This window comes from Anolis carolinensis, unplaced genomic scaffold, assembly GCF_035594765.1.
Source record: "Anolis carolinensis isolate JA03-04 unplaced genomic scaffold, rAnoCar3.1.pri scaffold_13, whole genome shotgun sequence".
Taxonomy (NCBI): Eukaryota; Metazoa; Chordata; class Lepidosauria; order Squamata; family Dactyloidae; genus Anolis; species Anolis carolinensis.
In genome coordinates this window covers 16,485,706-16,546,653 of record NW_026943824.1, presented here as the reverse complement: position 1 = coordinate 16,546,653, position 60,948 = coordinate 16,485,706, and the positions used below count along the sequence as shown (strand labels likewise).

The window sequence follows — 60,948 nt, the reverse complement described above, 5'->3', positions numbered from 1 at the left end:
GTGATGGGCACACTGGGTGGCGTGCCAAAAGATCTCAGCCGGCATTTGGAAACAATAGACATTGACAAAATTACGATCTGCCAACTGCAAAAGGCCACCCTACTGGGATCTGCACGCATCATCCAAAAATACATCACACAGTCCTAGACACTTGGGAAGTGTTCGACTTGTGGTTTTGTGAAACAAATTCCAGCATATATTTCTTGTTTGCTGTGTCATACAACGTCGTTGTGTCAATAATAATAATAATAACTTTATTTTTGTATTCCGCCTCCATCTCCCTGAAGGGACTCGGGGCGGCTAACATGTGGCCAAGCCCGGAAAATTACAAAAGAACAAAATAAAATACATAGTACACTTCATCAGCAGATAAAAATATATCAAGACAAAAACATAGTTATACACAGTAATATAATAAAAGTAAAATAGTGACAATAGCATAGTCAAACATAATTTAAAACCGGAATAGGAGTTAACGAAAACAAACTGGGCCAAAGTGCAAGGAGCATATATTGTAAACCCAATGAGAGAGGTAGATGAATAAAGCAACCAGGGAAAGTGAGACCAGTTCTCTTGGGAAACGGCCTTTGGCCGATGAGGAGTTTTCCCAAGAAGCGAGATTAGATTTGAGAAGGGAGGGAGTGAAAAATATACTAGAGAATCCATGAGAAAACCTTGAAGCCCAGGTTCGTTCGGCATGATCTCATGGCTACTTGGTCGGGTTTTAGAGCAATGCTTTCCCAAAACTTTGCACATAAACAATGCAAAAAATCTTGCAACCATTTCCATTCGAGAACCAACGTTGTTTTTAAATCCATAGCATATGTTAGTCTAATGTTTCAGTCTCATTAAACTGGCTTAAAACAAAAAGCAGCAAGTAACAAGAGAAGAAACAAAATACCAGTAGCCCATACCAGCATCTCAAATTAAAAGCAGACTGAAAGATAATATTTTTAAAGTCTTAGGAGTCTACACCAGAAAGGCCCTGCCAATACAGAACGGCTAATACATATGACAGCAGTCACGATAGAAGAATAGTCCTTTGAAAGCATATTTTTGACTTCGATTCAGTCCAGGATCCATTTCAGGCCTTCTGTCTCCTTCTTCAGGGTCCCATTTGTGAGCCAGAGCCAGGTCTTCTCCTTATCAGCTTTTCCTTCAATTTTGTCAAGAAACTTTCCATGCAATTTTGTTGTGCCAGCTGTCAGCTCTAGTTTGTAGTGCGGTTTTCTTGTACTGATTCTTTGTCTGCTGTACTTTGAGGAGTTTCTGATTTTTGACTTCAATCAAAGCAGATTCTTCATTTTCCTTTACTTATTCTGCCAGGGCATGTTCCTCTTCTTTGACTGCTTGTTTTACTTGCAAAAGTCCTCTGCCACCAGATCTTCTAGGCAGATATTATTATTATTATTATTATTATTATTATTATTATTATTATTGACACAATGACGTTGTATGACACAGCAAACAAGATAGACATGCTGGATTTCGTTTCACAAAACCACAAGTCGAACACTTCCCAAGTGTCTAGGACTGTGTGATGTATTTTCGGATGATGTGTGCAGATCCCAGCAGGGTGGCCTTTTGCAGTTGGCAGATCGTGATTTTGTCAATGTCTATTGTTTCCAAATGCCGGCTGAGATCTTTTGGCACGGCACCCAGTGTGCCCATCACCACCGGGACCACCTGTACTGGTTTCTGCCAGAGTCTTTGAAGTTCAATCTTGAGGTCCTGATAACGGCTGAGTTTTTCCTGTTGTTTTTCATCTATGCGACTGTCACCTGGGATGGCAACATCAATGATCCAAACCTTGTTCTTTTCCACAACTGTGATGTCTGGTGTGTTGTGTTCCAGAACTTTGTCAGTCTGGATTCGGAAGTCCCACAGTATCTTTGCGTGTTCATTTTCCAAGACTTTTGCAGGTTTGTGATCCCACCAGTTCTTTGCTGCTGGGAGGTGGTACTTGAGGCATAAGTTCCAATGGATCATTTGGGCCACATAGTTGTGCCTCTGTTTGTAGTCTGTCTGTGCAATTTTCTTACAGCAGCTGAGGATATGATCAATGGTTTCGTCGGTTTCCTTGCACAGTCTGCACTTTGGGTCATCAGCTGATTTTTCGATCTTGGCCTGAATTGCCTTTGTCCTGATGTCTTGCTCCTGGGCTGCAAGGATCAGGCCTTCTGTCTCCTTCTTCAGGGTCCCATTCGTGAGCCAGAGCCAGGTCTTCTATTATTATTATTATTATTATTATTATTATTAATAATATTATTATTATTAATTGCCTTTGTCCTGATGTCTTGCTCCTGGGCTGCAAGGATCAGGCCTTCTGTCTCCTTCTTCAGGGTCCCATTCGTGAGCCAGAGCCAGGTCTTCTATTATTATTATTATTATTATTATTATTATTATTATTATTATTATTTGCCTTTGTCCTGATGTCTTGCTCCTGGGCTGCAAGGATCAGGCCTTCTGTCTCCTTCTTCAGGGTCCCATTCGTGAGCCAGAGCCAGGTCTTCTATTATTATTATTATTATTATTATTATTATTATTATTAATATTATTATTATTATTAATTGCCTTTGTCCTGATGTCTTGCTCCTGGGCTGCAAGGATCAGGCCTTCTGTCTCCTTCTTCAGGGTCCCATTCGTGAGCCAGAGCCAGGTCTTCTATTATTATTATTATTATTATTATTATTAATATTATTATTATTAATGGCCTTTGTCCTGATGTCTTGCTCCTGGGCTGCAAGGATCGGGCCTTCTGTCTCCTTCTTCAGGGTCCCATTCGTGAGCCAGAGCCAGGTCTTCTATTATTATTATTATTATTATTATTATTATTATTATTATTAATATTATTATTATTATTAATTGCCTTTGTCCTGATGTCTTGCTCCTGGGCTGCAAGGATCAGGCCTTCTGTCTCCTTCTTCAGGGTCCCATTCGTGAGCCAGAGCCAGGTCTTCTATTATTATTATTATTATTATTATTATTAATATTATTATTATTAATGGCCTTTGTCCTGATGTCTTGCTCCTGGGCTGCAAGGATCGGGCCTTCTGTCTCCTTCTTCAGGGTCCCATTCGTGAGCCAGAGCCAGGTCTTCTATTATTATTATTATTATTATTATTATTATTAATATTATTATTATTAATTGCCTTTGTCCTGATGTCTTGCTCCTGGGCTGCAAGGATCAGGCCTTCCGTCTCCTTCTTCAGGGTCCCATTCGTGAGCCAGAGCCAGGTCTTCTATTATTATTATTATTATTATTATTATTATTATTATTATTAATATTATTATTATTAATGGCCTTTGTCCTGATGTCTTGCTCCTGGGCTGCAAGGATCGGGCCTTCTGTCTCCTTCTTCAGGGTCCCATTCGTGAGCCAGAGCCAGGTCTTATTATTATTATTATTATTATTATTATTATTATTATTATTATTATTATTATTGGCATAAGTGAACATTTGTAATTATCCCCCAATATCATTTTGAAAGCAAGTGTGTTGAGCTGGAGCCTTAAACATAGCCAACAATTATTCCAGCAAATATTCCTGAGTTGTTGATCCCTGAAATCCGCCTGTGATTTCCCGCACCCGTTCTGAAGGAACCATTGGTGTTTCACAGTGCCTAAATGGCGTCCTCTCTAATACATTTCAAGAAGTGGGACTTGGCCCCGGTCGAGAAGACAGCCCTAGCATCTATGCAAATCCACTCCTACAAGACTTGGAGTGGCCTTAATTCACAGGTGAGGGCATCATCCAGTCCGGGAAACTCCCTGCATCCAAGATTAATGAAAGCAAAACAGGCCAAGGTCTTCTTCCTCCAGGTTGGTTGGTAATGATTCTTGAAGGCAGCCTGGCTCTATAAAGGGAAACAGAGGTGGCCGCTTGCATTGAACCGACAAGTCGCCTTCCGGGTTGGTGCACCGGGTGCATGGGACAGGAGAGGACAGGGCACCGAGGAAGCCTTAACTGCTTATGTGCTGGAGGGAAGGCCTAGTTATGTTGCCTTTTTCCCATTCAAAGACTGAATCCCGGCCTCCGGAATACCCAAGCGGTCCCCTTGGGTTAGCTAAGAAAACTCTTCCGGGACAAACAATACAGAGGAAGCCCCCAACAAATGAAGGAAAGGTGTCATCAGTGCACTTTTCCATATATAGCTTTGCCTCTGCATGTATCATATTAGCTTTTATGTAGACAATAAGCTCGTTGTATGAGCCAAAGTAACAAAGGACCTGTGCCCCTTGTTGGGAATCACGTTGGACTACTCAAGTCTAGATGTAGTTAGTAGGCATGTCCGATCGATGAAAAAAATGTTTCAATTCTCGTTTCTAAAGTAGGGGGCTCTGGCGCTTCGATATGGAAAGTATTTCCGATTTTTTTCACCCAAAAATTTCGGATATTTCCGAAAATTCGTAATGATTCTAAATGTTTCTAAAATGGCGGACGTGCATGAGCAATCGCCAAAAAAAAAAAGGAACCGGGGGGGGGACTTTTACAGGGTTCTCCCGCCCTCATTTCTTGAGCTATCCTCATCAACCCTAGCCCCCACCTTTGCGTCCATCGTGGAAGCTTCTGATTGGCCGGGGAGCAGCAGCTATGTTAGGCTGCGCTAAGCTCCCGTTCTAGGTAGGTTGCAGAAACAAAAAAAATTTTTTTTAATATTTTTAAATATATATTTTAAAAAAAAATTTGGGGAAAAAATTAACGAAACATTAAGAGACAATTAGAGAATGGGCCAACAATGGTTCGAATTACATTGCTGGTTGTGCTGTGAGACAATGTCTCGGAATGCGTATCAAAAAGCGAGAACAATCCAAAATAATTCCGATATACGATTCAAAACGATTTTTTGGACATGTCTAGTAGTTAGATAGATGATAGAGTTAGATTGAGGGAATCCTTTCCCTGTTTCCAAAGCATGCCTAGACAGGCTTTACTGTGTTTATCCTGTTTACGTCACATCCCTTACTTTGAAGTTAGTGGAAATGTGAATCTCTAGGGACACTAACTTCTTATTGGTCAGAATGTCTTTTACGGTCCCAATAAACTGGACCATGCGGTTGAAACCTTTTTGGTTCTCTCTTCTCCCTTTGGAGAAGCTAACAAGAAGCATCTCACCATATCTCCTGGCAAGATGTAACTATTTAGATGTTTGTTATTTTTCCTTTCTTATTTTTCCTTAGAAATCAGTCTAGAGTAGACTAGACAGCTCCCAAGCCTTTCTATCTACAATGGAGTTCTTTTTACCTGAATAAATACTTTTTGAACTTTTATTGAGACTCTGCAGTCCATTGCAATCCTAAGTGATCAAAAGCTTCTCTTTGCTCGCCCCGTGTAAGTAACTGTTGCATTTGAAAGCTTTTGCTTTTGCTACTCTGCTGATTTTGGTGGAATCTCCCCAGAGAGGGTTAAATTGAGTCTAACCGTTCAGAGATTACCACAACACCCCTCCCTTTCTCTTGAGCTGGTGTCTTTCTCCATACGGTTCCAAGGACAGAAACTAGTTCGAGTAAACAAGTGAGATCACAGACACCACTCTGTGCCAAAGAGGTGTGGAGGTGAGGAAGACCCTCAGTAACTGGTCAAGTTTAGATAAGCCAAGATATATATTCTTTGTTTACTACTACCATTTGCAAGTACAAACCTTCATTTGCTGTCCCGCCTTCTCATAGCTATGATGAAAATAAACATTGCTTTTGTACTCTCACGAGACTAGATTTTCTGTCTGATTGCCTCCTGTGCCAGAACTCCTTTTTGAGATAAATTGCCTTACAGTACAATAGTTCAAGGTGGACCACCAGGAATCCTTCTGACGTTAGTAGTAACCAAAAGTCATGGCAGATCTCCCTTGCCATGTGGATCTCCAGAACGGAAATCAACGATCCTCCAGGGAGCAATGGAGTACAGTTTCCATATGTCTTTATCATTGGCTGTGCTAGCTATGGCTAATGGGTTTTGCAGTCCAGAAGCAACTGGAGGACCACTTTTGTTGTGGAAGAACCAACTGTGGTGAGGTGACTTTGAGGCCACTGGATGGACTCATAGTATATCATTATCTGCCCATCCATGCCATCCTTGTAGTAGACATTGATGTTGGGATACCTTCTCCCCAGAGAACGGCTGATGGGTTTTGCAATCCAGAAGCAACTGGAGGACCACTTATGTTGTGGAAGAACCAATTGTGGTGAGGTGACTTTGAGATCACTGGGTGGACTCATAGTGTATCATCATCTGCCCATCCATACTATCCTTGTAGTAGACATTGATGTTGGGATGCCTTCTCCCCAGAGAACGGCTGATGGGTTTTGCAGTCCAGCATCAACGGGAGGACCACTTATGTTGTGGAAGGACCAACTGCGGTGAAGTCACTTTGAGGCCACTGGATGGACTCATAGTGTATCATGAGTCCTTGTAGTAAACATTCATGTAGGAATGCCTTCTCCCCAGAGAACGGCTGTTGGGTTTTGCAGTCCAGCAGCAACCGAAGGACCACTGGTGTTGTAGAAGAACCGGTCAAGTGACTTTGAAGCCACTGGATGGACTCATAATGTATCATGAGTTCTTGTAGTAGACATTGATGTTGGGTTGCCTTCTTCCCAGAGAACTGCTGATGGGATTTGGAGTCCAGCATCAACGGAAGGACCACTTGTGTTGTGGAGAACCAACTGTGGTGAGGTGACTTTGAGGCCACTGGATGGACTCATAGTGTATCATGACGTCGGTTACACGTTTTGAAGAAAGAGTCACTAGTGTTGTGGAAGAACTAACTTTGAGGCCACTGGATGGACTCATAATGTATCATGAGTTCTTGTAGTAGACATTGATGTTGGGTTGCCTTCTCCCTAGAAAATAGCTGATGGGATTTGGAGTCCAGCAGCAACTGGAGGACCACTTATGTTGTGGAAGAACCAACTGTGATCAGGTGACTTTGAGGCCACTGGATGGACTCATAGTGTATCACAAGTCCTTGTAGTAGATGTTGATGTTGGGACGCCTTCTCCCCAGAAAACGCCTGATGGATTTTGCAGTCTAGCATCAACGGGAGGACCACTTGTGTTGTGGAAGAACCAACTTTGAGGCCACTGGATGGACTCATAGTGTATCATGAGTCCTTGTAATACACATTGATGTTGGGATACCTTCTCCCCAGAAAATGGCTGATGGGATTTGGAGTCCAGCAGCAACTGGAGGACCACTTGTGTTGTAGAAGAACCAACTTTGAGGCCAGTGGATGGACTCATAATGTATCATGAGTCCTTGTAGTAGACATTGATGTTGGGATGGCTTCTCCCCAGAGAACAGCTGATGGGTTTTGCAGTCCAACTCTGAGGCCACTGGATGGACTCATAGTGTGTCATGAGTCCTTGTAGTAGACATTGATGTTGGGACACCTTCTCCCCAGAGAAAGGCTGATGGGTTTTGCAGTCCAGCAGCAATGGGAGGACCACTTGTGTTGTAGAAGAACCAACTTTGAGGCCACTGGATGGACTCATAATGTATCATGAGTCCTTGTAGTAGACATTGATGTTGGGATGGCTTCTCCCCAGAGAACAGCTGATGGGTTTTGCAGTCCAACTCTGAGGCCACTGGATGGACTCATAGTGTGTCATGAGTCCTTGTAGTAGACATTGATGTTGGGACACCTTCTCCCCAGAGAAAGGCTGATGGGTTTTGCAGTCCAGCAGCAATGGGAGGACCACTTGTGTTGTAGAAGAACCAACTTTGAGGCCACTGGATGGACTCATAATGTATCATGAGTCCTTGTAGTAGACATTGATGTTGGGACACCTTCTCCCCAGAGAAGGGCTCGCTAGCCGCGGTCCACCTATCATCCACCTGCCGACCCCCCGGATATCTCAGTTGTCGCTTTTTTTTGTCTGCCTATCTCATTCTCTCGTTCCCGAACTGTGTAACAGTTTCCTCAGGAGTGTTCAGCTAGCTGACACATTTGCCACAGATGGATGGTGCGTGCAGAGACAGCTGTCACTCCCGATTTGCAGCGGCCTGCGTGACAGCGGGGCTGATGGCTTCTGAAAGGCCATCTTGCCAAGCACATGCACTCTGACATTCTGCGAGACAAGCCCTACAGACACCTCTCGGTGGACCTGGGGAGAAACTGGCAAGCTCACTGTTTTGCCTCCCTCCCCGCCCCCCGCCCCAGAAGCAGCCCCCAGGCTGGAAGAAAGCGTGAGCACTCCTGCGCGGGTGGCTTGCGTCGAGGCTGCGCAAGGTGGAGGGAGCCAGGGCCTCCGCCGCGCCAACGTGGGGCAAGTGCCGAGAGAGCAGCAAGAAGCCACGGACCTCCTGTGAGCAGGGACCTCGGTTACATGTTTTGAAGAAAGAGCCACCCGTGCTTAGGAAGCCATCTTCTCATGTTGTGCATTGGTCTCCACACTCGTGGTCAAGCCTCAACTACACCATCATGATTAAGCGTTCCACATACACAGCCTTACTCTCTCTGAGTCTTTGTTGCCTTAATATCAGTCCTCCAGGCAACTCTGTGTAGTAGACATGTCCAAAAAATCGTTTTGAATCGTATATCGGAATTATTTCGGATTGTTCTCGGTTTTTGATACGCATTCCAAGACAATGTCTCACAGCGCAACCAGCAATGTAATTCGAACCATTGTTGGCCCATTCTTTAATTGTCTCTTAATATTTCATTAATTCCCCCCCCCCATTTTTAAAAATATATTTTTAAAAATATTTTTTTAAAAATTTTTGTTTCTTCAACCTACCTTGAATGGGAGCTTAGTGCAGCCTAACATGCCAGGGCATTGCTTGGTGTGTTTACTGGTCCATTTCTAATTGAAGGCATTGGGTTGAGGCTTGTGGGATCACATAGCCAGAAGCACCATTGATTTCCAGTGTCCTTCTTGCTTACAAATATAGCAAGGGAATTTCTAGTTTTCAAAGTATCTTTGCACAACTTGCAAATTTGATGAGGATAGCTCAAGAAATGAGGGCGGGAGAGCCCTGTAAAAGCCCCCCCCCCCAGTTTTTTTTTTTTTTTGCGATTGCGCATGCGCATGCACCATTTTAGAAACATTTAGAATCATTACAAATTTTCAGAAATATCTGAAATTTTTGGGTGAAAAAATCGGAAATACTTTCTATATCGAAGCGCCAGCACCCCCTACTTTAGAAACGAGAATTGAAACATTTTTTTCATCGATTGGACATGCCTACTGTGTAGGGTCCGAAAGATAAATCCTGTCCCAGTCATTCCAACCATTGTATTGTCTTCTCTAGGTCACACACTCCTGCACTTCTCTACCGAATTCATCCAACACAATACATCACAGATGCTGGTTTTGATCTACATACGATCACAGTAATCTGAAATAACTCATACTTACAACGGTGACACACCTATGACCACTGCACCACATAAGAGTCCAAGAATATAAGCAATCAGTTTATTGTAAAAACAAATAAAAAGCTTACCGTGTTTCCCTGAAAATAAGACAGTGTCTTATATTAATTTTTGCTCCCAAAGATGCACTAGGTCTTATTTTCATATTCATATTCACATTCATTTCATATCACAAAATCACAAGTCGAACACTTCCCAAGTGTCTAGGACTGTATTATTATTATTATTATTATTATTATTATTATTATTATTATTATTATTATTTGAAACACAACAAGATGAGTCCACAAGCAGACACTGGCTGTTGTATTGGATCACACAATGGACACTTCCCATTATTATTATTATTATTATTCTTGGCATGGTCCCTTTGTAAGCCGCCTCGAGTTCCTTTGGGGAGATGGGACGGGATATAAGAATAAATTATTATTATTATTATTATTATTATTATTAATACCCCACTTTATCTCTCCCAAAGTAGACTCAAAGTGGCTTAACCTAGAAGCATTAGCATACAATGTAAAATATACAAATATGCAAACATTACACAGAGTTAAATATAAACCGCATTAAAGCATGCCGTTAAAATCTATTAAAACATATTCAAAATTTAAAACCACAGCAACCCTTCCCGACTTGATTTTAAAAAGAAACCAAACACCAATTCAATTGCATAAAAAATATCAACAAAAACACGTACGGACATTTTTTTAAAAAATGCTGTGCAACAATCAATAGAATTAAAAGCTTTTAAAAATCAATCCCGGGGCAGAATTCGTCATGTTCATTGAAAGACTTGAAAAGTAGCCTTTGGCAGCGTTATCTTCCATGAATTTGTCCTGTTCTAATAATATAGGTAAAATAATATAATATATAATAATATAGGTATAATAATATAACTCCAGACAGCAGAGAAGAAGAGTTACAGTCCAATGGAACCAGGTGGGCTACACTTTGACCACTTATTATTGTTATTATTATTATTATTATTATTATTATTATTATTATTATTATTATTATTATTATTATTATGTTTATATCCCACTTTTTCACCCATGCTTCAGCATCACCATATTTTATAGTTATACTGTCAGATTTTGACGCAATTTGAGATTATCTAAACAATATACAGTACTGTGTATGAATAAGGGTTATTTTATCCTTAACATTAAACATTAAACTCTGTGTTCTTGGCTATTCTTACCCTGTTTTATGTTTAATCTCTGCCTTGTGTATTTTAATTCTGTAATTTGTGGAAATATGTTTCAATATGTGCATGCGATGAATGTGTGTCTGAGCAATGTTGCAACCCGCTTCGAGCCGTGAGAAGAGTGGGAAAGAAATAATAATAATAATAATAATAATAATAATAATAATAATAATTTTTGATTGAAGTCAAAAATCAGAAACTCCTCAAAGCACAGCAGACAAAAAACCAGTACAAGAAAACCGCACTACAAACTAGAGCTGACAGCTGGCACAACAAAACATTGCATGGAAAGTTCCTTGACAAAACTGAAGGAAAAGCTGACAAGGAGAAGACTTGGCTCTGGCTCACGAATGGGACCCTGAAGAAGGAGACAGAAGGCCTGATCCTTGCAGCCCAGGAGCTCAAAGCAACTCCTCAAAGCACAGCAGAATCAGTACAAGAAAACCGCACTACAAACTAGAGCTGACAGCTGGCACAACAAAACATTGCATGGAAAGTTCCTTGACAAAATTGAAGGAAAAGCTGACAAGGAGAAGACCTGACTCTGGCTCACGAATGGGACCCTGAAGAAGGAGACAGAAGGCCTGATCCTTGCAGCCCAGGAGCAAGACATCAGGACAAAGGCAATTCAGGCCAAGATCGAAAAATCAGCTGATGACCCAAAATGCAGACTGTGCAAGGAAACCGACGGAACCATTGATCATCTCCTCAGCTGCTGTAAGAAAATCACACAGACAGACTACAAACAGAGGCAAACAAACAAATCACTGTGTAACAGCCTATTAAATGACAAAATAAGGTAACTCACCATTCTTTCTTTTTTGGTTGTTTGTACAAGTGGAGTTTCTGAGGCTGAGAGTAAATGACTTCCCTCAAACGTCCTCATAGGCAGAGATTGTAATCTGTTTCTTTGCAAAATCTCCCAGCCATTGCAACTGTGGAGCTGCTTTTCTCACCAGCTGATCATGTTTTTAAATCACTCAAGTGAAAGCAGGACATTGGATTCTGGTGTTTCTTAATTTTGGAAACTCCAAAAAAGGAAATTTTGCCCCATTTTCCCCCTTTTAGCAAAGGCAAAATTATTTGTACCTTTCAATGCCAGTTATTACAACTGTCTTGAGTTTGAGAAGTAATTCGGAGGACAAGGAAAGTGTCAATAAGCATCCCCTAAAACAATGAGGATGCCTATCATGTATGTATTTTATTTTGTTCTATTGTAATTGCCTGGGTTTGGCCCCATGTTAGCCGCCCGAGTCCCTTCAAGGAGATGGAGGTAGAATACAAAAATAAAGTTATTATTTTTACTAGCTGTGCTCGGCCAGGCATTGCTGTGGACTTTATTTTTCTTGGGTTTTTTTGTTTGAAAGACATAGACTGGATGACTATGTCTTTTGTGGCCAAATTTGTTGTGATTTGGTTCAGTAGTTTTGTTGTTTACTCAATCCTACAAAAGTACATTACATTTTTATATACCGTATATACTCGAGTATAAGCTGACCTGAATATAAGCTGAGGCACCTAATTTTACCACAAAAAAACTGGGAAAACGTTGACTCCAGTAGAAGCCGAGGGTGTTAAATTTCAGAAATGAAAATAGATACCAATAAAATTACATTAGTTGAGGCATCAAGTAGGTTAAATGTTTTTGAATACAGTAGAGTCTCACTTATCCAACACTTGCTTATCCAACATTCTGGATTATCCAACGCATTTTTGTAGGCAATGTTTTCAATATATCATGATATTTTGGTGCTAAATTCGTAAATACAGTAATTACAGTAATTGCTACGTCATGTTATACAACAAATTTGACAGAAAAAGTAGTTCAATGCTCAGTAATGCTATGTAGTAATTACTGTATTTACAAATTCAGCACCAAAATATCAAGATGTTTTGAAAACATTGACTACAAAAATGTGTTGGATAATCCAGAACGTTGGATAAGCGAGTGTTGGATAAGTGAGACTCTACTGTATTATTATTATTAAATCATTAGATTAAAATATCCCAGTGAAAGGAACCTAATAACATTCAGAATAGAATTATAATTATAATGAGGCTGGTCATCCAATGGCTGAAAACATTGACTACAAAAATGTGTTGGATAATCCAGAACGTTGGATAAGCGAGTGTTGGATAAGTGAGACTCTACTGTATTTCTTCAAAGTTTGCATTGTTCTCGGTAAGGTCCCTTTTATGTCCCATTCTCTCTCCACCGACCCATGACTAAACTGCTATCCATTTATTTCAGTGCGTAAAGTGATCCTAATCTTGTTGTTGCGACTCTCAACAAGTGTGGTGCACGGGAAGAGATATCATTGGAAGCATTGAGATTTTATTTCTCCTGCTTTATGTGGATGGATGTGTGTTCATGATCCTAATCTTGTTGTTGCGACTCTCAACAAGTGTGGTGCACGGGAGGAGATATCGTTGAAAGCATTGAGATTTTATTTCTTCTGCTTTATGTGGATGGATATGTGTTCATGATCCTAATCTTGTTGTTGCGACTCTCAACAAGTGTGGTGCACGGGAAGAGATATCATTGGAAGCATTGAGATTTTATTTCTCCTGCTTTATGTGGATGGATGTGTGTTCATGATCCTAATCTTGTTGTTGCGACTCTCAACAAGTGTGGTGCACGGGAAGAGATATCATTGGAAGCATTGAGATTTTATTTCTCCTGCTTTATGTGGATGGATGTGTGTTCATGATCCTAATCTTGTTGTTGCGACTCTCAACAAGTGTGGTGCACGGGAGGAGATATCATTGGAAGCATTGAGATTTTATTTCTCCTACTTTATGTGGATGGATGTGTGTTCATGATCCTAATCTTGTTGTTGCGACTCTCAACAAGTGTGGTGCACGGGAGGAGATATCGTTGGAAGCATTGAGATTTTATTTCTTCTGCTTTATGTGGATGGATATGTGTTCATGATCCTAATCTTGTTGTTGCGACTCTCAACAAGTGTGGTGCACGGGAGGAGATATCATTGGAAGCATTGAGATTTTATTTCTTCTGCTTTATGTGGATGGATGTGTGTTCATGATCCTAATCTTGTTGTTGCGACTCTCAACAAGTGTGGTGCACGGGAGGAGATATCGTTGGAAGCATTGAGATTTTATTTCTTCTGCTTTATGTGGATGGATATGTGTTCATGATCCTAATCTTGTTGTTGCGACTCTCAACAAGTGTGGTGCACGGGAGGAGATATCATTGGAAGCATTGAGATTTTATTTCTCCTGCTTTATGTGGATGGATATGTGTTCATGATCCTAATCTTGTTGTTGCGACTCTCAACAAGTGTGGTGCACGGGAGGAGATATCATTGGAAGCATTGAGATTTTATTTCTCCTGCTTTATGTGGATGGATGTGTGTTCATGATCCTAATCTTGTTGTTGCGACTCTCAACAAGTGTGGTGCACGGGAGGAGATATCATTGGAAGCATTGAGATTTTATTTCTCCTGCTTTATGTGGATGGATGTGTGTTCATGATCCTAATCTTGTTGTTGCGACTCTCAACAAGTGTGGTGCACGGGAGGAGATATCGTTGGAAGCATTGAGATTTTATTTCTTCTGCTTTATGTGGATGGATGTGTGTGCATTTACGCATAGCTGTACATGCTCACAAAGCATCCTGCTCTCGCTCGGCTCCCAGTGAGACAAAGCCCAGAGAAAGTGGATCAAGGCAAACTTTGCTTCACATCTTCCAGGCCTCGGATGGGACTTGAAAGGCGCTGCCAGGAGCCACAGATAGAAAAAGAAGTGAAAGAAAAGAGGAGGAGGGGAAAAAGTATGGGTCGGTCAGGAGGGGATTGGGGTCTGGTGGGGTTTGCGCAGGGAAATTCTCTCTGCCGCTCCCCTGAAAGATTCCCTTCTCTTTCTTTCTCTCTCTCCATCTATCTGTCTTTCTCTCTCTCTCCTTTTTCATCCCCTCCCCCCTTTTTCCCATCTTGCCATACGGATCGCTGGGAGCAACAAGGCATGTGACAATATTATCTGCCTTATAGGGGCAGGAGCAGACCCAGGTCGCGCCGTGGACACCCTACGGCCAGACTCGCAGACAATATATACCTCGCGCACCAACTCACGCACTTCTCTCCTCTTCGCAGAGAGAGCAACATCAGGCACGGAGCTCGGAGACGCACCGCCGCAGAAGGTCCTGCTTCAAGGTAAGGGGCTTGGGCACTGGGACAAATTCTTATCATTATTATTATTATATTATTATTATTATTATTAATTGGTTTGGAACGGAGTCAGTTTCCGGCCGGACTGCAGCAGGTGCATCAGATGGGCATCCGCTCCGTCATGCAAGTCTGCATGTGTGTAAATCTCTCCTTTGAAAAGTGTGTGTTTGTAGAGAAAGGGGGTCAGGACTCTGTTGATCCTCACCTCTTGTAAAATAAGGATTTAATTTTCGTTGATAACAAGACTTGCAACAAATTCCCGGAGTTTGCAATGTGCTAGGAAGTGTGCACAACTGACCCTATATTTTTCTTTGTGAGGCATCGATAACAAGGTTTGCAACAGATTCCCGGAGTTTGCATTGTGCCAAGAAGTGTGCACAACTGTCCCTATACTTTTCTTTGTGAAGCATCGATAACAAGGCTTGTGACAAATTCCCGGAGTTTGCAATATGCCAAGAAGTGTGCGCAACTGACCCTATACTTTTCTTTGTGAAGCATCAATAACAAGGATTGCATTATGCCAAGAAGTGTGCAAACTGACCCTATACTTTTCTTTGTGACGCATCAATAACAAGGCTTATGACAAATTCCCAGAGTTTGCAATGTGCCAAGAAGTGTGCACAACGGACCCTATACTTTTCTTTGTGAAGCATCAATAACAAGGCTTGTGACAAATTTCCGGAGTTTGCATTGTGCCAAGAACTGTGCACAAGTGACCCTATACTTTTCTTTGTGAAGCATTGATAACAAGGCTTAGGACAAATTTCCGGAGTTTGCATTGTGCCAAGAAGTGTGCACAACTGACCCTATTCTTTTCTTTGTGAAGCATCGATAACAAGGCTTATGACAAATTTCCGGAGTTTGCAATGTGCCAAGAAGTGTGAACAGCTGACCCTATACTTTTCTTTGTGAAGCACCGATAACAAGTCTTCCAACAAATTCCCAGAGTTTGCATTGTGCCAAAAAGTGTGCACAACTGACTCTATACTTTTCTTTGTGACACATCGATAACAAGGCTTGTGACAAATTGCCGGAATTTGCATTGTGCCAAGAAGTGTGCAAACTGACTCTATACTTTTCTTTGTGACACATCGATAACACAAATTCCCGGAGTTTGCATTGTGCCAAGAAGCGTGCAAACTGACCTTATATTTTTCTTTCTGACACATCAATAACAAGGCTTATGACAAATTCCCAGAGTTTGCATTGTGCCAAGAAGTGTGCAAACTGACCTTATATTTTTCTTTGTGACGCATCGATAACAAGGTTTGCAACAGATTCCCGGAGTTTGCAATGTGCCAAGAAGTGTGCACAACTGACCTTATATTTTTCTTTCTGACACATCAATAACAAGGCTTATGACAAATTCCCGGAGTTTGCATTGTGCCAAGAAGTGTGCAAACTGACCTTATATTTTTCTTTGTGACGCATCGATAACAAGGTTTGCAACAGATTCCCGGAGTTTGCAATGTGCCAAGAAGTGTGCACAACTGACCTTATATTTTTCTTTCTGACACATCAATAACAAGGCTTATGACAAATCCCCGGAGTTTGCATTGTGCCAAGAAGTGTGCACAACTGACCCTATACTTTTCTTTGTGATGCATCAATAACAAGGCTTATGACAAATTTCCGGAGTTTACATTGTGCCAAAAAGTGTGCCCAACTGATCCTATACTTTTCTTTGTGAAGCATCAACAACAAGGTTTCCAACAGATTCCCGGAGTTTGCATTGTGCCAAAAAGTGTGCACAACTGACCTCATACTTTTCTTTGTGAAGCATCGATAACAAGGTTTGCAACAAATTCCCGGAGTTTGCATTGTGCCAAGAAGTGTCCACAACTGACCCTATACTTTTCTTTGTGAAGCATCAATAACAAGGTTTGCGACAAATTCCCGGTGTTTGTAATGTGCCAAGAAGTCTGCACAACTGAGCTGACAGAACTTTGGGCTTCTTGCTCACCGATCCTCTTGCCAAAAAGTGTAACTAATATAACAGAATCTCTCATTGCACATCGACAACAAGATTGTTGATGTCAAGTCTTTGCTAAATTTTCAGTTGCCAATAAAGCCACTATCTCAGAAGGTTTTGTTTACAAATATCTCCATTTCAAACTCCCTTATAAGTATCTGCTTGTTCACAAAATCTCTCATTGCACATCGATGACAGGATTGTTAATGTCAAGATTTTCCAAAATTTTCAGTTACCAGAGTTTCATTTACAAATATCTCCATTTCAAACTCTCTTATTAGTATCTGCTTGTTCACAAAATCTCTCATTGCACATCGATGACAGGATTGTTAATGTCAAGATTTTGCAAAATTTTCAGTTACCAGAAAGTTTCATTTACAAATATCTCCATTGCAAACTCCCTTATAAATATCGGCTTGTTCACAAAATCTCTCATTGCACATTGATGACAGGATTGTTAACGTCAAGTTTTGCAAAATTTTCAGTTGCCAATAAAGCCACTATCTCAGGTTTCATTTACATATATCTCCATTTCAAACTCTCTTATAAATATCTACTTGGTCACAAAATCTCTCATTGCACATCGATGACAGGAGTGTTAACGTCAAGGTTTTGCAAATTTTTCAGTTACCAGAAAGTTTCATTTACAAATATCTCCATTTCAAACTCCATTATAAGTATCTGCTTGTTCACAAAATCTCTCATTGCACATCGACGACAGGATTGTTAACGTCAAGTTTTTGCAAATTTTTCAGTTGCCAGAAAGTTTCATTTATAAATATCTCCATTTCAAACTCCATTATAAGTATCTGCTCATTCACAAAATCTCTCATTGCACATCGATGATAGGATTGTTAATGTCAGGTTTTTGCAAATTATTCAGTTGCCAGAAAGTTTCATTTATAAATATCTCCATTTCAAACTCCATTATAAGTATCTGCTTGTTCACAAAATCTCTCATTGCACATCGATGACAGGATTGTTAACGTCAAGTTTTTGCAAATTTTTCAGTTACCAGAAAGTTTCATTTACAAATATCTCCATTTCAAACTCTCTTATAAGTATCTGCTTGTTCACAAAAATCTCTCATTGCACAACGATGATAGGATTGTTAATGTCAGGTTTTTGCAAAATTTTCAGTTACCAGAAAGTTTCATTTACAAATAACTCTCTTATGAGTATCTCCTCGTTCACAAAACTCCCAGATGAACAAGGACTGCTGCGTTTTTTTCCCCCAGTCATTTCGACAACCGACGCAGACAATACTCAGAGTTTGCCTTTCCGACTTTGACCTTTCCGATGATAAACTTAACTTTTGTTTTGACTGCCGACGGAGCTTAGCTGAAACGGTGCCCTTTTCTCATTGAAACGGCGTTCAAGAGATGCTCTTCGGAGAGTATCCATCAATCCGTTCCGCAATGTGGGTTCGTCCTGAAAAGTCAATAGGATATCAGCAGGGTTGTTGTATGTTTTCCGGGCTGTGTGGCCATGTTCCAGAAGCATTCTCTCCTGACGTTTCGCCCACATCTATGGCAGGCATCCTCAGAGATTGTCAGGATATCAGCAGCTTGAGGACGACTTGTAGCTTTGGTCTATAGCAATGATGGGCAAGCTTTTGCGCTTGGTGTGTCAAAATTCGATTTGATTTGGGTGGTGTGTCACTTTGAGAAAAAACAAAACAACCTAATTTCGCAATATGTATAGTTTAAATAACAAAAATATATAACTGTATTTAATAAATCAAAAGCTATTTACTACCCTTATTTCCATGTACAACAATCTATGGTACCTCGTGCACTTTCCACGCTGATTTCTCTCTATTTTAGTTTCAATGTAGTCATGAATAATGAATAATATAATAATAATATACGAGTAATAATATGATAATATACTACAATAATAATAGAATAATAATAGAATGAATATATATATATATATATATATATATATATATATATAAATGTAATGTGCATAATTCCCATGGAGTAAACAATAATAGAATGACATAATTATATATATATACAGTAGAGTCTCACTTATCCAAGCTAAACGGGCCGGCAGAAGCTTGGATAAGCGAATATGTTGGATAATAAGGAGAGAGTAAGGAAAAGCCTATTAAATATCAAATTAGGTTATGATTTTACAAATTAAGCACCAAAACATCATGTTATACAACAAATTTGACAGAAAAAGTAGTTCTATACGCAGTAATGTTATGTAGTAATTACTGTATTTATGAATTTAGTACCAAAATATCATGATATATTGAAAACATTGACTACAAAAATGGCTTGGATTATCCAGAGGCTTGGATAAGTGAGACGCTACTGTATATAACTGTATTTAATAAATCAAAAACTATTTACTACCCTTATTTCCATGTACAACAATCTATGGTACCTCGTGCACTTTCCACGCTGATTTCTCTCTATTCTAGTTTCAATGTAGTCATGAATAATGAATAATATAATAATCATATACGAGTAATAATATGATAATATACTACAATAATAATAGAATAATATTAGAATGAAAATATATATATATATATATATATATATATATATATATATATATGTAATGTGCATAATTCCCACGGAGTAAACAATAATAGAATGACATAATTTTATATATATATATATATATATATATATATATATATATATATACACACACACTAGGTGTGCCCGGCCACGCGTTGCTGTGGCAAAGTGGTGGTGGTATTGGTTAAAAATTGTTGTGGAATTTTTATTTGACGTTATTTGTATTTTTAAATTAATTTTATTTCTAACTTATCTTTTTATTTATTATATTTTAGTATTTTTTTATTATTTTTAGTTATTTTGTAGTATTTTATTGTATTAATTTTTTAATGTTTTTAATTACAGTAGAGTCTCACTAATCCAAGCCTCGCTTATCCAAGCCTCTGGATTATCCAAGCCATTTTTGTAGTCAATGTTTTCAATATATCGTGATATTTTGGTGCTAAATTCATAAATACAGTAATTACAACATAACATTACTGTGTATTGAACTACTTTTTTTGTCAAATTTGTTGTATAACATGATGTTTTGGTGCTTAATTTGTAAAATCATAACCTAATTTGATGTTTAATAGGCTTTTCCTTAATCCCTCCTTATTATCCAAGATATTCGCTTATCCAAGCTTCTGTCGGCCCGTTTAGCTTGGATAAGTGAGACTCTACTGTACTTTTAGTGCTTTTTATTATTTTTATTGTATTATTTGTATGCATTTCATTTTTTATTGTTTTATTATTATTTGTATGTATTATATTTTATTATTTGAATATACTATTTTTATTTATGTTTTTTTAATTGTATTATTGTATTTTTACGTGTGTTTTTTTTTTGTATTTATTTTATTATTGTTGTTTGTCTTTGTATTGGGATGCTCTGAGTTCTGTGGTCTGCCTGGTCATGTTTGAAATGTATTCTCTCCTGGTGTTTCTAACTGGCAGCAATTGGATAAAAACAATTATTCTTTTTCTTCTAATTAGGAGTTTATTTTTCTTTTCTTTTTGTTGTCGGCACCTAGGGGCAAGGATTTTGGGTCGTGTTGCCAATTTCCGTGTGTTTGGGTCATGTAGTTGCATTGTTGTGCATGTTTGCCGGTTTTTTCGGTTTTGTAGCTCCGGATTGTGTTTTTGTGGTGTGGTTGTGTTGTAAGAACCATGAGGCAAGGTTTTTGCGTTGTGTTGCCAAGTTTCGTATTTCTGGGGCGTTTAGTTGTGTTGTTATAGTCACGGCGCAAACAACTTTACCCTTTTATATATATAGATATATACACAGTAGAGTCTCACTTATCCAACATTCGCTTATCCAACGTTCTGGATTATCCAACTCATTTTTATAGTCAATGTTTTCAGTACATCATGATATTTTGGTGCTAAATTCGTAAATACAGTAATTACTACATAGCATTACTGCGTATTGAATTACTTTTTCTATCAAATTTGTTGTCTAATATGATGTTTTGGTGCTTCATTTGTAAAATCATAACCTAATTTGATGTTTAAAAGGCTTTTCCTATTATCCAACATATTTGCTTATCCAACATTCTGCCGGCCCGTTTATGTTGGATAAGTGAGACTCTACTGTAATAATATAATACACTACAATAATAATAGAATAATAATAGAATGACACACACACACACATATATATGTATATATATACAGTGGAGTCTCACTTATCCAACACTCGCTTATCCAACATTCTGGATTATCCAACTCATTTTTATAGTCAATGTTTTCAGTACATCGTGATATTTTGGTGCTAAATTTTTAAATACAGTAATTACTACATAGCATTACTGCGTATTGAATTACTTTTTCTATCAAATTTGTTGTATAACATGATGTTTTGGTGTTTAATTTGTAAAATCATAACCTAATGTGATGTTTAATAGGCTTTTCCTATTATCCTTATTATCCAACATATTTGCTTATCCAACATTCTGCTGGCCCGTTTATGTTGGATAAGTGAGACTCTACTTTATATACAGTAGAGTCTCACTTATCCAACATTCGCTTATCCAACTTTCTGGATTATCCAACTCATTTTTATAGTCAATGTTTTCAATACATCGTGATATTTTGGTGCTAAATTCGTAAATACAGTAATTACTACATAGCATTACTGTGTATTGAACTTCTTTTTCTGTCAAATTTGTTGTATAACATGATGTTTTGGTGCTTAATTTGTAAAATCATAACCTAATTTGATGTTTAATAGGCTTTTCCTATTATCCTTATTATCCAACATATTCGGTTATCCAACGTTCTGCTGGCCCGTTTATGTTGGATAAGTGAGACTCTACTGTACATACATACAAATATTGATAAAATTTGGCATCACTGGTCTATAGCTATTTCAAACATATCTCTATTTTGCTTTAATCTTCAATATGTATGAAGTTGAGGTGTCTGGATGCTTTTGTCTCAGATATAATCAGGTCCAAAGTCAACACTTTTGGAGCAGAAATAGCAAAGAGTTGTGTGCCGATCATCAACTTTAAGAGGCTTTAAGAGGCACAAAGTTTAGATTCCTTGTGGACGGATTATTACAGCTGCGAGTGTGTGTTTGGTTGACAATGATAACTGCGGTCAGAAGGAATCCATGGAGAGCCGGTGGAGGTATCTGTTTAAAGTCTGAGCCATATTATTACCTTTTTTGCAAGATTTATTATTATTATTTATTAGCGATATTTATATCCCGCCGATATAAAGGGGACTCAGGGTGGCTTACAAGTTATATATAAAGGTAAAATTTTCTCCTGACGTTAAGTCCAGTCGTGTCCGACTCTGAGGGTTGGTGCTCATCTCCATTTCTAAGCCAAAGAGCTGGCGTTGTCCATAGACACCTCCAAGGTCATGTGGCCACTGGCATGACTGCATGGAGCGCTGTTACCTTCCCACCAGAGCAGTACCTATTGATCTACTCACACTCTGGGGGTTGGTGCTCATCTCCATTTCTAAACCCAAGAGCCGGCGTTGTCCATAGACACCTCCAAGGTCATGTGGCCACTGGCATGACTGCATGGAGCGCTGTTACCTTCCCACCAGAGCAGTACCTATTGATCTACTCACACTCTGGGGGTTGGTGCTCATCTCCATTTCTAAACCCAAGAGCCGGCGTTGTCCATAGACACCTCCAAGGTCATGTGGCCACTGGCATGACTGCATGGAGCGCTGTTACCTTCCCACCAGAGCAGTACCTATTGATCTACTCACACTCTGGGGGCTGGTGCTCATCTCCATTTCTGAGCTGAAGAGCTGGCGTTGTCCATAGACACCTCCAAGGTCATGTGGCCACTGGCATGACTGCATGGAGCGCCGTTACCTTACCGCCGGAGCAGTACCTATTGATCTACTCACACTCTGGGGGTTGGTGCTCATCTCCATTTCTAAGCCGAAGAGCCGGCATTGTCCGTAGACACCTCCTAGGTCATGTGGCCACTGGCATGACTGCATGGAGCGCTGTTACCTTCCCACCAGAGCAGTACCTATTGATCTACTCACACTCTGGGGGCTGGAGCTCATCTCCATTTCTAAGCCGAAGAGTCTGCGTTGTCCATAGACACCTCCTAGGTCGTGTGGCCGGCACGACTGCATGGAGCACCGTTACTGTATATACTCGAGTATAAGCCTAGTTTTTCAGCCCTTTTTTTAGGACTAAAAAAGCCCCCCTCGGCTTATAGTCGGGTGAGGGTCCTGGTTGGCTTATATTTGGGTCAGCTTATACTCGAGAATATAGGGTACATTTATTATTTTTCTCTATTATTATTGGTATTATTACATTTATTATTTTACTCTATTATTATTATTATATTTATTATTGTACTCTATTATTGTTGCTACCACAGTAGAGTCTCACTTATCCAACACTCGCTTATCCAACGTTCTGGATTATCCAACGCATTTTTGTAGTCAATGTTTTCAATACATCGTGATATTTTGGTGCTAAATTCGTAAATACAGTAATTACTACATAGCATTACTGCGTATTGAACTACTTTTTCTGCCAAATTTGTTGTATAACATGATGTTTTGGTGCTTAATTTGTAAAATCATAACCTAATTTGATATTTAATAGGCTTTTCCTTAATGCCTCCTTATTATCCAACATACTCGCTTATCCAACATATTCTGCCTGCCTGTTTATGTTGGATAAGTGAGACTCTACTGTATTACATTTATTTTACTCTATTTTTATTATTATTAGCTTGGATAAGTGAGACTCTACTGTATTATCAATACATTCATTATTTCACTCTGATCTTATTATTATTACATTTATTATTCTACTCTATCTATTAATACATGTATTATTTTCCTGTATTTATTATTATTATTACATGTATTATTTTATTCTATTATTAATAAAAGGATACATAAGCACATTTACATTGAAGAAGATGAGAATAATGATTTGATCAGAGTTGGAAAGCTTTATCTTAAATTACAGTTTTATGTAATTATTCAAAAACATTTCACCTTCTGATGTCTCAATTAGTGTAATTTTATTGGTATCTATTTTTATTTCTGAAATTTACCACTCTCGGCTTATACTGGAGTCAATGTTTTCCCAGTTTTATTGTGGTAAAATTAGGTGCCTCGGCTTATATTCGGGTCGGCTTATACTCGGGTATATACGGTACCTTCCCACCTGGAGCAGTACCTATTGATCTACTCACATTTGCATGTTTTCGAACTGCTAGGTTGGCAGGAGCTGGGGCTAACAGCGGGAGCTCATTCCGCTCCCGGGATTTGAACCTGGGACCTTTCGGTCTGCAAGTTCAGCAGCTCAGCGCTTTAACACACTGCGCCACCAGGGGCCCCATACAAGTTATATATACATACAATATATTATATTATTAGCATAGCACCATATAAGCATTATATATAATTATATTGTATTATATTATTGTATTGTATTGCATTGCATTGCATTGCATTGCATTCCATTCCATTCCATTCCATTCCATTCCATTGCATTGCATTGCATTCCATTGCATTGCATTCCATTGCATTGCATTGCATTCCATTCCATTGCATTGCATTGCATTCCATTGCATCCCATCGCATCGCATCCCATCGCATCGCATCGCATTGCATTGCATTGCATTGCATTGCATTGCATTCCATTGCATTGCATTCCATTCCATTGCATTGCATTGCATTGCATTCCATTGCATTGCATTCCATTCCATTCCATTCCATTGCATTCCATTGCATTCCATTGCATTCCATTGCATTCCATTGCATTGCATTGCATTGCATTGCATTGCATTCCATTGCATCGCACCGCATCGCATTCCATTCCATTGCACTGCATTCCATTCCATTGCATTCCATTGCATTCCATTGCATTCCATTGCATTCCATTGCATCGCATCGCATCGCATCGCATCCCATTCCATTGCATTGCATTGCATTGCATCGCATCGCATCGCATTCCATTGCATCGCATCGCATTGCATTCCATTCCATCGCATCGCATCGCATCGCATCGCATTCCATTCCATTCCATTGCATTGCATTGCATTGCATTCCATTGCATCGCATCGCATCGCATCGCATTGCATTCCATTGCATTGCATCGCATCGCATCGCATTGCATTCCATTCCATTCCATCGCATCGCATCGCATCGCATCGCATCACATTGCATTCCATCGCATCGCATCGCATCGCATCGCATCGCATTCCATTCCATTCCATTCCATTGCATTGCATTGCATTCCATTGCATCGCATCGCATCGCATCGCATTCCATTCCATTCCATTGCATTGCATTCCATTGCATCGCATCGCATCGCATTGCATTGCATTCCATCGCATCGCATCGCATCGCATTGCATTGCATTGCATTCCATCGCATCGCATCGCATCGCATTGCATTCCATTCCATTCCATTCCATTGCATTGCATTCCATTCCATTGCATCGCATTGCATTGCATTCCATTGCATCGCATCGCATTGCATTGCATTCCATCGCATCGCATCGCATCGCATTGCATTCCATTCCATTCCATTGCATCGCATTGCATTGCATTATTAGTAATATTACATGTAATATAAATATGCAATTTTAAGATGGACTTAAGTTCAGGAAGGTTGCCCTTAGATGTGCAGAAAGGCAAGGGGTTTTTCTCTCTCTTTGCACCAGAAGGCAGTTTGGTTGCATCATTATTATAGTCAAAGTAAAATAATAGTCTCTCCTGACGTTTCGCCCACATCTGTGGCAGGCATCCTCGGAGGTTGTGAGGTGTGGAGAAACTAAGCCAGGAAGGTTTATATATCTGGGTGGAGATAAGAACTCTTGTCTGTTGGAGGCCAGAGTGAATGTTGTAATTAATCACCTTCGTTAGCATTAAATAGCCTTCCAAGGTTCACCTCCTGGCCTGGGCGAATCCTTTGTTCAGAGTCGTTAGCTGCCCCCTGATTGATTCCTGTCTGGAATTCTTCTGTTTTCAGAGTGCTGATCCTTATTTACTGTTCTGATTTTGGAGGGTTTTTTTTAATTAATCACCTTCGTTAGCATTAAATGGCCTTCCCAGCCTCACATCCTGGCCTGGGGGAATCCTTTGTTCAGAGTCGTTAGCTGCCCCCTGATTGATCCCTGTCTGGAATTCTTCTGTTTTCAGAGTGCTGCTCCTTATTTACTGCTCTGATTTTGGAGTTTTTTTAATTAATCACCTTCGTTAGCATTAAATGGCTTTCCCAGCCTCACATCCTGGCCTGGGGGAATCCTTTGTTCAGAGTCGTCAGCTGCCCCCTGATTGATTCCTGTCTGGAATTCTTCTGTTTTCAGAGTGCTGCTCCTTATTTACTGCTCTGATTTTGGAGTTTTTTTTTAATTAATCACCTTTTTTAGCATTAAATGGCTTTCCCAGCCTCACATCCTTGCCTGGGGGAATCCTTTGTTCAGAATCATTAGCTGCGCCCTGATTGATTCCTGTCTGGAATTCTTCTGTTTTCAGAGTGCTGCTCCTTATTTACTGTTCTGATTTTGGAGTTTTTTTTTAAATTAATCACCTTCATTAGCATTAAATGGCTTTCCCAGCCTCACATCCTAGCCTGGGGGAATCCTTTGTTCAGAATCATTAGCTGCCCCCTGATTGATTCCTGTCTGGAATTCTTCTGTTTTCAGAGTGCTGCTCCTTATTTACTGTTCTGATTTTGGAGTTTTTTTTTAATTAATCACCTTCGTTAGCATTAAATGGCCTTTCCAGCCTCACATCCTGGCCTGGGGGAATCCTTTGTTCAGAGTCGTCAGCTGCCCCCTGATTGATTCCTGTCTGGAATTCTTCTGTTTTCAGAGTACTGCTCCTTATTTACTGTTCTGATTTTGGAGTTTTTTTTTAATTAATCACCTTTGTTAGCATTAAATGGCTTTCCTAGCCTCACATCCTAGCCTGGGGGAATCCTTTGTTCAGAATCATTAGCTGCCCTCTGATTGATCCCTGTCTGGGATTCTTCTGTTTTCAGAGTGCTGCTCTTTCTTATTTCTTATTTACTGTTCTGGTTTTAGAGGGTTTTTTTAAAAATACTAGGAGCCAGATTTAGTTCATTTTCATGGTCTCCTCCTTTCTGTTGAAATTGTCCACATGGAAAGATAATAAATGCCGGAAGTAAGAGGTTGGATTAATAAGATCTGGGAAATTATGAACATGGACAAATTAACATATTTATTACAAAATAGCCAAGGTAGACCGAAAAAACAAGACAGACTGGGAAATGGTCAAAAACTATTTGAAAGAAGAGGAACATAAAGTGATTATTTAAACTGTAATAGAAGATAAGGTCTACAAAGCAATGAAGAATGTAAATAAAAGGCAATATGCAACATAGATAGAGATGGTTGAGAAAAAGATTGTGAAACAGTTTTTATATAAGACCAGCTGTGCCCAGCCACGTGTTGCTGTGGCAAAGTGGTGATGGTATTGGTTAAAAGTTGTTGTGGAATTTTTATTTGACGTTATTTGTATTTTTTTTAATTAATTTTATTGTAACTTATCTTTTTTATTTATTATATTTTATTATTTTGTTGTATTATTTTTAGTTATTTTGTTATAGTATTTTATTGTATTAATTTTTTAGTGTTTTTAATTATTTTTATTGTATTATTTGTATTTATTTTATTTTTTATTCTTTTATTAACACTGGGCTGAGTGGGTTGCTAGGAGACCAAGTGGGCGGAGCTTAGCCTAAGTGGCAGCAATTGGATAAAAACAATTATTGCTCTCCCTCTAAGTAGGACTTTATTTTTCTTCTCTTTTTGTTGTATCAACCTAGAGGCGTGGATGATGAGTTGTGTTGTCAAATTTCGAGGTTGGGGGGCCTGTAGTTTTGTTGTTTTGTGGGTCGCCGTGATGCCATCACTCATTTATATATATAGATAACATTATACTGCAATATTATTAGTAATATTACATATAATATATATAATTATAATCGTATACAGTAAAGTCTCACTAATCCAAGCCTCGCTTATCCAAGCCTCTGGATTATCCAAGCCATTTTTGTAGTCAATGTTTTCAATATATTGTGATATTTTGGTGCTAAATTCATAAATACAGTAATTACAACATAACATTACTGCGTATTGAACTACTTTTTCTGTCAAATTTCTTGTATAACATGATGTTTTGGTGCTTAATTTGTAAAATCATAACCTAATTTGATGTTTAATAGGCTTTTCCTTAATCCCTCCTTATTATCCAAGATATTCGCTTATCCAAGCTTCTGCCGGCCCGTTTAGCTTGGATAAGTGAGACTCTACTGTATTATTATTATATTGTATTACATTAAAATATTACCAATATTATATGTCCATACAATATATTATATTATTAGCATAGCACAATATAACCATCATATATTACTATATTGTACGATACCACTATACTACATATAATATATATATAATTATAATAGAATATTATTATTATATTGTATTACATTCAAATATTACCAATATTATATGTCCATACAATATATTATATTATTAGCATAGCACAATATAAGCATTCTATATTACTATATTGTACGATACCACTATACTACATATAATATATATATAATTATAATAGAATATTATTATTATATTGTATTACATTCAAATATTACCAATATTATATGTCCATACAATATATTATATTATTAGCATAGCACAATATAACCATCATATATTACTATATTGTACGATACCACTATACTACATATAATATATATATAATTATAATAGAATATTATTATTATATTGTATTACATTCAAATATTACCAATATTATATGTCCATACAATATATTATATTATTAGCATAGCACAATATAAGCATTCTATATTACTATATTGTATTATACCACTATACTGCAATATTATTAGTCACACAGTCCTAGACACTTGGGAAGTGCTCGACTTGTGATTTTGTGATATGAAATCCAGCATATCTATCTTGTTTGCTGTGTCATAATAAAATAATAATAATAATAACAACAACAATAACATCTAGGTAAGTAGTAAGCTAGGTAAGTGGTGTTTATATGATGTGTATATTAGAGCATCTTGCAAAGGCCACAGAAATAGTCAGGATAGTATAGAGCTATCTTCTTTCTATGTCAAAAGGATAAGCGAATACTATAAAGTTTCAAAACATAAATTGCACTATGTAATTTAGAGCATCATGTACATACAATATTACAATAATGAAAAATAATATGTACAGTCAACTGTTGTAATCCACAGTAGTATCTTTCAGACTGTAATGTTTAAAGTAAACTGTAATTGTCAAGGCTTAAATGTGGACTAAGCCTTGATAATTACAGTTTCCTTGAAACATTACAGTCTGAAAGATACTCTCAGGTAATATTGTATGTACATAGTGCAACTTATGTTTTGAAACTTTATAGTATTTGCTTATCTTTTTGACATAGAAAGAAGATAGCTCTATACTCAGAGAGGCCTGACTATTTCTGTGGCCTTTGCAAGATGCTCTAATATACACATCTCTTTGTATGTTTTGAACCTTTATAGTGTTTGCTTATCTCTTCGACATTGTCTAGGGCCCGGGCTGTGGCGCAGGCGGGAGAGCAAGCCAGCTGCAATTAACTGCAATGAATCACTCTAACCAGGAGGTCATGAGTTCGAGGCCGCTCGGAGCCTATGTTTGTTTGTCTTCGTTCTATGTTGAAAGGCATTGAATGTTTGCCTATATGTGTAATGTGATCCGCCCTGAGTCCCCTTCGGGGTGAGAAAGAAGGGCGGAATATAAATGCTGTAAATAAATAAAATAAATAGTATAGACATTTGTGTGTATTTATTAGACATGTCCAAAAAATCGTTTTGAATCGTATATCGGAATTATTTCGGATTGTTCTCGCTTTTTGATACGCATTCCGAGACATTGTCTCACAGCGCAACCAGCAATGTAATTCGAACCATTGTTGGCCCATTCTCTAATTGTCTCTTAATGTTTCGTTAATTCCCCCCCCCCCCCAATTTTTAAAAATATATTTTTTAAAATATTTTTTTAATTTTTTTTTGTTTCTGCAACCTACCTAGAATGGGAGCTTAGCGCAGCCTAACATGGCTGCCGCTACCCGGCCAATCAGAAGCTTCCACGATGGACGCAAAGGTGGGGGCTAGGGTTGATGAGGATAGCTCAAGAAATGAGGGCGGGAGAGCCCTGTAAAAGTCCCCCCCCCCGGTTCTTTTTTTTTGTTGGCGATTGCGCATGCGCGTCTGCCATTTTAGAAACATTTAGAATCATTACGAATTTTTGGAAATATCTGAAATTTTTAGGTGAAAAAATCGGAAATACTTTCTATATCGAAGCTCCAGTGCCCCCTACTTTAGAAACGAGAATTGAAACATTTTTTTCATCGATCGGACATGCCTAGTATTTATCATTATCTTGCAGATTCAAAGCCTGGCTCCTTCCTCCCTGGGGGCATCCTTGGTTGGGAAGTGTTAGCTGGCCTTATAATAATAATAATAAAACTTTATTTATACCCGCCACCATCTCCGCGTGGGGACTCGGGGCGGCTTACATGGGGCAGAGTGTGATGCCTCATGGGCCTTGTAGTCCTGTTCCTAGTGCCATCGTGGCAGATGAAGACGAAAACATGGGGTTTTCGCTGGTTCAACAAGAGCCGGAATCTTTTCACCTGCGGGATGTTGATGTTTGTACCCAAGAACTCAGTAAAACAGACCTTGGGCATTCCTCGCCCCCGTTCCCTAGGAGACAGTCCTATTCTGCAGACAGAGGAGTGAGGGAACAGAATCGCAGGAGTTTACGGATTGCAGCCAAACAACAGGCTGATTAGACCTGCTTCCCTTGGGAAATTCTAAGGAGTCTTGCATCTGGACAAAGTTGGGTTTCGCTTCCCGTTCTCTAGGGAAAGAGGTTGTTGGCAGGAAAACGAGACCCCAATATAGGTGCCTGACGCGGGAGAATCTTTGCGGAGTCAACAGAGCAGCTTCAGGAGTAAGATCGTGTGTGGACTTCGCAACCCCAGTTCCTTGCTTCCCGGATCAAGTATTCAAGATTTGCCTTGCCTTGTTTTAACCACGGATCTTGTTCCAAGAATCACTGTTTGCCTTGTTCCTAGTCACGGACCTTGTTAAAGAATCAAGATTGTATCCAGCCTTGTTGTCAAGCTACCTTGGACTCCTAAGACTCTGGCATTTCCCCCACACTATTGCTTGGCAATAGTGTGTGTTTCGGTTTTGGATTAAAACTTTGAACTCTAATATCATTTATTGGACAATACATTTTTGGACTATATTTGACCTTATTTGAAAGGTCTGCCTCTGAACTATATTCTTCACTTGTTTTTATTGCTTTTATATATTTACTTAATAAAGATATTAGATAGAGATTGGCCTCCATGTATGGTTCTTGGTGCCCCACTGCCTCGGGTCTGACACAGAGGCCCAAACAACACAAGGACAAAATATAAGCAGCATAATACAATCACCAGATAAAACAGTAATGCAATATATCAATTAAAGCAACAATACAGGATAAAAAATTACATTAAAAACACATAAAAGGCAAGACCGTAATAAATACAGGATAGATTATTAAAAACCCTCTGGGGCTGATTAATTAATGACTGTATCTCCGAAAGCCTGCTGAAACATCCAAGTCTGGCCTTGATTATTTCCTATCTGGATTTCCCCTGTTTTCAGAGTGTTGCTCTTTATTTAGGCTTTTCCTTAATCCCTCCTTATTATCCAACATTTTTGATTATCTGACACTTGGTTTGGCAAAATTCTATTCGCCTATACTTGAAAATTACCTTGGGCCGGCCCTGCTCCCAACTTTGCAAGTCTTTGCAAACCTTTCCCAAAGTGCCTTCGTTTCAGCCCTGGAAAATGAGCAAAGAGCATTAGGGAGCTCTTACAAGGGACGAGCCTTTGCAAGATGCTTGTTCCTTGCACCTGTCCTTCTCTCGACAACACCGTCCCACAAAAGTGATGCTATATTAATAGGGCTTGGCTTGAAAACCACCCCAAAGCCTCGAGGCCTTTAAACCGTACACGCGCACACACACACACAACACTGGGGTGCGATGATGGTCTTTGTTCATCTCGCAAAGGAATTCCCAGCTCGGAGTTTATAGATTGGCCCCTTTAACGAAAACAACCTCCAGGGCCTGAGGAAGCAAAGTACACTTTGGTTGGTTGGGTTTTTAAAAAATATCTCTCCGACAAGACAGCCTTTGCCCAGAAGGGCTTAGCATGAAAAATGTATGTGAGGATCCGGCGAAGGGAAGGATGCTGGAAAGAAGCTATCGATCAAGTAGCTCCGAAAGCCACACAGCTGTGCCGCTTTCCTCGCGTTTGCGCCGCATCTGTTCTCGTTGGAGGTGGACGGCAAAGTTTTTGGGCAAAACCGCGCTTTGTTCGGAGGGTGGAAGGGAGAGCGAGACGAGGCAGCAAGGATACCATCCATCCATCTTGCCCTTGGTCGGCCTCTCTTCCTTTTTCCTTCCACTTTCCCCAGCATCACTCCCTTCTCCAAGCTTTCCTGTCTTCTCATGATGTCTCCAAAGTCCTTCATCTTTGCCTCTCACATCCTTCCCTCCAGTGGTTGGGTCTTCTTGCAGTCCCGTCGTCTCCTGCTGCCTTGTTATTAGCAATGCTTCTTAAGGCCCATTTAACCTCAATCCTCAGGATATCTGGTTCTAATTCACTCACCACACCATCAAAGCTATCCTCTATATTATTATCCTTCCTATACAGATCCTTTGTATATTCTCGCCACCTTCTCTTGATCTCTTCAGCTGGGATCCCGGCGACTCCTGCTGCCTTGTTATTAGCAATGCTTCTTAAGGCCCATTTAACCTCAATCCTCAGGATATCTGGTTCTAATTCACTCACCACACCATCAAAGCTATCCTCTATATTATTATCCTTCCTATACAGATCCTTTGTATATTCTTGCCACCTTCTCTTGATCTCTTCAGCTGGGATCCCGGCGACTCCTGCTGCCTTGTTATTAGCAATGCTTCTTAAGGCCCATTTAACCTCAATCCTCAGGATATCTGGTTCTAATTCACTCACCACACCATCAAAGCTATCCTCTATATTATTATCCTTCCTATACAGATCTTTTGTATATTCTCGCCACCTTCTCTTGATCTCTTCAGCTGGGATCCCGACGACTCCTGCTGCCTTGTTATTAGCAATGCTTCTTAAGGCCCATTTAACCTCACTCCCCAGGATGTCTGGTTCTAATTCACTTACCACACCATCAAAGCTGTCCTCTATATTATTATCCTTCCTATACAGATCTTCTGTATAGTCTTGCCACCTTCTCTTGATCACTTCAGCTGGGATCCCGGCGTCTCCTGCTGCCTTGTTATTCGCAATGCTTCTTAAGGCCCATTCAACCTCACTCCTCGGGATGTCTGGTTCTAATTCACTTACAACACCGTCAAAGCTGTCCTCTATATTATTATCCTTCCTATACAGATCTTCTGTATAGTCTTGCCACCTTCTCTTGATCACTTCAGCTGGGATCCCGGCGTCTCCAGCTGCCTTGTTATTCGCAATGCTTCTTAAGGCCCATTCAACCTCACTCCTCAAGATGTCTGGTTCTAATTCACTCACAACATCGTCAAAGCTATCTTCTATATTATTATCCTTTCCATACAGATCTTCCGTATAGTCTTGCCACCTTCTCTTGATCTCTTCAGCTTGATTTCTTCAGCTGGGATCCCATCGTCTCCTGCTGCCTTGTTATTAGCAATGCTTCTTAAGGCCCATTCAACCTCACTCCTCAGGACCCGAAGCTGAGTCTGAGAGGGGAGTGCCTCCTCGTTACATCCCATGTGTGCCAATGGGTGTTAACAATAATATGAATATAAATAAACAATAGCTATCCTGGGACCCTAAGCTGAGTCTGAGAGGGGAGTGCCTCCTCATTACATCCCATGTATGCCAATGGGTGTTAATGATAATACTAATATGAATATAAATAACAATAGCTATCCTGGGACCCTAAGCTGAGTCTGAGAGTGGAGTGCCTCCTCATTACATCCCATGTATGTCAATGGGTGTTAATGATAATACTAATATGAATATAAATAACAATAGCTATCCTGGGACCCTAAGCTGAGTCTGAGAGGGGAGTGCCTCCTCATTACATCCCATGTATGCCAATGGGTGTTAATGATAATACTAATATGAATATAAATAACAATAGCTATCCTGGGACCCTAAGCAGAGTCTGAGAGGGGAGTGCCTCCTCATTACATCCCATGTATGCCAATGGGTGTTAATGATAATACTAATATGAATATAAATAACAATAGCTATCCTGGGACCCTAAGCTGAGTCTGAGAGGGGAGTGCCTCCTCATTACATCCCATGTATGTCAATGGGTGTTAATGATAATACTAATATGAATATAAATAACAATAGCTATCCTGGGACCCGAAGCTGAGTCTGAGAGGGGAGTGCCTCCTCATTACATCCCATGTATGTCAATGGGTGTTAATGATAATACTAATATGAATATAAATAACAATAGCTATCCTGGGACCCTAAGCAGAGTCTGAGAGGGGAGTGCCTCCTCATTACATCCCATGTATGTCAATGGGTGTTAATGATAATACTAATATGAATATAAATAACAATAGCTATCCTGGGACCCTAAGCAGAGTCTGAGAGGGGAGTGCCTCCTCATTACATCCCATGTATGCCAATGGGTGTTAATGATAATACTAATATGAATATAAATAACAATAGCTATCCTGGGACCCTAAGCTGAGTCTGAGAGGGGAGTGCCTCCTCATTACATCCCATGTATGTCAATGGGTGTTAATGATAATACTAATATGAATATAAATAACAATAGCTATCCTGGGACCCGAAGCTGAGTCTGAGAGGGGAGTGCCTCCTCATTACATCCCATGTATGTCAATGGGTGTTAATGATGGTGTGGTAAGTGAATTAGAACCAGACATCCTGGGGAGTGAGGTTAAATGGGCCTTAAGAAGCATTGCTAATAACAAGGCAGCAGGAGTCACCGGGATCCCAGCTGAAGAGATCAAGAGAAGGTGGCGAGAATATACAAAAGATCTGTATAGGAAGGATAATAATATAGAGGATAGCTTTGATGGTGTGGTGAGTGAATTAGAACCAGATATCCTGAGGATTGAGGTTAAATGGGCCTTAAGAAGCATTGCTAATAACAAGGCAGCAGGAGTCGCCAGGATCCCAGCTGAAGAGATCAAGAGAAGGTGGCAAGAATATACAAAGGATCTGTATAGGAAGGATAATAATATAGAGGATAGCTTTGATGGTGTGGTGAGTGAATTAGAACCAGATATCCTGAGGATTGAGGTTAAATGGGCCTTAAGAAGCATTGCTAATAACAAGGCAGCAGGAGACGATGGGTGTTAATGATAATACTAATATGAATATAAATAACAATAGCTATCATGGGACCCTAAGCTGAGTCTGAGAGGGGAGTGCCTCCTCATTACATCCCATGTATGCCAATGGGTGTTAATGATAATACTAATATGAATATAAATAACAATAGCTATCCTGGGACCCTAAGCTGAGTCTGAGAGGGGAGTGCCTCCTCATTACATCCCATGTATGCCAATGGGTGTTAATGATAATACTAATATGAATATAAATAACAATAGCTATCCTGGGACCCTAAGCTGAGTCTGAGAGGGGAGTGCCTCCTCATTACATCCCATGTATGCCAATGGGTGTTAATGATAATACTAATATGAATATAAATAACAATAGCTATCCTGGGACCCTAAGCTGAGTCTGAGAGGGGAGTGCCTCCTCATTACATCCCATGTATGTCAATGGGTGTTAATGATAATACTAATATGAATATAAATAACAATAGCTATCCTGGGACCCTAAGCTGAGTCTGAGAGGGGAGTGCCTCCTCATTACATCCCATGTATGTCAATGGGTGTTAATGATGGTGTGGTAAGTGAATTAGAACCAGACATCCTGGGGAGTGAGGTTAAATGGGCCTTAAGAAGCATTGCTAATAACAAGGCAGCAGGAGTCGCCGGGATCCCAGCTGAAGAGATCAAGAGAAGGTGGCGAGAATATACAAAAGATCTGTATAGGAAGGATAATAATATAGAGGATAGCTTTGATGGTGTGGTGAGTGAATTAGAACCAGATATCCTGAGGATTGAGGTTAAATGGGCCTTAAGAAGCATTGCTAATAACAAGGCAGCAGGAGACGATGGGTGTTAATGATAATACTAATATGAATATAAATAACAATAGCTATCATGGGACCCTAAGCTGAGTCTGAGAGGGGAGTGCCTCCTCATTACATCCCATGTATGTCAATGGGTGTTAATGATAATACTAATATGGATATAAATAACAATAGCTATCCTGGGACCCTAAGCTGAGTCTGAGAGGGGAGTGCCTCCTCATTACATCCCATGTATGTCAATGGGTGTTAATGATGGTGTGGTAAGTGAATTAGAACCAGACATCCTGGGGAGTGAGGTTAAATGGGCCTTAAGAAGCATTGCTAATAACAAGGCAGCAGGAGTCGCCGGGATCCCAGCTGAAGATCAAGAGAAGGTGGCGAGAATATACAAAAGATCTGTATAGGAAGGATAATAATATAGAGGATAGCTTTGATGGTGTGGTGAGTGAATTAGAACCAGATATCCTGAGGATTGAGGTTAAATGGGCCTTAAGAAGCATTGCTAATAACAAGGCAGCAGGAGTCGCCGGGATCCCAGCTGAAGAGATCAAGAGAAGGTGGCGAGAATATACAAAAGATCTGTATAGGAAGGATAATAATATAGAGGATAGCTTTGATGGTGTGGTGAGTGAATTAGAACCAGATATCCTGAGGATTGAGGTTAAATGGGCCTTAAGAAGCATTGCTAATAACAAGGCAGCAGGAGACGATGGGTGTTAATGATAATACTAATATGAATATAAATAACAATAGCTATCCTGGGACCCTAAGCTGAGTCTGAGAGAGGAGTGCCTCCTCATTACATCCCATGTATGTCAATGGGTGTTAATGATGGTGTGGTAAGTGAATTAGAACCAGACATCCTGGGGAGTGAGGTTAAATGGGCCTTAAGAAGCATTGCTAATAACAAGGCAGCAGGAGTCGCCGAGATCCCAGCTGAAGAGATCAAGAGAAGGTGGCGAGAATATACAAAAGATCTGTATAGGAAGGATAATAATATAGAGGATAGCTTTGATGGTGTGGTAAGTGAATTAGAACCAGATATCCTGAGGATTGAGGTTAAATGGGCCTTAAGAAGCATTGCTAATAACAAGGCAGCAGGAGACGATGGGTGTTAATGATAATACTAATATGAATATAAATAACAATAGCTATCATGGGACCCTAAGCTGAGTCTGAGAGGGGAGTGCCTCCTCATTACATCCCATCAAAGTTTCCATCAGTGAGAGGTTGGGCACAATATCACGTTCCTTTCTGCTTTTGCCCATCCGTTCTTCCTAAAGCCCTTCCTTTCTCTTCCTGTGCAATTTTCTTCTTTGAGATGGCAGTCAAGGGGGACTTGCCTTGGTTTTCTCTGCCCTGAGGCACCTTCCCAGGGTGAACCAGGCCACTGAGTGGCATCAAAACACGCGGGACCTTTGCCAGGGAACATCTCTCCCATCAAAACACAAAGGACACACAATGCCCTGACCTTTCGGGCAGAGAAGGAAACTTCCAAACGGCTTGAAATGCTCTCTTATCGTCTCATCGAGGGACAGAAGCCCCGAGCCTCTCCAAAGTACTTCTTGGGTTCCTGAAACACAGAGGAGTTATAAATTAACCCAATGGCTCCAAATGACAGCAGCTGTTTATTTAAAAAAAATATGCGTGTTTTTATATTTACATTAGTGGTGTGCATTTATATGGAATCGCTGTTTGTTTTGTTTAGTTTCATTCGTTTTGTATCGATTTTGTATTTCTCCACATTTCCAAAAATGGGGCAACTATGCAAATAGAAGTTTCATCTCGCTTACAAAAAACAAAATTTTTCAGACCATTGTCTGCAATGGGAGGACTTCCAAGGCTCAGCTTAGGGTCCCAGAATAACTATTATTATTAATATTAACACCCATTGGTACACATCTGCTGTCATGGGGAAGCCGACCTCTCTCAGACTCAGCTTAGGGTCCCAGAGTAATTATTGTTATTAATATTAATATTATTATTCATCTTCATTGGTACACATCAGCTGTCACGGGGAAGCAGCCCTCTCTCAGACTCAGCGTAGGGTTCCAGAATAACTATTGTTATTAATATTAATATTATTATTAACACCTATTGGTACACATCAGCTGTCACGGGGAAGCAGCCCTCTCTCAGACTCAGCTTAGGGTCCCAGAATAACTATTGTTATGAATATTAATATTATTATTAACGCCCATTGGCACACATCCGCTGTCATGGGGAAGCAGACCTCTCTCAGACTCAGCTTAGGGTCCCAGAATAACTATTGTTATGAATATTAATATTATTATTAACGCCCATTGGCACACATCCGCTGTCACGGGGAAGCAGCCCTCTCTCAGACTCAGCTTAGGGTCCCAGAATAACTATTGTTATGAATATTAATATTATTATTAACGCCCATTGGCACACATCCGCTGTCACGGGGAAGCAGCCCTCTCTCAGACTCAGCTTAGGGTCCCAGAATAACTATTGTTATGAATATTAATATTATTATTAACGCCCATTGGCACACATCCGCTGTCACGGGGAAGCAGCCCTCTCTCAGACTCAGCTTAGGGTTCCAGAATAACTATTGTTATGAATATTAATATTATTATTAACGCCCATTGGCACACATCCGCTGTCATGGGGAAGCAGACCTCTCTCAGGTTCAGCTTAGGGTCCGAGAGGAACTATTGTTATTAAAATTAATATTATTATTCTCCTTCCCTCTTTGCTGCCAGGTTAGATAGGAAAGTCTCATAATGAAATGCAACCATAAAACCTCAAGATTTTGGCAACAAGATCTCTTTGGCAGGTTTCCATTGAGTCCTGACCAGCCGAGGAGTGTAAATACTGATATTTCAGCAAGATAATCACCTTGTCCTTGGAGGAAAAAAGCTTGCCCTGGGGAAGGGCAGGGAAACATTTCTTGGAAGGATTGAGGAATCTGTGCCGTTTCACATCAGAAAAGAGTGGATGTGATGGTGCTGCCTTTCATAAGACCATCGGTAAGCAAAGAGACCTCCAAAGACCATCTAGATGGTCTCATAAGACCATCGGTAAGGAAAGGGACCCTCAAAGGCCCCACAAGTAAAAAATATTAGAAATATAAAAACATCATAAAAAATATAATACGATTTTGTTAACTGTCCCTATGTATGGAGATTTTGTATTTAATAATGATAATAATAATAATAGGATTGCTGTGAGTTGTCTTGGCTGTTCCAGAAGCATTCTCTCCTGACGTTTCGCCCGCATCTATGGCAGGCATCCTCAGAGGTTGTGACATCTGTTGGAAACTACACACGTGGGGTATAATGTCTAGGGTGGGAGAAAGAATTCTTGTCTGTTGGACGCAAGTGTGAATGTTGTAGTTGGCCAGCATGAATAGCACTAACTAGCCTTTCAGCTTCAAAGCCTGGCTGCTTCCTGCCTGGGGGGATCCTTTGTTGGGAGGTGTTAGCTGGCCCTGATTGTTTCATGCCTGAAATTCCCTTGTTTTCTGAGTGTTGCTCTTTATTTACTGTCCTGATTTTAGAGTTAAAAAAAAATACTGGTAGCCAGTAAACTGCAAAAACTAAGTTTTGGAAAGAACTTTGGGAAAATATTAAGAACGACAACAAAAATGCTGGATGGATAAAGGAGTTTGAAGAAAAATTATCGCAGGATAAAATGGAACACGTGGAAATAACCAGTGAAATGATCAGCAAACTTTTGCAAAAAGTCAAGAACTAGATACTGCCTGGTCGTGATCAACTGCATGGATTTTGGCTCAAATATCTGATTAGTCCTGTGTCATACTGTGTTTTTGTGTCAAAATAATAATGATGATGATGATGATGATGATGATGATGATGATGATGATGATGATGATGATGATAATAATAATATATATACTTGAGTATAAGCCTAGTTTTTCAGCCCTTTTTTTAAGACTGGAAAAGCCCCCCTCGGCTTATACTCAGGTGATGATCCTGGTTGGCTTATATTTGGGTCAGCTTATACTCAAGAATATATGGTACATTTATTATTTTTCTCTATTATTGTTGCTAATATTACATTTATTTTACTCTATTTTTATTATTATTAATAATACATTTATTATTTCACTCTGATCTTCTTCTTCATATTATTATTATTATTATTATTATTATTGCATTTATTATTTTACTCTATTATTACATGTATTATTTTCCTGTATTTATTATTATTATTATATTTATTATTTTACTCTATTATTATTAAAAGGATACATAAGTACATTTACATTGAAGAAGAGGAGAATAATGATTTGATCAGAGTTGGACAGTCTTATCTTAAATTTGAGCTTTATATAAATATCCAAAAACATTTAACCTACCGATGCCTCAAATAATGTAATTTTATTGTTATAATAATAATAATAATAACTTTATTTTTATACCCCGCCTCTATCTCCCCAAAGGGGACTCAGGGCGGCTTACATGGGGCCAAGCCCGAATAAAAACAATAGCAGTATAAAACACAGCAATAGACAAAAACATGCACAATTAAAAAATTTAAACATTAGCCAATAAAAAACAAGAACTAATAAAAACATGGATTAAAACGGAGAGATTGTAAAAGTAGACTGGGTAAGGTGCGCCATATAAATATTGTAAACACGAGGTGACTGATAAAGTGCTGCAAATTCTTGGAAGTGCAAATTGGGATGGGAATAGACCCTGTATTGTTATCTATTTGTATTTCCGAAATTTACCACTCTCGGCTTATGCTGGAGTCAATGTTTCCCAGGGTTTTTTGGTGGTAAAATTAGGTGCCTCGGCTTATATTCGGGTCGGCTTATACTCAAGCATATACGGTAATTGTTATTATTATTTTATTTCTTGCCTGCCTCTCTCCACCGCTCAAGGTGGGTCACAGCACAATAAAAACACATATATACTATAAAAATGCTATAAACACATACAGTAGAGTCTCACTTATCCAACATAAACGGGCCGGCAGAATGTTGTATAAGCGAATATGTTGGATAATAAGGAGGGAGTAAGGAAAAGCCTATTAAACATCAAATTAGGTTATGATTTTACAAATTAAGCACCAAAACATCATGTTAGACAACAAATTTGACAGAAAAAGTAGTTCAGTACTCAGTAATGCTATGTAGTAATTACTGTATTTACGAATTTAGCACCAAAATATCACGATGTATTGAAAACATTGACTACAAAAATGTGTTGGATAATCCAGAACGTTGGATAAGCAAGTGTTGGATAAGTGAGACTCTACTGTATATCAAATGGGAGAGGTAGTTTCTCAATAAAGTGCAAAATAGTAGTGGCAGAAAAGACCTGTAGTTGGATGGGCAGATAGTTCAACCTAATAGTTAATCGTATTATTTTTCTATGAAGAAGAATTCACATTTATTGTTGAACAAAAAAGGAACATTTATTATATAATGTACAGTAGTTGTCATCACAAACCAACATAACCAGACAAACTGTGAATCCTATCAAGTATTTCCTGTTACTACCATTATTTCCATGTATAACTGGTATGTAATAATAATAATAATAATAATAATAATAATAATAATAATAATAATAATAATAATATTAATAATAAGTTTATTTGTATCCCGCCTCCATCTCCCCCGAAGGGGACTCGGGGCGGCTTACAGCAAAATCAAAATACAAACAATGATAAAATATAAAACATCAGGACAAAAACAAAACCAATAAAAATATACACAATAAGTTAAAAAACACAACGCAGAATCAAAACTCTACTGTATATTATAATGCAGCTCCATAAAAGGTACATATCACATTATTAAATATCCATCCATTTATTAGTTCTCAGCTCTTGCCCTGGAGCTGCATTGTCCCACATCTCCTTCTCTGGAGTTTGGCCATCTGTTGGGGGTGTTTTGATTGTGCTTTTCCTCGATGGCAGAATGGGGTTGGACTGGATGGTCTTGTGGTCCCGTCCATGATCCAATTTCGTCTTGCAAGGGCCTCTTTCCGGGTGGATCATCTTTAACCTTGCTTTTCTCCTGGCTCTGGACTCTTTGGCTCCTCTTTGGGCATCTTGGCTTCCAAGCTGTTCACTGAAGCTGAGGCTCAACGAGAGCTCCTTCCCGGACGGTTCGGAAAGCATCCTTGCGCCAAGCTGTTGCCAGGCGGGCGGCCACCTGTGCCGGCTTAAGCTGTGCCATCTGGGAGAATGAAGGTCAGGGGGAAACAACATCTTCCATTCCTCGTGGCACTTTGAGCGGAAGAGTCGTGCCAGCTCTGACATGGCCACGGATGGAGAAATGCATGGAGGGGAGACACCTGAATAGCATTTTGACATGAACGAGAGTTGAATCGGATCTCCAGATTCAAGGGATTTGTAGCACTGGGACAGGACTGGCTTGGGATTTTTTGTGGCCTGAAGGACAGGTCAAGTTAATAATAATAATAATAATAATAATAATAATAATAATAATAATAAGAAGAATAATAATAATAATAATAACAACTTCCGAATCCAGACTGACAAAGTTCTGGAACACAACACACCAGACATCACAGTTGTGGAAAAGAACAAGGTTTGGATCATTGATGTTGCCATCCCAGGTGACAGTCGCATTGACGAAAAACAACAGGAAAAACTCAGCCGCTATCAGGACCTCAAGATTGAACTTCAAAGACTCTGGCAGAAACCAGTGCAGGTGGTCCCAGTGGTGATGGGCACACTCGGTGCTGTGCCAAAAGATCTCAGTCGGCATTTGGAAACAATAGACATTGACAAAATTACGATCTGCCAACTGCAAAAGGCCACCTTACTGGGATCTGCACGCATCATCCGAAAATACATCACACAGTCCTAGACACTTGGGAAGTGTTCGACTTGTGATTTTGTGAAACGAAATCCAGCATATCTATCTTGTTTGCTGTGTCATACAACGTCGTTGTGTCAATAATAATAATAACAACTTCCGAATCCAGACTGACAAAGTTCTGGAACACAACACACCAGACATCACAGTTGTGGAAAAGAACAAGGTTTGGATCATTGATGTTGCCATCACAGGTGACAGTCGCATAGATGAAAAACAACAGGAAAAACTCAGCCGCTATCAGGACCTCAAGATTGAACTTCAAAGACTCTGGCAGAAACCAGTGCAGGTGGTCCCAGTGGTGATGGGCACACTGGGTGCCATGCCAAAAGATCTCAGCCGGCATTTGGAGACAATAGACATTGACAAAATTACGATCTGCCAACTGCAAAAGGCCACCCGACTGGGATCTGCACACATCATAAGAAAATACATCACACAGTCCTAGACACTTGGGAAGTGTTCGACTTGTGGTTTTGCGAAACGAAATCCAGCATATCTATCTTGTTTGCTGTGCCATACAACGTCGTTGTGTTGATAATAATAATAATAATAATAATAATAATAATAATAATAATAATAATAATAATAAGTCAAAGAAGAAGAACATGCCCTGGCAGAATATGTAAAGCAAAGTGAAGAACCTGCTTTGATTGAAGTCAGAAATCAGAAACTCCTCAAAGCACAGCAGACAAAAAACCAGTACAAGAAAACCGCACTACAAACTAGAGCTGACAGCTGGCACAACAAAACATTGCATGGAAAGTTCCTTGACAAAATTGAAGGAAAAGCTGATAAGGAGAAGTAAGTAAGTAAGTAAGTAAAAGTTTATTTCTATACCGCCCTCTCTCCCGAAAGGGACTCAGGGCGGTTTCCAATATAAAATCAGCATAAAACATTGCACAATAAAACACTGAAAACACTATAAAACGCTATAAGAATTATAAACAAAAACAAAAAACATAACAATTGATTAAAACAATCACATAAACAGAAAGAATATAATCACTCAAATAACATATGAATTTGAAAAGAAAAAAGACCACTGGGATGGAGAAGACCTGGCTCTGGCTCACGAATGGGACCCTGAAGAAGGAGACACAAGGCCTGATCCTTGCAGCCCAGGAGCAAGACATCAGGACAAAGGCAATTCAGGCCAAGATCGAAAAATCAGCTGATGACCCAAAATGCAGACTCTGCAAGGAAACCGACGAAACCGTTGATCATATCCTCAGCTGCTGTAAGAAAATCGCACAGACAGACTACAAACAGAGGCACAACTACGTGGCCCGAATGATTCATGGGAACTTATGCCTCAAGTACCACCTCCCTGTAGCAAAGAACTGGTGGGATCACAAACCTGCAAAAGTATTGGAAAATGACCACACGAAGATACTGTGGGACTTCCGAATCCAGACTGACAAAGTTCTGGAACACAACACACCAGACATCACAGTTGTGGAAAAGAAAAAGGTTTGGATTATACATGTTGCCATCCCAGGTGAAAAACAACAAGAAAAACTCAGCCGCTCTCAGGACCTCAAGATTGAACTTCAAAGACTCTGGCAGAAACCAGTGCAGGTGGTCCCGGTGGTGATGGGCACATTGGGTGCCGTGCCAAAAGATCTCAGCCGGCATTTGGAAACAATAGACATTGACAAAATTACGATCTGCCAACTGCAAAGGCCACCTTACTGGGATCTGCACGCATCATCCGAAAATACATCACACAGTCCTAGACACTTGGGAAGTGTTCGACTTGTGATTTTGTGAAACGAAATCCAGCATATCTATCTTGTTTGCTGTGTCATACAATGTCGTTGTGTCAATAATAATAATAATAAGTCAAAGAAGAAGAACATGCCCTGGCAGAATATGTAAAGCAAAGTGAAGAACCTGCTTTGATTGAAGTCAAAAATCAGAAACTCCTCAAAGCACAGCAGACAAAAAACCAGTACAAGAAAACCGCACTACAAACTAGAGCTGACAGCTGGCACAACAAAACATTGCATGGAAAGTTCCTTGACAAAATTGAAGGAAAAGCTGATAAGGAGAAGTAAGTAAGTAAGTAAGTAAGTAAAAGTTTATTTGTATACCGCCCTCTCTCCCGAAAGGGACTCAGGGCGGTTTCCAATATAAAATCAGCATAAAACATTGCACAATAAAACACTGAAAACACTATAAAACGCTATAAGAATTATAAACAAAAACAAAAAACATAACAATTGATTAAAACAATCACATAAACAGAAAGAATATAATCACTCAAATAACATATGAATTTGAAAAGAAAAAAGAAAAAAGACCACTGGGATGGAGAAGACCTGGCTCTGGCTCACGAATGGGACCCTGAAGAAGGAGACACAAGGCCTGATCCTTGCAGCCCAGGAGCAAGACATCAGGACAAAGGCAATTCAGGCCAAGATCGAAAAATCAGCTGATGACCCAAAATGCAGACTGTGCAAGGAAACCGACGAAACCGTTGATCATATCCTCAGCTGCTGTAAGAAAATCGCACAGACAGACTACAAACAGAGGCACAACTACGTGGCCCGAATGATTCATTGGAACTTATGCCACAAGTACCACCTCCCAGCAGCAAAGAACTGGTGGGATCACAAACCTGCAAAAGTATTGGAAAATGAGCACACGAAGATACTGTGGGACTTCTGAATCCAGACTGACAAAGTTCTGGAACACAACACGCCAGACATCACAGTTGTGGAAAAGAAAAAGGTTTGGATCATTGATGTCGCCATCCCAGGTGACAGTCGCATTGACGAAAAACAACAGGAAAAACTCAGCCACTATCAGGACCTCAAGATTGAACTGCAAAGACTCTGGCAGAAACCAGTGCAGGTGGTCCCGGTGGTGATGGGCACATTGGGTGCCATGCCAAAAGATCTCAGCCGGCATTTGGAAACAATAGACATTGACAAAATTACGATCTGCCAACTGCAAAAGGCCACCCTGCTGGGATCTGCACGCATCATCCGAAAATACATCACACAGTCCTAGACACTTGGGAAGTGTTTGACTTGATTTTGTGATATGAAATCCAGCATATCTATCTTGTTTGCTGTGTCATACAATAAAATAATAATAATAATAAATACAAGAAAATAATGCATGTAATAATAAATAGAGTAAAATAATAATGCAATAATAATAATATCAGAGTGAAATAATAAATGTATTATTAATAATAAAACACATAGTAAAATAAATGTAATAGTAGCAACAATAATAGAGAAAAATAATACATGTAATAATACCAATAATAGAGAAAAATAATAAATATACCACATATTCTCGAGTATAAGCGGACCCAAATATAAGCCAACCAGGACCCTCACCCGCATAAGCCAAAGTCTTAAAAAAGGGCTGGAAAACTAGACTTATACTCGAGTATATACAGTATGTGCCTTGGCATTCAGGGTTATATAGCTGTGTGCGAGGTCCTTGAGTCTACACTGCCATATAATCCAGTTCAAATCAGATCATCTGTATTTTATAGACAACTAGCTGTGCCCGGTCACGCGTTGCTGTGGCTAGGACTTTATTTTTTCTTTTCTTTTTGTTGTATGAACGTAGAGGCGTAGATGAGAGGTTGTGCTGTCAATTTTCAAGGTTGTGGGGCGTTTAGTTTAGTTGTTTTGTCCGGTGCCGTGATTCCATTACCCTTTTATATATATAGACTAGCTGTGCCCGGCCACGCGTTGCTGTGGCAAAGTCTGGTGGTATGGGAAATAAAGTATTGAGGAATTGGTGGTAGTTAAGGTCAAGGGTAAAGGTTTTCCCCTGATGTTAAGTCCAGTCGTGTCTGACTCTGGGGGTTGGTGCTCATCTCCATTTCTGAGCCCAAGAGCCGGCGTTGTCCGTAGACACCTACAAGGTCATGTGGCCATTGGCATGACTGCATGGAGCGCTGTTACCTTCCCTCCGGAGCGGTACCTATTGATCTACTCACATTGGCATGTTTTTGAACTGCTAGGTTGGCAGGAGCTGGGGCTAACAGTGGGCGCTCACTCCGCTCCCAGGATTTGAACCTGGGACCTTTTAGTCCGCAGGTTCAGCAGCTCAGTGCTTTAACCCACTGTGCCATCAGGGGCCCCTTTTACACTGCCATATAATCCAGTTCAAATCAGATAATCTGTATTTTATAGGCAGTGTGGAAGAGGCCTAAGTGAGGCCTAACTCTGCCTGTCCTCTGAGCTGAGTGGGTTGCTAGGAGACCAAGTGGGCGGAGCTTAGCCTTCTAAGTGGCAGCCATTGGATAAAAAAAATTATCCCTCTCCCTCTAATTAGGATTTTATTTTTATTTTATTTTTGTTGTATGAACATAGAGGCATGGATGAGGGGTTGTGCTGCCAAGTTTAGTGTTTCTGGGATGTGTAGTTTTGTTGTTTTGTCCTAGGCCGAAATTTCATTACCCTTTTATATCTATAGATGTGGAAGAGGTCTAACTGAACCCTCGTATTTTGCCAGCATCCAGATTTACTTCTTGATTCAGGCTGAGCCGAAGAGTCCTGCCACTTGCTCCATCCACTTCAAACCAGTTTGGCACTGGTCTTACATATCCCTTCGCCCTGCCCAGCTGGCTTTCTTTGCCCCGAACCTGTTCCTTCCGTGGCCATTCATGTGCTGCTGGGTATATGATCTGCTTTTGATAAGCCAGGGTTGCACCGGTTGCGCTCTTTTCCTTCCTCCTCCTTTCTTTTTGTCCTGTTTTCCGTCTTGCCAGGGCCTTGGCAAAGCATGAAAGGGCCTGGAGGGCAAATGGGTGCAAGAAATGGGTGCTGGGTGGGAAAGAGGGCAGATTGCCATTCTACCAATGAGCCATATCAGCTCATTGGAAAGGGCTTGCCCTCCTGCACACTTTGCTTAGGACAGCCCATTCGGTTGGCGGAGTGCAATGGAAGAATCACGATCCATTAACAGGTCCATTGGATTCGCCGGCAATTCTTCCAAGGGCTAACTTTCTGGTGAGTCGGATTCAGGAGAATCCTTGCTTGCAAAGCTTGTGATTTGAATTGCTTCTCTGTTGTCAAAGGCTTTCATGGCCGGGATCACAGGATTGTTGTATGTTTTCCGGGCTGTCTGGCCACGTTCCAGAAGCATTCTCTCCTGACGTTTCGCCCACATCTATGGCAGGCATCCTCAGAGGTTGTGAGGTATATAGAGAAACTAAGCAAGGAAGGTTTATATATCTGGGTGGAGAGAAGAACTCTTGTTTGTTGGAGACCAATGTGAATTTTGTAATTAATCACCTTCGTTAGCATTAAATGGCCTTCCCAGCCTCACATCCTGGCCTGGGGGAATTCTTTGTTCAGAGTCGTTAGCTGCCCCCTGATTGATCCCTGTCTGGAATTCTTCTGTTTTCAGAGTGCTGCTCCTTATTTACTGTTCTGATTTTGGAGTTTTTTTTAATTAATCACCTTCGTTAGCATTAAATGGCCTTCCCATCCTCACATCCTGGCCTGGGGGAATCCTTTGTACAGAGTCGTTAGCTGCCCCCTGATTGATCCCTGTCTGGAATTCTTCTGTTTTCAGAGTGCTGCTCCTTATTTACTGTTCTGATTTTGGAGTTTTTTTTTAATTAATCACCTTCGTTAGCATTAAATGGCCTTCCCATCCTCACATCCTGGCCTGGGGGAATCCTTTGTACAGAGTCGTTAGCTGCCCCCTGATTGATCCCTGTCTGGAATTCTTCTGTTTTCAGAGTGCTGCTCCTTATTTACTGTTCTGATTTTGGAGTTTTTTTTAATTAATCACCTTCGTTAGCATTAAATGGCCTTCCCATCCTCACATCCTGGCCTGGGGGAATCCTTTGTACAGAGTCGTTAGCTGCCCCCTGATTGATCCCTGTCTGGAATTCTTCTGTTTTCAGAGTGCTGCTCCTTATTTACTGTTCTGATTTTGGAGTTTTTTTAAATTAATCACCTTCGTTAGCATTAAATGGCCTTCCCATCCTCACATCCTGGCCTGGGGGAATCCTTTGTTCAGAATCATTAGCTGCCCCCTGATTGATCCCTGTCTGGAATTCTTCTGTTTTCAGAGTGCTGTTCCTTATTTACTGTTCTGATTTTGGAGTTTTTTAAATTAATCACCTTCGTTAGCATTAAATGGCTTTCCCAGCCTCACATCCTGGCCTGGGGGAATCCTTTGTTCAGAGTCGTTAGCTGCCCCCTGATTGATTCCTGTCTGGAATTCTTCTGTTTTCAGAGTGCTGCTCCTTATTTACTGTTCTGATTTTGGAGTTTTTTAAATTAATCACCTTCGTTAGCATTAAATGGCCTTCCCATCCTCACATCCTGGCCTGGGGGAATCCTTTGTTCAGAGTCATTAGCTGCCTCCTGATTGATTCCTGTCTGGAATTCTTCTGTTTTCAGAGTGTTTTTTTTTCGTGTCAGGAGCACTCCAGTTGCTTCTGGACTGAGAGAATTGGCCGTCTGCAAGGACGTTGCCCAGGGGACATTGCCCGGATGTTTTGATGTTTTACCATCCTTGTGGGAGGCTTCTCTCATGTCCCTGCATGGAGCTGGAGCTGATAGAGGGTGCTCATCTATGCTCTCCCCGGGTGGGATTCGAACCTGGCAGCTTTCAGGTCAGGGAAGAGCGTTTTCATCCGGACTTAATAACAGCCCCAAAGAAAGCAACCAAGTCCTGGGAGTTTTCCCTCCTGGCTAGCAGCGGGCCCGTTTTGAGACAGCATGGAGTAGTGTAGTGGTTTGAGAGTTGGACTAAGATTGTATCTTGTATCCATACTCAGCTATGGAAACCCACTGGGTGATCTTGGGCAAGTCCCACACTCTCAGCCCCAGAAAACCCAATGAAACAGGAAATAACACTTTCAAACCTGGAACACGTTTATTTTAATAAAAACTTTGAAAATTTGCCAAAACTTTGAGGATAAGTCAAACGTTCTTAGGTTTGGTGAGCTAACAGTGGTAAATGCGTTCCACCACTATAGCAAATTTCATCAGGATAGCTCAAAAATGAGGGAGAGAGAAGCCCCTCAAGTTTCCCCACTGACGATAATGTTTTCTTTCATGCGCATCCGCCATTAACGAGGTACATACGAAGATTCGGAAGTTTCAGAAAGTTTTGAACTTTTTGTTGTTGAAGGCTTTCATGGTCGGGATCACAGGGTTGTTGTATGTTGTATGTACTGAGAGGAGCAGCCTAGCCTGGGCTTGCCTCCTTGCCCAACAATCAGTGCTGAGTTGTGGCAGAAAGGGAAGAGCGTTTTCATCCGGACTGAATAACAGCCCCAAAGAAATCAACCAAGTCCTGAGCGTTTTCCCTCATGGCTAGTAGGCATGTCCGATCGATGGAAAAAGTGTTTCAATTCTCGTTTCTAAAGTAGGGGGCGCTGGCGCTTCAATATAGAAAGTATTTCCGATTTTTTCACCCAAAAATTTCGGATATTTCCGAAAATTCGTAATGATTCTAAATGTTTCTAAAATGGGGCCATGCATGCGCAATCGCAAAAAAAAAAAAAAAAAGAGAGGAACCCGGGGGGGGGGGGGGGGGACGGACGACTTTTACAGGCTCTCCCACCCTCATTTCTTGAGCTATCCTCATCAAATTTGCAAATAAGCTCCCATTCAAGGTAGGTTGCAGAAAGAAAATAATTTTAAAAATATTTTTAAAAATATATTTTAAAAGATTTTGGGGGGAGGAAAAATTAACGAAACATTAAGAGACAATTAGAGAATGGGCCAACAATGGTTCGAATTACATTGCCGGTTGTGCTGTGAGACAATGTCTCGGAATGCGTATCAAAAAGCGAGAACAATCCGAAATAATTCCGATATACGATTCAAAACTATTTTTTGGACATGTCTAATGGCTAGCAGCGGGCCTGTTTTGAAACAGCATGGTGTAGTGTATTTATTTACAACATTTATACCCCGCCCTTCTCACCCGAGGGGACTCAGGGCGGCTTACAAAAATTGGCAAAATTTAATGCCCAAATTGCAATGATAAAACCAAAACAATATAAACAGATCTGTTAATAACATTGTTAAAGCACATTATAAAGTGGTTTGAGAGTGGGACTAAGATTGTGGCTTGATTCCCTACTCAGCTATGGAAACCCACTGGGTGATCTTGGGCAAGTCACACACTCTCAGCCCCAGAAAACCCAATGAAATAGGAAATAACACTTTCAAATCCTACTTTCGAAGAGAGTTTAGAACCATTTTTTTTCCTGGATTGCACATGCCTACTCGGTAGTGTTTGTGAGAAGGTAAACAGCAGGTTATGGGTCCCAGCGATGCTCTGCAAATTGCTGGGCTCAACTCTGGTGGTCCTCCTCAGCCCTCAATATCCTTGGACTGGTCTCAGCCTGAGGTTTGGTGCCACCAAAGCAGCCCAGCCATCCAACCTGATAGTTGGCAGCAGATTTTAACTCCTTGCCGCTTTGGAGGTTTCTGGCACACGGGGAGGTCAGCTGCGATCCTTCTGCTTGAATACACCCCCTAATGATCTGTCCAATTGTTTTAGCTGATCATTTGCTCCCAGGCGAGCTTTCGACAGGGAGGGTTATTTTTTTTTCCCAGTTAACCCCCCCCCCCCCCGAGTCCCCCTCCCCAAGCTATTTCCATGAGACAGGAAAAGATCAACCTTTCCATTCATCTGGAAGCGTCTATGTTTGGATAATTGTTGGGTTCTGCATGCAGTGCATGATTGGCGGAAACAGCGGGGCTTTGCCATTTATCCCAATGGGAAAAAGGAAAGCACACACCCAAGTGCGGATGGTGTTGGAGATGTTTTCCTTGCGGAGAGGGCAAGAAGGAACAAGTGTATTCTCAAGGCCCTTCCACACAATATGCCAAAGCAGATAATCCACAGTATTTGCTTTGAGCTGGATTATCCTGAGTCCACACTGCCATATAATCCAGGTCAGTGGACTCATCTTGTTGTGTTTCAAAATAATAATAATAATAACAACAACAACAACAACAACAACAGCAACAAAATGTCCTGGCAGAATATGTAAAGCAAAGTGAAGAACCTGCTTTGATTGAAGTCAAAAATCAGAAACTTCTCAAAGCACAACAGACAAAAAACCAGTACAAGAAAACTGCACTACAAACTAGAGCTGACAGTTGGCACAACCAGGGCCGTAGCCAGAAAAAACCCCAAAGTATGACATGACTGGACTTAATGTCAAGGGAAAACCTTTACCTTTAGCTTTATCTATTATTGTTGTTGTTGTTGTTGTTGTTGTTGTTGTTGTTAATTATCACCCGCAAAGGGGACTCAAAGCAGCTTAACGTAATAATAATAATAATAATAATAATAATAATAATAATAATAATAATAATAATAATAATAATAATAGCTTTATTTATACCCTGCCACCATCTCCCAGAAGGACTTGGGGTGGCTTACAGAAGCACATACAAATGCCATATCACATAAACAAAGGTAAAATTACATCAACCTATTAAACAACGACAACATTCGTTGCAATAAAAACAACACAGTACCCAATTTAGTAGCCAGCTGCAATAAATCACTACAGACAGATAGGTCATGATATCGAAGCCCAGATCGGTTTAAGCCCTCGACCATTTAATAGCCTAGCTCGCTGTTGACCTATGCAGCCCAAAAGACAGTTGCATCTGTCGAGTAGGAAATGTAGGTACCGCTTTATGCGGGGAGGCTAATTTAACTCACTTGCAACACCGTAAAATTGCCAGCAGCGCGTGGAAGGAATGAGGAAGTACTACCATCAAGGACTCAGTGTCACAAGTGGCCAGAATCGAGCATATCCTCCTGGAAAATGTTAAATTGCCTCTGTGTCTGTCTATATATGTCGTATGTCTAATGGCATTGAATGTTTGCCATGTATATGTGCATTATGATTGAGAACGGCGGAAAATAAATACTGTAAATAAATAAATAATTTTGTTAGAAGGGCACATTAAGCCGTTGCCGCTATCCACGGGCAACGCTCAAAAGCCTGATTTGTTTCCCACCCAGGGCTACAATAAATAAAATAAAAAACCAGCAGTTGCACGGCTCTTGCTAATAGCCCAGCAAAGCCCAGGAACCAATAACCTCGCAACTGATTGGGATAAATGGTTGGTATTGATTGGTATTTATGTCAGGGACACTAAGGGCTGCCAGGGAAATGTTTCCGCTCTTCCCGTCGGCTTTCTTGACACGAAGATTAATGAAAACAGAGCAACCCACAAAGATGAGCACCAACCCCCAGAGTTGGACATGACTGGATTTAATGTCAAGGGAAAACCTTTACCTTCACCTTTATCTATTATTATTATTATTATTATTATTATTATTATTATTATTATTATTATATTATCACACAGCAAACAAGATAGACATGCTGGATTTCGTTTCACAAAATCACAAGTCGAATACTTCCAAGTGTCTAGAACTGTGTGATGTATTTTCGGATGATGCGTTCAGATCCCAGTAGGGTGGCCTTTTGCAGTTGGCAGATGGTGATTTTGTCAATGTCTATTGTTTCCAAATGCCAGCTGAGATCTTTTGGCACGGCACCCAGTGTGCCCATCACCACCAGGACCACCTGCACTGGTTTCTGCCAGAGTCTTTGAAGTTCAATCTTGAGGTCCTGATAGCGGCTGAGTTTTTCCTGTTGTTTTTCATCAATGCGACTGTCACCTGGGATGGCGACATCAATTATCCAAACCTTGTTCTTTTCCACAACTGTGATGTCTGGTGTGTTGTGTTCCAGAAGTTTGTCAGTCTGGATTCGGAAGTCCCACAGTATCTTTGCGTGTTCATTTTCCACGACCTTTGCTGGTTTGTGATCCCACCAGTTCTTTGCTGCTGGGAGGTGGTACTTGAGGCATAAGTTCCAATGAATCATTTGGGCCACATAGTTGTGCCTCTGTTTGTAGTCTGTCTGTGCGATTTTCTTACAGCAGCTGAGGATATGATCAATGGTTTCGTCGGTTTCCTTGCACAGTCTGCACTTTGGGTCATCAGCTGATTTTTCGATCTTGGCCTTAATTGCCTTTGTCCTGATGTCTTGCTCCTGGGCTGCAAGGATCAGGCCTTCTGTCTCCTTCTTCAGGGTCCCATTCGTGAGCCACAGCCAGGTCTTCTCTTTATCAGCTTTTCCTTCAATTTTGTCAAGGAACTTTCCATGCAGTGTTTTGTTGTGCCAGCTGTCAGCTCTAGTTTGTAGTGCAGTTTTCTTGTACTGGTTTTTTGTCTGCTGTGCTTTGAGGAGTTTCTGATTTTTGACTTCAATCAAAGCAGGTTCTTCACTTTGCTTGACATATTCTGCCAGGGCATGTTCTTCTTCTTTGACTGCTTGTTTTACTTGTAAGTGTCCTCTGCCCCCTGATCTTCTAGGCAGATATAGCCGGTCAACATCACTGCGAGGGTGCAGGGAATGATGAATGGTCATGAGTTTTCTTGTTTTTCTGTCCAAATTGTCCAGTTCCATCTGTGTCCAGTTGCCAGCAGTATATCTTATGACAGGTATGGCCCGGGTGTTTATGGCCTTGATGGTGTTGCCTCCATTGAGCTTGCTTTTGAGAATTTTTCTGACCCTTTGTGTGTATTCTTTACTGACCACAGTTTTCACATGTTCATGCTTGATGTTGTCCAGCTGTAATTCACTGTTTTGTGGTTTTTCAATAAACTCTAAAAGACTATTATAAATAATAATAATAATAATAATAATTATTATTATTATTATTATTATTATTTATAATAGTCTTTTAGAGTTTATTGAAAAACCACAAAACAGTGAATCTGCGAAAAGTGAACCGTGAAGTAGTGAGGGAACACTGTATGCTTTTTCTTGCTGGCTTTCCTACTCCGGCTTCTGCTTCGGATGCTCTTGCCTTCCTTCTCCTCTCCCCGCTCGTCTTCCTCTCTTCCATTCGGCTTCCTCTTCCTCCTCGCTGCCTGCCCTCCGTCTGGCTGCTTTTTCTCCAGGCCAGGCATGGCAGAGGGATCTGGCAATTCCCTTGCACAGGTGCAAAAGCTCTGACGTGGCGCTGCCCCGTGGGCACATTCCCATACTGCCGTGTCTTCCCGGCCCAGCGGAAGTAATGTGTTGTGGCAGGTAGAGGAACTCAACAGACCAAGAAGATCTGCTAGTACGGGGACGGCAAGGCGAGCAGGCCTCCCAACACCTGTCTCTCAGCGCAGGGCCCCAAGGCTGGCTCCCAGAGGGGCAGGTCGCCAAGGAGCGGACCCCGCAGCCAGGCAGCCAGGCAGCCCCACTCGTCCCCCCCGTCACCCCATGCGCTCTCACACGGGCAATGGAAACACAAGCATGCACGCTCTCCGACGGTTTCCCAGGGAGAGTAAAGGCAGCGACAACACACCAAAGACTTCCTACCACCGAGCACGCCAAATGTTTGGATGAGTAGGTTTACCATGCAGCCCAGGCATACGCCGTTTGGAAATTAAATGGACGATTGTCCTACCTATTTTCATCATTACAGTAGAGTCTCACTTATCCAACATAAACGGGCCGGCAGAACGTTGGATAAGCGAATATGTTGGATAATAAGGAGGCATTAAGGAAAAGTCTATTAAACATCAAATTAGGTTATGATTTTACAAATTCAGCACCAAAACATCATGTTATACAACAAATTTGACAGAAAAAGTAGTTCAATACGCAGTAATGTTATGTTGTAATTACTGTATTTACGAATTTAGCACCAAAATATCACAATATATTGAAAACATTGACTACAAAAATACGTTGGATAATCCAGAACGTTGGATAAGCGAGTGTTGGATAAGTGAGACTCTACTGTATTTATTTATTTAGTCCAGGTCTGTCCATTCTTCATCCAAAATTCATTTTACAATTAATGCTGCTTCTATTGTTCAAAGGCCTGGTGTTGTGATGGAGTCTTTGAGTAGAGATACTCCTAGTTGTATTAGAAGAGGCAGGAAAACTGCTCATGAGCAAGACTGCGATGAGGAGCAACAAAGGAAGAGAATCCGGGAAATACTTATGGAGCCCACTGATGATGATACCTTTGAGGGCTTTGAAGGGGATTATGGGGCTGGGAGTCAGGAGGATGGGATGTCAGACTCTGGGAGTGAGGTGATGGAGTGGACGAAGGTTCAGGAGATCCGGGAGATTCTTGAGGAGCCCACAAGCAGTGGTACATTTTCAAATCAAATCACGTTTTATTGATTAGCCCATCGGCCGTATCAAAACATTTAACACATAGACATACATACAACATACAACCCGCGGTAAAAAAAAAAGAAGTTAAAATAAACAAGCTGTTAACAAGATCCCTTTCAGGTCAAATATCTGCATCACCTCCACCATTTACCCCAATTGATTCCAAATATGCAATTCTCAGCTTTGTTGCTTTGAATAGGAAAAGGGCTGTTTTGTGTGTTATTTTAGGATTCTGGCCGGCCAACCAAAATGAAATTTTAATATGTGGGTCCCAGTGTGTTTTGTGAATAATGTATGGCCCGAGGCATTGGTCTCTCTTTTTCTTATACAATTCACAGCTGAACAAAACATGTGCGATATCCTCCACCTCTGATGCTCCACAAATACAAAATCGTTCGTTGTCTGGAACTTGATTAAACCTTCCGTGTTTGACCATCGTATCCAGCTGCTCAAAACGGGCTCTGGTCAATACCCTCCTGAGGTGTTTAGGCATTTCTGTCTTTAGATACCTGGCTGTTTGGAAAGTATGTTTAAAACGGCTTAACCATTTCAATGAGCCAGCTTTACTCAGGGTAGCAATGTCTTTTTGGCCTTCTATATCCAGTACTCGTTGAGCAACTATTTTTGGGTCTAGTTCTTCTAAGAGATTTGGATACCGAATCGGAAGTCCACAACTACTAATGTATTTTGTCAGATGAACTAGCCAAGAGGACTGATGTTGATTTTCTATCTGCTCTAACAGGCACAGTTTTGGCAGTCTATCATTTGCCATGGCAATCAATTTTATCCAGTTGTAAGGGGTGATTTGGGAGCACCCCAATCACATTAAAACCCGGGTTTGCCAAGCCGCTATGAGCACCACTCGGAGACCAATACAGTTGAGGACAAAACACTTTTATTTTAGGTAGCTACCGACAGACAACAGCGACACGGCAGTGAAGCTGGCAAAAATTGTCTGCCTCGAGCAAATCTGCCCGGGGTCATATATACCCTACTTGTTTATCACATTTCTAGTTCCTCATTCTGGACTGGGTTTACTGGAAAAACCACCAGCACAGTTTGTGGTGGACAGGCACATCCTGACCTGTAAACAACTCCAGGATGTAGCTCACCACAAACCGTCACAGGAGGAGCAAAAGTACATGTATTGCATACATTTCTCAGAATTGGCTTCACCACAACTGATTCTTGCTAAACATACAGGACACATGCTATTTTGTAACAAGACAGCAAGTTGCAAATTTTAAGATCATTTCTGAAGGAGAGACTGATCTCTGGTTTCAAGCAGACAGGCATCCAACATGGAGTTACTCTGGTTCAGTGACCCCTTCACAGTAGTTGTAGGTCCTGATTTTAGATAAGCCATCAAGTGTGTATACTCCCAGTTCCACTCTTACTGCAGCAGCTGGAGTCATCCTGACTACTCCTAGAAAACTTCGCAGGTGCTGTGATTGTGATTGCTCTAATAATGGTACCTGGTTTAGACCCCAAACTTCAGCTCCATATAAAAGCATGGGGGTAACCTTCGCTTTATACACTTTAAGAAGTGGGTCTGAAGATCCTGGTTGGCTGTGATTTGTTAATTTAAGCAGTTGGTTTACACGTACTCTTCCCCTGACTGAGCTTCTTTGATGATGTGGTAGCCAAGAGCCGGTCTCAGAAAAAACAATTCCCAGGTACGTGAAAGTGCAAACTTGCTCTATTGATTCACCATCCAGGAACCAGCTATGTCTGTTATGTCGTTTGCCAAATACCATTATTTTTGACTTTGATTTATTAATAGTTAGAGCGTTGTTATGACAATAAGTACAAGTGGTACATTTGAGGGATGGCACGGAGAAGATACAGATGGATCCTGGGGAGTTATGGGTTCAGATAGAAGGTGGTCTGGATGGAGAGATCGTAGGAGGGCTGCAGCTGGAGGTGGGGCGTTGGGTGACTCCAGCTCTGATGAGGATTTGCAGCAACCAGCTGTGGATGGGGCATTGGCTGGCTCAAGTTCGGAGGAGGATTTGTAGATAAAAGTAAGTTTGTTGCTAATGTAACTTTGCAATTGGCAAGGTGTTTTATTGGGCGCTTTTCGGGATTTCTGTTTCAGAAGACGTGTTTGGAAGACTGCTTTGGGATGTAAGTGTTAACCTGGGTTTTTGGTGGCAATGGGGGCTGGCATTGTGTGGGTTTGCGCTGGATTGTCCTGTGTTGGTTTTATGCATTAGCTGCCGGCTTGCCTCCGTTGCTTTGGCTCTTTGTGTTTACCTTGGACTGGAACTCGATGACTGTGACTTCTCCCAGATGACTTGGACTGGAACTCGATGATTGTAACTTCTCCCTGACGACTTGGACTGGAACTCAATGACTGTGACTTCTCCCTAACGACGCGGACCTGACGTGGCAGCTGTGACTTCTCCTTTACAACGTGGTTTTGCTTTAGCAACGTTTTGGGGCATTGTGTGGCCATTGGTCACTGTGGGAAACTGCTGGTAGCTTTCCTGTGTTTGTTTAGCACCAACCAGCAGGTGGAGCAAGTTTCCAGCCTTTTCAACTAAGTTTGTTTTAATCTGGATTATTTCCCAGGATAATCCAGATTATATCCCAAGTTTGGGTCTTTTGAGTTCTTTTTGGACATTGTTATCTCACACTGAAGAGAAAGTGTTTTGAGCCTCCTTTTGGTTGTTGCTTAGGCTCCTTTGTATTGTTTTTGCAATAAACTGAGTTGTTTATATTGGCTGGCGTCTGACTCGTAACACCTGGTCCCATTAAGGGACCATAAGCCAGAAAATAGTAAACTTTTGCCTGTGTGGCTTTGCCTCTGCATATGCCCCTCCCTTCCTGTGAGCTGGTGCCTTTCTCCAGAAAGTCCCAAGACCAAAAGTTAGCTTGAAATCAACAAGTGAGGTCACAGGTATCACTTATGCCAAAGTAGGTGTGGAAGGTGAGGAAGACCCTCAGCCAATGGTCAAGTTTAGATAAGCCAAAGGTATATATTCTTTGTTAACTGCGATACATGTTGCATGGTACGGCTGTTCTGCCTTCTCATAGCTACGGTGAAAATAAACTTTGGTTTTTGCATCTCTCACGAGACTGGGTTTTCTGCCTGATTTCCCTCCTGAGCCAGAACCCACTGAAGGTCATTGTCTTACACTTCAATCATTCTCCAAGAGCCTAGTAATTGGAAATTCTTGCTAGGAATTTTGACGAAATGTTTTCTCAGTAGGATACATTCATTTGTGATGTTTTCCATTTCAGGTTCCTCTGCGGTTCCACCCAAACAAGAGTGAATCCATACGTTGTGCCCTGCGACGGATCCCTTGAGCTCCACGCCCTTGGCAGCCACCATGTCCAAGGATGAACTGGGCTGCAAGCTGGCACCGGTTTACAAGCACAAGGAGCGCAAGCCCAAGAAACCGCACTACATCCCCAGGCCGTGGGGGAAGCCCTACAACTACAAGTGTTTCCAGTGCCCGTTCACCTGCATGGAGAAGTCCCACCTTTATAACCACATGAAGTACAGCTTGTGTAAGAATTCCCTGTCTTTGCTCATCGAATCCGACTGGCCCTACAAGAAAGGGAATCTTCTTCACCCAGAGCTTCGTCTCTTGCATGCCACCGAGGCATCCCGGGCCCGAGGGAGGCAGGAGGAAGCCGAGGCTTGCGATCCCGCTGGCACCACCAGCGCCAAGCTCTCCTCGGATGGAGACGGCGGAGGAGAGAAGCCTATTGGAGCAGAAGACATGTCTTTGGAAAGAATGAGCGATGAAGCCAACCAGTTCCAAGAAGAGGACGAGGACGACGACGAGGAGGAGATGTCCAGGCTGTTGCAGGAGGAGAAGAAGGAGAAGGCCAAAGAGGCCAGTGCCACTGGAGAGCCCACCGAACCCGACATGAACTCCTTGCTTTTCCAGTTTAAAAACAAACGGGAAAAGGCCTGTAAGGACCCTGCGCCAGACTTCATCATCACCGACGTTTTCTCCTTGAAGAAACACGCGGCGAAGGGGAAGGAGGATCTGGAAGCCAAACCAAAGCCTTGCAAAGTGCCCAAAAAGTGCCCAGGAAGCAGCGGCGTCCTTATGGAACAATGGAAGCTCGTTGCCAACGGGCAACGGAGAGCGGCCCCCGGCGAGGTCTCGGCACCCTGCCCCGACGGCAACATCATCCCGTGTTACCCGCCGCCGGCCTACGGGGAGTTCCACGAACCCCAGAGCCTCAATCTCTCCTTGCTGGGGATCAACTATCCATTGAACCCCAACCTCTTCTCGTATCTCGGCCCGTCTGTGGCGAGCGGTGCCGCGCCACATTCCCACCTGGCGCAGCTTCCTTTCCTGGCCTCCACGGCGCAGCTCATGCACCCCCATTCGGCCCATTTCCAGCCCCTCCAGAACCCGGAAAGGTCCGCTTTCCTTCCACGCTTCTACTACCCGTTGCTGTTTGAGCACTCCTTCGCCTCGGCGGAGAATAAGGTGGCCAATGTTAAGCCGGAGCCACAGCAGTCCTCTGCGGCAGCCGTGCCCACACCTTCCCAACCCAAACCTGTGGAGCAACCCAAGGCAGGCCTCCTGAAAGTGCCGGTGCTGAAGACCACCCTCCCCTGGATGAAAGGCTTCCGGGAAGAGCCCCCTCCCGAGCACGTCCACAAGGCCTTGCTGCTCCAGGATGAAGAAGACAAGTGGCTGCTCCACGAGAAGGAGAGCCACGCTTTGCTGGGCGTCAACAGCCTGTGCAGGAAGTCCACCGTCGCGGATGGGTACCAGAACATCGTTGGCGTCAAAGACGGAGCCGCCCTTCTCCCCAACGGTATCAGGAAAGCAGACCTCCCTCCTGCGTCCTCTTGCTTGGATGGTGGTGGGGTTGCCGTCAATAACCTGAAGAGGAAATTCGAATTTGTAGGCTCGAATATGCTGGTGCCGGGAAAAGTGACTTACCAAGCCAGGTACAATGTGCC

General features: G+C 41.0%; 1 protein-coding gene and 1 long non-coding RNA gene across 2 annotated transcripts in view; both read left to right on the top strand.

Annotated features, from left to right (window-relative positions):
* Nucleotides 1–12,562: 12,562 nt before the first annotated feature.
* LOC134294211 (uncharacterized) lies at nt 12,563–31,150 on the top strand. The gene is made up of 3 exons (XR_010001183.1): nt 12,563–14,377; nt 14,697–14,756; nt 29,333–31,150. It is a non-coding gene; the product is annotated as an uncharacterized LOC134294211 (long non-coding RNA).
* Nucleotides 31,151–59,159: 28,009 nt separating this feature from the next.
* prr35 (proline rich 35) overlaps nt 59,160–60,948 on the top strand; it is a 5,082-nt gene continuing 3,293 nt past the window's right edge. The window contains exon 1 of the mRNA XM_062964577.1: nt 59,160–60,936. Within this exon, the coding sequence (XP_062820647.1) occupies nt 59,345–60,936 (1,592 nt within the window). The 5' untranslated portion in view covers nt 59,160–59,344. The remainder of the gene's footprint in view (nt 60,937–60,948) is intronic.